Raw genomic sequence first — 72,089 nt, 5'->3', positions numbered from 1 at the left:
TTTTTTCACTCAATGACTGACGAAGGTTGAAAGATACAGGTTCAGTACTCCTGTCCAGTAAGATCAGCTGAACCTGTCAGAAACCTCATATATCCTAACAAAGGAAAGAAGGTCTTCATTAACCATTTTCTATATATCAGCCACTTATAGTCATTTTAGAAAACAAAAGATTCAAAAGTTAATTTTGATATTTTTCTCAACCATCACTCAACCACCAATATTGCTCCATCACCATTCTTGGTCCAACACCACCCTTACTACATCACCAGCTTCAATATCCCACCATGCTCATTCCATTACCATGCTAAGGCCATACCAAGCTCTTATAGGCAGACTTTTTTTCTATTTAAGGGTTTGGAAGAACTGTTAGGTTCGGCTTTGGAGCTTCTGTTAATTTTCATCTACAATAATGACATGCTGAAAGGATTGGAACTATATTTGAATATGGATAATGTTAGAATAGTAGGAGAGGTAAGAGTTGAAGAGGTTTGCATCAAATTACAAAGGGACTAAGACAAGTCCTAGAGATGGTCAGGTATGTAATAAAGTTACACTACTCTAAATACAAAGTAAGAAAGTGGGAACACAGTAAAAGAAAATATTCATATGATTAAAATCTTTAGTAAAGATTTATAAGAATCTTTAGCAGGTGTTCTGATTTAGGACTATTAGAGTGGTATACTGAGTGAGGGGCAAGAAAACATGTTAAGCAACAACAATGCTTTATTTGTTAAGGTCCATAAAGTGAGGTAGCCCAGGACAATGAGCTAATGGAAATGCATGATTAAAGTGAAGAAGAGGTAAAGAAGTCTATGTCGTGCTCGTAGGAGGTGGATGTGGCATGTATCACGGCTCTTGGAGTGAGTGGTGGTTGCCAGTTTGTGCTTGGGTTGCAGGAGTGCCATGGGCTTGGCCATAGGTCCCCTGTTGTTACAGAGTGATATACTTGTTGTCTAGTGGTAGGTCACATGCCAGACTGACTTCCTGTGGTGATGCCTGGGTATTTAAGAGTCGACAAGGTCAGGTCTGGGAAGTGTAGCTATTTCCAAAGGGAATTAAAGATGTTGAATCTGAATGCTGCAAGCTTTGACCTTTCTCGGTGCTGTTGGACTGAGAGTGGCTCTCCTAATGGAAAGGATCAGATCATCAATAATTACAGCAGCATCTTTTGATCCGCCTCTGTCAAACATCAAGTATGGATGTTATGGGGATTATCATTGAAGGTGCAGCCAAACATCAAGTATGGATGTTATGGGGATTATCATTGAAGGTGCAGCCAAACATCAAGTATGGATGTTATGGGGATTATCATTGAAGGTGCAGCCATAGATTGGGGTCACCAGACACATTTCTCTGGGGATTATTAGGTCACGTGAAGTCACATATTGCCACCTGCCATCATGACAGGGAGTCATCTGTTGGGTAATAATTTATGAAGTGACAGTGGGTCGCTACAAGTCTTTTTGTGAAAAGGACACAATGCCCGGCCTTTCTCAAAAACATCACTATAGGAAAATTGTTAAGGACGCAAAGTATCCATGGTTTATATGATAATGGCATTTACTTATACGGATAGGGAAGTGTCACTATATGACAGGCCAAATTTAGAGTGTGCACCTTATCTTTGATGAGTACACTAGAAGAAAAACATATGTATACCATTGTTTTTCATGTTTGAGTACTGTATCCAGTGTTAGTGAAGTAGCACCAGGAACGGATGAAGAGGAGCTGCACCCTCTCACATCCATTCTCTAGTTGTCATGTATAATACAGCAGAACCACTGCTCCCAATTCACAGCCAAGACCCAGACACCTTTCCATGGTTTACCTGGATGCTTCATATGCCCTGGTACAGTCCATTGATTGCACATTGACCCATGTGTACCACTCAGAGGTGGAGGGAACAAGGAGAAGCAGGAGACCAAATTGGAGGTGGAAGGATGGAGTGAAAAAGATTTTGAACGATTGGGTGAGAGGCATGCAAGGAATAGAGTGAATTGGAACAATGTGGTATACTGGGGTCGGCATGCTGTCAATGGACTGAACCAGGGCATGTGAAGCATCTGGGGTAAATCATGGAAAGGTCTGTGGGGTCTGGATATGGAAAGGGAGTATGGTTTCGGTGCATTACACATGACAGCTAGAGACTGAGTGTGAATGAATGTGGCCTTTCTTGTCTGTTCCCGGCGCTACATCGCTGGAGGTGGGGGATGCGATTTTGTGTGTTGCGGGGTGACGACGGGAATGGATAAAGGCAGTAAGTATGTATATGTACATGTGTATATACGTATATGTCTGTGTATGTATATGTATGTATAAGTCTGTGTTTGCATATGTATGTATATGTCTGTGTTTGTATATGTAAGTATATGGTAAAATGTATACATATGTATGTGTGTGTGTATGGGCGTTTATGTATATACATGTGTATGTGGGTGGGTTGGGGCATTCCTTGTCTGTTTCCTTGCATTACCTTTCTAATGCGGGAGATGGCGGTTAAGTATAATAATTATGAAAATGAATCTTTTTTTTTTTACTTTCTTGCAGTCTCCTGCGTTAGCCACCAGCACCATATAGACAGCGAACAACAACTGACTCACTTCCCAAGCTCTCTCATCCACAACAGACTGCATACTTGCCCCTCTTTCCAAAACTCTTGCATTCACCTTCCTAACAACCCCATCCATAAACAAATTAAACAACCATGGAGACATCATGCACCCCTGCCGCAAACCAACATTTACTGAGAACCAATCACATACCTCTCTTCCTACTCGTACACATGCCTTACATCCTTGATGAAAACTTTTCATTGCCTCTGACAACTTGCCTCCCACACCATATATTCTTAATACCTTCCACAGAGCATTTCTATCAACTTTTATCATATGCCTTCTCCTGATCCATAGATGCTACATACACATCCAATTGCTTTTCTAAGTATTTCTCACACATACATTCTTCAAAGCAAACACCTGATCCACACATCCTGTACAACTTCTGAAACCACAAAGCTCCTCCCCAATCTGATGCTCTGTACATGCCTTCACCCTCTCAATCAATACCCTCCCATATAATTTCTTAGGAATACTCAACAAACTTATACCTCTGTAATTTGAGCACTCACTTTTATCCCCTTTACCTTTGTACAATGGCACTATGCAAGCATTCTGCCAATCCTCAGGCACCTAACCATGAATCATACATACATTAAATACCCTTACCAACCAGTCAACAATACAATTACCCCCTTATTATCGTTAAAGTGAAGAAGCTCAAGAAGCTAAGTGCTGAAAGGGCCAGAGTGCTCTACATATGCTGGTCATCTTTGGCTGAGCAAACATAAACAAAAATGGTGAAAGCAACCACTTCATTTGGATTTGCAGTTTTTCACTACATGATTGAATTACATAAAGATGATATAATAAAGGGCTCTGTAGCAAGTCAGCTTTCAACAGGGTATCACTGTAGGTAACTAAAACACACACACACACACACACACAAACACACATACACACACAGGTTGAGAGAGGTTCTGTAAAATATAGAGTGAAGTAGAGATATGGGTACCTGAAGCCTGAAATAAAGAGAATGGTAAGAAAGAGGAAGTAACAGCTTAATTAAAGATGTCATAAAGCAAAGGAGCCTCAAGATGTGCACTTACAAAGATATAGATGGCACTCTAGGCGGCTAGCATTTGCAAGGTATAGAAGAGCAAGGAATGAGTATATCTGTATAAGAAAAGAGAAACAAAGAAAGTTTGAAAGGAATATTGTGGACAAAGCAGCTGGAAATCCGGAACTATGTCACACATACATCAAGAGCTAGTTGTCTGTTAAAGAGCAGATAATCAGGCTAAGGGATTCAGAGGGGAATATTTTAGAGGATGATGTAGGAATATGTGAGGAATGGTATAGGAAGTTCACAGTGGAAGGCACTATGGCCCTAACATCTGTGAGATGGAATGGGGAGGAGGCACTGAAAATTGTTGAGATATGTAGAAAAGATAGGGGAGAAAGAATACTTCCCATGTATTCCCTGCGTGTCGTAGAAGGCGACTAAAAGGGAAGGGAGCGGGGGGCTGGAAATCCTCCCCTCTTGTTTTTTTTTTTTCTTTTTTCAAAGAAGGAACAGAGAAGAGGGCCGGATGAGGATATTCCCTCAAAGGCCCAGTCCTCTGTTCTTAATGCTACCTCGCTAATGCGGGAAATGGCGAATAGTATGAAAGAAAGAAAGAAAAATGTAGAAAAGATATTAACAGAATACTATGCTCATGGTTCTGATGAAATTTCATCAGAGGGCTAAAGAGATGTGCAGATAAACTTGATAGACCACTCATATTAGACTGGGTTATAGTGATGGGTGATTTGAATGCAAAGGTTAGTAATGTGGCAGTTGAGGGAATAATTGGCATACATGGGGTGTTCAGAGTTGTAAATGAAAATGGTGAAGAGCTTGTAGACTAATGTGCTGCAAAAGGACTGGTGATTGGGAATACCTGGTTTAAAAAGAGAGATATACATAAGCATACGTATGTAAGTAGGAGAGATGGCCAGAGAGCGTTATTGGATTATGTGTTAATTGATAGGCACACAAAAGAGAGACTTTTGGATGTTAATGTGCTGAGAGGTGTAACTGGAGGGATGTCTGATCATTATCTTGTGGAGGCAAAGGTGAAGATTTGTAGAGGTTTTCATAAAAGAAGAGAGAATGTTGGGGTGAAGAGAGTGGTGAGAGTAAGTGAGCTTGGGAAGGAGACTCTTGTGAGGAAGTACCCGGAGAGACTTAGTACAGAATGGAAAAAGGTGAGAACAAAGGACATAAGGGGAATGGGGGAGGAATAGGATGTATATTTAGGGAAGCAGTGGTGGCTTGCGCAACAGACGCTTGTGGCATGAGAAGCGTGGGAGGTGGGCAGATTAGAAAGGGTGGTGAGTGGTGGAATGAAGAAGTAAGATTATTAGTGAAAGAGAAGAGAGAGGCATTTGGACAATTTTTGCTGGGAAATAATGCAAATGATTGGGAGATGCATGAAAGAAATAGGCAGGAGGTCAAGAGAAAGGTGCAAGAGGTGAAAAAGAGGGCAAAATGAGAGTTGGGGTGAGAGAGTATCATTAAATTATAGGGAGAATGAAAAGATGTATTGGAAGGAGGTAAATAAAGTGCATAAGACATGGGGACAAATGGGAACATCAGTGAATGGGGGCTAATGGGGAGGTGATAACAAGTAGTGGTGATGTGAGATGGATTGAGTATTTTGAAGGTTTGTTGAGTGTGTTTGATGATAGAGTGGCAGATATTGGGTCTTTTGGTCAAGGTGGTGTGCAAAGTGAGAGGGTTAGGGAGAATGATGTGGTAAACAGAGAAGAGGTAGTAAAAGCTTTGTGGAAGATGAAAGCCGGCTAGGCAATGGGTTTGGATGGTATTGCAATGGAATTTATTAAAAAAGGGGATGACTATATTGTTGACTGGTTGGTAAGGTTATTTAATGTATGTATGACTCATGGTTAGGTGCCTGAGGATCGGCAGAATGCTTGCATAGTGCCATTGTACAAAGGCAAATGGGATAAAAGCAAGTGCTCAAATTACAGAGGTATAAGTTTGTTGAACATTCCTGGGAAATTATATGGGAGTGTATTGATTGAGAGGGTGAAGGCATGTACAGAGCATAGATTGGGGGAGAGCAGTGTGGTTTCAGAAGTGGTAGAGGATGTGTGGGTCAGGTGTTTGCTTTGAAGAATGTATGTGAGAAATACTTAGAAAAGCAAATGGATTTGTATGTAGCATTTATGGATCAAGAGAAGGCATATGATAGAGTTGATAGAGAAGCTCTGTGGAAGGTATTAAGAATATATGGTGTGGGAGGCAAGTTGTTAAAAGCAGTGAAAAGTTTTTATCGAGAATGTAAAGCATGTGTACTTGTAGGAAGAGAGGAAAGTGATTGGTTCTCAGTGAATGTTGGTTTGCAGGAGGGGTGCGTGATGTCTCCATGGTTGTTTAATTTGTTTATGGATGGGGTTGTTAGGGAGGTGAATGCAAGAGTTTTGGAAAGAGGGGAAAGTATGCAGTCTGTTGTGGATGAGAGAGCTTGGGAAGTGAGTCAGTTGTTGTTCGGTGATGATACAGCGCTGGTGGCTGATTCGGGTGAGAAACTGCAGAAGCTAGTGACTGAGTTTGGTAAAGTGTGTGAAAGAAGAAAGCTGAGAGTAAATGTGAATAAGAGCAAGGTTATTAGGTACAGTAGGGTTGAGGGACAAGTCAATTGGGAGGTAAGTTTGAATGGAGAAAAACTGGAGGAAGTGAAGTGTTTTAGATATCTGGGAGTGGATTTGGCAGTGGATGGAACCATGGAAGTGGAAGTGAATCACAGGGTGGGGAGGAGGCGAAAGTTCTGGGAGCGTTGAAAAATGTGTGGAAGTCAAAAATGTTATCTTGGAAAGCAAAAATGAGTATGTTTGAAGGAATAGTGGGTCCAACAATGATGTATGGTTGCGAGGCGTGGGCTATAGATAGAGTTGCGCATAGGAGGGTGGATGTGCTGAAAATGAGATGTTTGAGGACAATATGTGGTGTGAGGTGGTTTGATCGAGTAAGTAATGAAAGGGTAAGAGAGATGTGTGGTAATAAAAAGAGTGTGGTTCAGAGATCAGAAGAGGGTGTTTTGAAATGGTTTGGTCATATGGAGAGAGTGAGTGAGGAAAGGTTGACAAAGAGGATATATTTGTCAGAGGTGGGGGGGAACGAGGAGAAGTGGGAGACCAAATTGGAGGTGGAAAGATGGAGTGAAAAAGGTTTTGATTGATCGGGGCCTGAACATGCAGGAGGGTGAAAGGCATGCAAGGAATAGAGTGACTTGGAATGATGTGGTATACCAGGGTCGATGTGTTGTCAATGGATTGAACCAGGGCATGTGAAGTGTCTGGGGTAAACCATGGAAAGTTCTGTGGGGCCTGGATGTGGAAAGGGAGCTGTGGTTTCAGTGCATTATACATGACAGCTAGAGACTGATTGTGAACGAATGTGGCCTTTGTTGTCTTTTCCTAGCGCTATCTTGTGCACATGCGGGGGGAGGGGTTGTTATTCTATGTGTGGCGGGGTGGTGACAGGAATGAATAAGGGCAGATAGTATGAATTATTTCCATGTGTGTATATGTATATGTCTGTGTATGTATATATATGTATACATTGAGATGTATAGGTACGTATAGGTGCGTTTATGTATATACATGTGTATGTGGGTGGGTTGGGCCATTCTTTCGTCTGTTTCCTTGCGCTACCTTGCTAACGTGGGAGACAGCAACAAAGTATAATAAATGAATGTATAAGTATTACTGGAGAGAGGTATATTGCCAAGGGAATGGAAAAGGGCAAGTGCCATACCTGTATATAAGAAAAGAGACCAAGAACAGGTGTTAAGCTACAGACTGGTCTCACTAACGAATGTGGTGTGTAAGATTCTGGAAAAGAGTATTAGAAATCAAAATCAAGTGGATGACTTTCTGTCAAGGAGGAATTTCATAAGTGAGACAGCATGGTTTTAAGGAGAGGAGGCAATATGTAACTAACGTCTTACAGTTTTGCAAGAGAGAGCTCAACCCTGGACAAAAGGGAAGGCTGGATGGACTGTCTGTATTTTGACCAGCAGAAGGCTTTTTGGCACTGTACCACATAAGAGATGATTATAAAGCTGGTTCACCAAGCAGGAATAAGGGGGAAAACTCCTTTGAACAGAAGATTATCTCAGTAGGAGGGAGCAAGGGATGCATGTCAGAGGAGCCTTTTCCAAATGAGTGAAGTGAACAGTGGAGTTCTACAGGGTTTGGCACCATTAGTCTTCTTGATTTATATTAATGACTTACCTAAAGGTATGGAATCCTACTTAAATATAATTAGAGATTATGCAAAAATCATGAGGGAAATGAAAAGTACACCAGCTTACAAGGGAACTTAACCAAACTCGAAAGTTAATTTGAAATGTGGTTGATGAAATTCAACCCTGCAAATGTAATGAGGTTGGGCCAAGGTGAAAGATGGCCTCATTATGACTATTACCTAGCAGGAAATAAGCTTCAAAATTCTGTGTGTGAGAGGAACTAGGGAATAAATATTGTTCCTAATGTGTTACCAGAGTCCCATACCAAGAGAACAGCTGAGGAGACAGTGTCTACTGGAAAATAGAATAGCTTTCAAGTATGTGGATAAAGAATATCTAACAAGCTATTCATATCATACATAAAGCCAAAACGAGAATATGTTTCCCAGGTTTGGTCACAACACCCAAAAAAGCACAAAGAACTCATAGAGAAAGTCCAGAGGAGGGCAACAAAGATGATATCAGATTTTAGAGGCCTAAATTACAGGGAAAGGCTGGAGGCTTTGAATTCACCCAATCTAAAAGGGAGAAGACTGAGGGTTGACCTTATCACGATATTCAAGTTTTAGGGAGAGACAAATGAAGTGGACAGTACTTTGAAAGATATAGGGACAGAGCAACCAGAAGACATAACATGAAAGTAAGAAACTTGTAAATAAGGATGTAAACAATACCTTTATGGTATGAGAGTGGTGGATGACTTGAACAGATTGACTGAGGTCATTGTTGATGCAGACTTCACATAAATTTGAGTGGTTGTATGATGAAAGTGTGTTTAAGAGATGGGGGCCCCACGAGAGTAAAACTTTCCATGCAGCACAAATAGGTGATTACAAAATATGAAATTTGGGAATTACGCATACCCTGACATCCAACTGAAACACTATTCAGTTCTTGGAATTCTTTTTTTTTTATAGTAACATGTTGAAGTAAAATATAACATCATATTTAGCCCTTTAGCATGACTTATGTCCAGAGTCGTAAGATCCAATTTTCATTCTCACTGCATAGTATGACTAAAGTCCATAGCTGTCAAAGAACAGTTCATATGTCTTACATCATTTACCAACCATCATTTTAACCAAGTACAGTTGCCAGGGTCCTGTAAGGTGCTACCTCTACATATTCAATTGACTACCACCACTCAAACAATGATTCATATATTTCTCTTTTCTTTATTACTGCATTTGGATAATTTATGGACATTACAATGTCAAGATATTTTTGTAAAGTGTGGTCTGTACCATAATGAACAAATCTAGATAATATACAAAATTTTTTTTTTTATAGGTGTATATATATTGGCAGTATGAGACTGCTTGGCATCCCTTTGAATATGTTCACAGCCTTCACAGTTCATTCATCATTATGAGTGTGTGTTATGTATAACGGTACATAATTAAAGTTATATAATGATAATGTATGACATCATTGAAGACTGCTTACTAGCTGATAGCACAGGGCTGCGTGGTTTCCTTTTAAATCCGGCTCCTCAATATTTTTTTCACGCCCTCTATAATTCATTCATCCCTATGAGTGTGAGGAGCCAAAACTTTTACATTTATGATGTTTATGCCATCCTGCAAGTGTTAGACCATATTCACTATATTTACATATTTTCCTTGCTATCAGTTGTTGTTCTTATGGAATATTAATGCCAGATATGGAATCTCTGTGATTATGCATTGATAAAACTGCAGTGAAAAGGGACCAGTTACCATTTTTTTACTTCTGGAAAATTCACATTTCTCCATGGAATGCAGCTAGAAATTAGTTCTAATACTAAAGTATTAGAAAAGGCATCTTGATGGTGGTAATATGAATTAACTTTGGAATGTTAGTCATTTTCATTTATTATACTTAATCGCTGTTTCCCACGTCAGCAAGGTAGTGCCAGGAAACAGATGAAGAATAGCACCATCCACTCATATACACATATATACATAAATACCCATACACACATAAATACATACATATACATATACATATACATACACATACACAGACTTATACATATATACACATACATATTCATACTTGCTTGCCTTCATTCATTCCTTGCGCTGCCCTACCCCACAGGAAACAGCATCACTACTCCCTGCTTCAGCAAGGTAGCTCCAGGAAAACAGACAAAAAAGGCCACATTTGTTCACACTCAGTCTCTAGCTGTCATTTGTAATGCACCGAAACCACAGCTCCCTATCCACATACACATCATGGTTTACCCAAGACACTTCACATGCCCTGGTTCAGTCCATTGACAGCACGTCGACCCTGGTATACCACATTGTTCCAATTCACTCTATTCTTTGCATGCCTCTCACCCTCCTGTATGTCCAGGCCCCGATTGCTCAAAATCTTTTTCACTCCAGCCTTCCACCTCCCATTTAGTCTCTTGCTTCTCCTTGTTCCCTCCACCTCTGACACACATATCCTCTTTGTCAATCTTTCCTCACTATTTCTCTTCATATGTCCAGACCATTTCAACACACCCTCTTCTGCTCTCTCAATCACACTATTTTCATTTACCACACATCTCTCTTCCCCTTTCATTACTTACTCGATCAAACCACCTCATACCACATATTGTCCTCAAACATTTCATTTCCAGCACATCCACCCTCCTCCGTACAACCCTATCTATAGCCCATGCCTCATAACCATATAACATTGTTGGAACTACTATTCCTTCGAACATACCCATTTTTGCTCTCAGGGATAACGTTCTTCCACACATTTATATTAAACAAAAGAGAGAAAGCATTTCAGTCTGCATTATGGCAGAAAGTATAGAATACCACAAAAAGTCAGCTAAACCCAAGATGAGAAACTTGGATGGCTTCACTGATAGGATAAATAGCAAGCAGTGTTATTGCAAGTGTGGTTTTATCCCTTTGATTTTTATTTTCACTCTTCCTTTCATTTTTAGTTTCTGTAATTCTGAATGATCTTTACATCTGAAAATTTTCATTTAAATCATTTGGTCTTAGAAGACTGTTGAGCTAGCCTAATGTAAGCTTGCAAATAATTAAGAAATGAAGGATACAGCATGATATACATTAACCAAATAAGTAAGAAGAGAATGTATTTTTAGGTTTCATTTTGTTAGCAAATGAATGCACTGTTAATGCTCTTGAGCAGATGATGCATGTTAAGCATTACTTGAAAGCTGCTTATCATCCTTTTGAATTTTTTTTCACCCTTCACAGTTCATTCACTATTATGAGAATATATTATATATCATGATGTGTATATAAAGCTTTGATCCACCATGGGTTGGATAAGACAAGGTGAATGACTTTAATTCAGTGATCTAATGTTATGAGTATTGCTATTGTTGGCCATCAATATGCTTCTGTTTTTAGTATCTGCATTACCTGCATTTAACATCAAAGTGAAAAGACTACACTTTGTTTTACTGATGCAGTTATTTGTCAGATACATAAGATTTTAGAATATAGATTACTGGTTATACTGAAAGTCTAAAATTCTGTACAACAGTATTTTGTTACAGGTTTTAATGAATGAAAAAAGAAAAACTAATGGACTATATTTCTTAAATGTAATAATGTGTCACACAGTACCCTGACCATCTGTACGAGCTGGGATGTGAGTGGAACTACCGGATATTCCAGTGTTCTCAGGGTAGCAACAAGTGTCCTAATGCAGCTAGTAATGGTATTTCTATCTTACATGGCAATGCTATGGCCTTTGTCAATGGTGCAGAGATGAAACTACAAGTAAGTTTTTATTTCAAGATCCGTAGTAAGTTTTAATTTCAAGATCCGTAGTAAGTTTTAATTTCAAGATCCTTCTTGTCCTTAGAATTAGTTTGTTTGATTTAATTTTGTTTTTAAGGAAAGGCATTTCTTTATTGTCACTTGCTAACCCTTAAACACAGAGTGACTTGCCAATGATCATTCAGAATAATGCCATAAAATTTTTATCATTTATTTCAAGATCCATAGTAAGTTTTTATTTCAAGATCCTTCTTGTCCTTAGAATTAGTTCATTTGATTTAATTTTGTTTTTAAGGGAAGGCATTTCTTTATTGTCACTTGCTAACCCTTAAACACAGAGTGATTTGCCAATGATCATTCAGAATAATGCCAGAAAATTGTTATCATTTTTCTGTTTCCCATTAAATGAAAGAAATTCATGTAAAAGTAAAGGATATTTACAAATATGTGAGATGACATGACACATATGGCCATGGTATAGTGCTCACAGCAAAGCTTTCCTTTGGTAATGGTAAAGGAAGAAATGCAGTGCAGGGGTGAGCCTCATGATTTGCATTCAGTGATGGTGCATATGCAAGTCTCATGATCCTGTTGAAGTCTTTCCATAAGTTTTGAAGAATTGTGCAAATCACTAGCTAGGCTGCCAGGATATTGTTCAGTTAGTTAATTATGCTGCCTGGAGAAGGCATAATACCATGTCATGCCTTGGTTTTAGAAGGCTGATTGGAAAATTAAGTTGAATTCAGACCAGTCAGCTAGGCTGCTAGAATGTTGTTCAATATGTTGTTAGAAAAAGGCATACTTTCAAAGTACTGGAAGAGGACAAATGTCATGCCTTGGTGTTTGAAAAGTGATTGGGAAAATAAGCTGAATTCAGACCAGTCTCCAGAACAAACATGGTATATAAAATGCTAAAGAAGATACTCATAAAGCAATTGGATGACTGCTTACAGGGAGAAACAACTATCTAATTAAAGAGACAGTGAGCAGTTTTTTTTTTTTTTTGTCGCTGTCTCCCGCGTTTGCGAGGTAGCGCAAGGAAACAGACAAAAGAAATGGCCCAACCCACCCCCATACACATGTATATACATACGTCCACACACGCAAATATACATACCTACACAGCTTTCCATGGTTTACCCCAGACGCTTCACATGCCCTGATTCAATCCACTGACAGCACGTCAACCCCGGTATACCACATCGATCCAATTCACTCTATTCCTTGCCCTCCTTTCACCCTCCTGCATGTTCAGGCCCCGATCACACAAAATCTTTTTCACTCCATCTTTCCACCTCCAATTTGGTCTCCCACTTCTCCTCATTCCCTCCACCTCTGACACATATATCCTCTTGGTCAATCTTTCCTCACTCATTCTCTCCATGTGCCCAAACCATTTCAAAACACCCTCTTCTGCTCTCTCAACCACGCTCTTTTTATTTCCACACATCTCTCTTACCCTCACGTTACTCACTCGATCAAACCACCTCACACCACACATTGTCCTCAAACATCTCATTTCCAGCACATCCATCCTCCTGCGCACAACTCCATCCATAGCCCACGCCTTGCAACCATACAACATTGTTGGAACCACTATTCCTTCAAACATACCCATTTTTGCTTTTCGAGATAATGTTCTCGACTTCCACACATTCTTCAAGGCTCCCAGGATTTTCGCCCCCTCCCCCACCCTATGATCCACTTCCGCTTCCATGGTTCCATCCGCTGCCAGATCCACTCCCAGATATCTAAAGCACTTTACTTCCTCCAGTCTCTCTCCATTCAAACTCACCTCCCAATTGACTTGACCCTCAACCCCACTGCACCTAACAACCTTGCTCTCATTCACATTTACTCTTAACTTTCTTCTTTCACACACTTTACCAAATTCATTCACCAGCTTCTGCAGTTTCTCACATGAATCAGCCACCAGCGCTGTATCATCAGCAAACAACAACTGACTCACTTCCCAAGCTCTCCCATCCCCAACAGACCTCACACTTGCCCCTCTCTCCAAAACTCTTGCATTCACCTCCCCAACAACCCCATCCATAAACAAATTAAACAACCATGGAGACATCACACACCCCTGCCGCAAAACTACATTCACTGAGAACCAATCACTTTCCTCTCTTCCTACACGTACACATGCCTTACATCCTCGATAAAAACTTTTCACTGCTTCTAACAACTTGCCTCCCACACCATATATTCTTAATACCTTCCACAGAGCATCTCTATCAACTCTATCATATGCCTTTTCCAGATCCATAAATGCTACATACAAATCCATTTGCAGTTATGGAGAGAAATTCTTTCATGCCAAATCTTGGATTGATTTGACAGAGTGAGCCCTGTCATATACTAAGAGATGGACAGGTAGACTGTAAATTCCCTGGACTACCAGAAAATGTTCAACACTGACTGAGTCTACAGGGAAAGAAAGGTTAGACCCCTTTACTGGATAGAAGATTACCTTAGTATGAGGGAGCATAGGACACAAGTTAGAGAAGCATTCTTAAAATGAGCTGAAGTCACCAGTGACATGCTGCAGGGCTCAATCTTGGTTCCGTTGTACTTATTGATATGTAATATCTTTATGATTTGCCTGATGGATTAGGGTGCTTAACAATGATACCAAGATCATAAGAGAAATAAAAACTGATGAGGATTGCATCAGCTTACAAAAGGACCTACACAAACTCAAAAGTTAGCATGATGGATGGTTAATGAATTTGGATCTAAGAAAATGCTATTATCTTCTTGCAAGAAGTAGTTGATTCTGAAACAAACCTGTCACTAGAGCTCTCCATCAGGAAAACTTTTAAGAAGTCATGCTTTCTGCTGGCAAATATTAGAATAGCATCTAAGTATATGAACGAGGAAAGTGCATGGGGAACCATTTGCAACAGACAAACCAAAACTGGAATGTGCTTCTTAGATCTGGTTACTGAACCTAAAAAAGCACAAAGTTTTAAAGGATAGTGTTCAGAGAAGAGCACCTAAGATGGTATCTGAATCAAGAGAGCTAACAAACAAAGGCTGAAGGCTACTGACTTGCCCACCACTGAGGAGAGGAGAGTTAGGGGTGATATGATTAAGACCTTCAAGTTTCTCTTTTGAAAGACATTGACTCACCATATCTTCATGAGATACAATGACAGAGTAAACATATGTCATGCTAAAGAGCTGGGCAAGAACAATGTTGGAGAGGATTTAGGGAAGTACTGTTACAGTGTAAGGGTCATGGATAACTGGAATAAACTGTAAATGCTAGCTGTGTACTAATACATGAAAAACCACATGATTGTGAAGTTCATGAGATGTAAAATGCACACATAAAGCCACCATGAGAGGCTGAGGGCTATAAATCTGCCCACCATGGAGGAGAATGGAGTTAAGTGTGATCCAATCACAACCTTCAAGTTTATAACTCATATGAATGCTGTTGACAGTGAACAGTTCTTCATGAGATGCAATGACAGAGAAACCAGATTCTAAAACAAAAAGCTAGGCATGAAGGTTGTTCGAAGGGTGAAGTACTGTGTTGATATAAGGGTGTTGGTAGGCTGCGATAAACCAAGTGATGAAACTTTAATTGCTGAAAGAATGGAGGCTGCTTAACAGGAGAGAAAGTTCAAGATATGGGGCCCCATGAGTACAAAACTCTCTGCTCTTATTGTGCAAAAGTGTAATAATGCACACGTCCCCATATGCTCTACCCATTTAAAATATGCTTCTCCTCGTTTTTGTATCTTCATCTTGGTATACAGGATCTGGCTATGATTTGTAAATTAATATCTATATAGTTTTGTAATTCAGGTATGAATATTCTGAGGGAAGGGGATAACGTTAAGATCATCACATCCTTGGGTATATTGTTCCATGGTTTGCTTGAATTTTTTAAAAAACTAATAAGTATATAGACCTGGTATGGTCTAGTGTATATTCTTATCCATGATTACAAATCTTTTAGTGGATATTAGAGAGTATTCATTTAGGTCATAGTAGGCATGATGAACCTCACAATTCAACTTTTATCATGTATTTTACACAGTAAGTTTTAAAAGACTGTATTCCTTTATTTAATGAGATGAGGGGGTTTATTTGCCTTTTATTTCTGATGGAGATATCATAGAATAAGCAGTAGTGTGTCACAGCTTCCCATGGAATCAACACGATGGGGAAATAAATGGATTATTTTTTCTCTTACTCAGAACTTCTTTTTTTGGCTACATTCACTGTACAAAACCACATTGTGATCTGCAAATAAGGATGAAAGGTGTACCTGTTCAAATTTAAGACTTGACTTAGGTATCTGATAATAGCTTCTTAAAAAAAAAAAAGCATTTTACATTCAGGTCAAGAACAGAGGATTATTAATTTTTTTGTCTCTTCCCTAAAGGTGGTATTTGAGGCATGGGAACGGCACTTGCTAGGATCATCACTAAGCCACTTCCTGACTTCCCTACAAAAAGACCTTTTTGCTGTCACCAAAATGCATCAGCCATCAAAGTGTGCCCTCATTAGTAATATTGATGACATGTTAACCAAAGAGCTTCAGAAGCATGTGTTAGTTAATGAACTACATTGAATTGTGAAAGACTATTGTATACAGTATATAATGATAGTTTTTGTTATCATTTAATAAAAGACATATGTTCTACATAATGTAATAGTCTATTCTATGAAGTAGGCAGTTTTTTTTATTGTCTATAAAGTTTTTGTGAAAATTTCTATAGATACCTGGGTAGTATTGTTTCTACCCTATCCTTAGGGATAATACTACCTTTCTTTTCTTTCTTTCATACATGCTCACCATTTCCCACATTATTGAGGTAGTGGCAGGAACAGATGAAGAAAAGGCCTCATTAGCTCACATTCATTGGCCTCATTTGCTCACGTCCATTCTCCAGTTGTAATGTGTAATATACTAAAATCACAGACCCCTATCAATGACCAGGCCCCACAGGCCTTTCCATTGCCTCCTCCATCTGTCCCATGCAACTCTTTCACTCAAAATTTATTCACTTCTTTCCATTTCCAATTTGGTCTTACCGTTTTAATATTTACCCTCTTTTTCGACCTGTCTTTATGCATCCTCTCCATATGACTGAACCACATCTCTGACTTAATCTGTTATGATTTACTTGATCAACCCTCCTCACATCACATATTATCCTCAAACATTTTCATCACATTCACTCTTGTCTTACATTCTCATCTTTAGCCCATGCCTTGTATCCATACAACCTTCAAGACATTGTACCTTCAAACATCCCAGTTTTGCCTTCTCAGATATTGACCTCCTCATTGCTCCCGGAACCTAAGCCACCTCACTCACCCCATGACTCACCTTAGTTGCCATGTTTCCATTTGCTGCCTTGTCCACTCCCAGGTAACTAAAACATTTATCTTCCTCCAGATTTTCTGATTTCAAATCCAAGTAATCTGTCTCTTTGCATTTCTTGATAACCTTTTCACTCTTAATAACCTTACTTTTATTCACATTTGCTCTCAACATTCTCCATTCACATGCTCTCCTGAAATTAGACACCAATTTTGCAGTTTCCCCACTTGAATCTGCCACCATTACCATGTTATCAGCAAACAACTGACTCACCTCCCATAACCTTCCACCTGCATACCTGCCCCTCACCCCTTGCAATTACCTGCCTCCTTATCCCATCCATAAACAAAATATCTTTGGTAACACAACAGACCCACACCACAGACCAGTTTCACCAGGAACCATTCACCTTAATCACACACACACACACACACACACACACACACACACATGCACGCTATCTTGATAAAAACACTTTACAACTTCTAATAGCCTTCCTTCCACACCATAAATACATAAATACATTTGTAACTCCTTCCACAAAGTATATCTATTAATCCTATCATATGCTTTTTCCAGACCCATAAATGCCACATACAAATCCTTCTGCTGTTCTAAGTTTTTCTCACACACATTCTTCAGTTTCAAAGCAAACTCCTGATGCACACATCCTCTGCCACTCATGAAACCACACTGTTCATCCCCAATCTGATGCTCAGTGCATGCCACCAGCCTCTTAATCACCACTCACCTATGCAACTTATCAGGTACACTCAAGAAACTTAAGACCCTGTAATTTGAACACTCATCTTTGCCTTTATGCAACTGCACTATATATGCATTCCACTAATCCTTAGGAACTTCACCATGATCCATACATACACTGAAAACCAACTAGCCAATCAACCATACAGTCGCCCCCTTTCTTTAGAAATTCAACTGCAGTGCCACTCACTCCCACCACATTTCATCTAACACAACACTTTCACCAACCCTTCACCAAACCTTTTGCCATAACTCTCTCACTTTGCTTACTGTCACATTCAAAACATTCCACACATATAAATGGTAGGAGTGGATGGTAATTGCTGTTGAATTCATTAAGAAAGGGGGTGACTGTGTTGTTGACTGGTTGGTAAGGATATTCAGTGTAGGTATGGATCATGGTGAAGTGTCTGAGAATTGGTAGAATGCATGTACAGTGCCATCATATAAATGCAAAGGGCATAAAGGTGAGTGTTCAAACTGCAGATGTGTAATTTTGAGTATACATGGTAAGTTGTATGGGAGGGTATTAATTAAGAAGGTGAAGGCATGTACAGAGCATCAGATTGGGGAGGAGCAGAAAAATGGAGGATTTGTAAGTGGCATTTATGGAACACGAGAAGGCATATGATAGGATTGATAGAGATGCTTTGTGGAAGGTCTTAAGAATACACTGTGGGAGGTAAGCTGCTAGAAGCAGTGAAAAGTTTTCATCAAATGAGTAGGAAGAGAGGAATGTGAATGGTTTCCACTGAAGGTTGGTCTATGGCAGGGGTGTGTGATGTCACCATGGTAATTTAATCTGTTTATGGATGGGGTGGTGAGGGAGGCAAATGCAAGAGTCTTGGAGAGAAGGGTGATTATGCAGTGTGCAGGGGATGATAAGGCCTAGGAGGTGAGTCAGTTGTTTGCTGATGATATAGCACTGGTGGTAGATTTGAAAGAGAAACTGCTGAGGTGGGTGATTGAGTTTGGAAAAGTGTGTGAAAGGAGAAAGATGAGAGTAAATGTAAAGGTTATTAGGTTCAGTAGGGCTGAGGGACAAGTTAGTTAGGATGCAAGTTTGAATGGAGAAAAATTGGATGTAGTGAAGTGTTTTAGACATTAGGGAGTGGACTTGGCAGTGTATGAAACTATGAAAGCGGAAGTGAGTCATGGGGTGGGGGAGTGGGGGAAAGTTCTGGGAACAATGTAGAATGTGTGGGAAGAGAGAATGTTATCTCATAGAGCAAAAATGGATATGTTTGAAGGAATAGTTGTAGTTCAAGCAATATTATACAGTTGCGAGGCATTGGCTATAGATAGGGTTGTGCGAAGCAGGGTGGATGTGTTGGAAATGAAATGATTGAGAACATTGTGAGGTGGTTTGATCGAGTAAGTAATAAAAGGATAAGAGAGATGTGCGTAAATAAAAAGAATGTAATTGAGAGAGAAGAAGGGGGTGTGTTGAAATGGTATGGAAAGCTTGACAAAAGAGAATATATGTGTCAGAAGTGGAGGGAACAAGGAGAACTGGGAGACCAAATTGGGGAATGATGGAGTGAAAAAAGATTTTGAGCGATCGAGGCCTGAACATACTGGAGGGTGAAAGGCATGAGTGGAATAGAAAGAATTGGAATGATGTGGTATACTGGGGTAGATTTACTGTCAGTAGACTGAACCTGTATAAGTGCAATGACCAGAGTAAATCATGAAAAGGTCAGTAGGGTCTGGATGTGGATAGGGAGCTGTGGTGTTGGTGCCTCAAACATGACAGCTAGAGAATGAATGTGAGTGGATGTGGCTATTCTTTGTCTGTTTGCTGGTGCTACCTTGCTGATGCAGTTGACAACGATTGGATATGGGGTAAAAAGAGAGAATGTATGTTATTTTTTTCTTTTCCTTCATGCATTTGTGCTGTTTCCTTTGGGACAGGGTGGCATTAGAAATTGATGACAAGCTCTTAGTTACCATTCAGTAAGTGCACATTATTTAAGTGAATCTAACAAATTTTCGTGCTGGATTACACTGTCTTTGTATTAAACCCCAAAGAAGATGATGAACAACAGGAATAGCCCATCACATGTTGATAGATCTGGCAAGAAGCTGAGGAAGATGCTCCATTTGGAACTGAAGATAAAGGTAATCACCCAGTATGAAGGAGGCAAAAAGTTAATGTGATTGCACATGATCTGCAGTTGTCCCATTCGACAGTCTCCAGAATTTTAAAGGATAAAAGAAAAATTACATGAAGAATGAAGTCTACGATAATAACAAAAGCAACAAAAAGGGCCCATCCTTGAAATGAAAAATGTTGATGCTGATGGCGTGGGTTCTGGGAGCAATGAAAAATGTGTGGAAGGAAAGAATGTTATCACAGAGAGCAAAAAAGGGTATGTTTGAAGGAATAGTAGTTCCAACAATATCGTATGGTTGTGAGGTACAGGGTATAGATAGGGTTGTACGGAGGAGGGTAGATATGTTTGAGGACAATGTGTGGGTGTGAGTTCGTTTGATCGAGTAAGTAATGAAAGATGTGTGGTAATGAAAACAGTGTGGGTGAGAGAGCAGAAGAAGGTGTGTTGAAATGATTTGGACAAAGATATGTGTCAGAGGTGGAGGGAACAAGAAGCGGGAAACCAAATTGGAGGTGGAAGGATGGAGTGAAAAAGATTTTGAGTGATTGGAACCTGAGCATACAGGAGGGTGAGAGGCATGCAAGGAATAGAATGAATTGGAACGATGTGGTATACCGGGGTCAACGTATTGTCAGTGGACTAATCAGGGCATGTGAAATGTCTGGGGTAAACCATGAAAAGGTCTGTGGGGCCTGGATGTGGATAAGGAGCTGTGGATTCGATGCGTTACACATGGCAGCTAGAGACTGAGCATGAACGAATGTGGTCTTTTTGTCTGCTTTCATGGCACTACCTCGCTAAAGCAGGGGGCAGCGATGCTGTTTCCTGTGGAGTAGCGACGCACCGGGAATGGATTGAGGGCAAGCAAGTATGAATAAGTACATTTGTACATATGTATATATCTGTGTATGTGTATGTAATATGTATTTACATGTGTATGTGTTGATATGTATATGTATGTGTATGTATATGTAAGTGTATGGGCGTTTAAGTGTAAATATGTGAATGTTTACATTTTATTTGTATGATATATATATATATATATATATATATATATATATATATATATATATATATATAAAAAAGGCAAAGAGAGTTGGGGCCAGAGACTCCCCACATAAATGAATACAAAGTTCTGAAGAGCGTAAATAATACTAACAAGGTACAAATGGAACTTCAGTGAAGGCTCAAATGGTGTGGTGATAACAATGATGGTGATAGCTGTAACAAGTAGTATTTAAGTTTTTCTTGTCTTGATACAGTGGCAGATTAGGCTGTTGGCGAACGAAGATGTTCAAAGTAGCATCTTACGCAAGATTGTGTAACGCATTATTCCTTTCTAACATCGAAATTATCCTCTGGTCAATCTCGTCAGTCATGTTTCATGGATGCAAATTGCATTTAAAAAACACTGTGTTGCTGTATGTTCGACTGCTTTGTATTTACTAATGTATGTAACTCAGTGAGTCTTAGGATTCGGAACCCTCATAGCCAGACATTGTCCGCAAAGGATTCATTTCGATGCTCAATTCAGTAGTGGATGTGGCTATCCTGGCTAAATTATGGGCACAGTACACATTGTTGACATATCTCAGAAATAAGCTTTTTTGATCGAGATAGATTGGGTTGAACAGTCAGATTTTCAAGTGCTAGAATTGTGATCGGCTCCCTTCCACCAATGTATTGAATATCCGTAAAGCAATGGTTTTCGTACATTGGATCTGCGCACTGTATAGTTATGGGATCTCTTGAAATAAATTATATGGTGAGAGTTGTTACAGTCAAAACTTCTTCCATGGATTAAGGCCTACCACTGTAGAAAAAACTGATGGCTTATACATTTAGTCTTAGAGCTGTGCTTATTTCCATGTTTTAATTTGTTATGACGGCTTTAGGGAGGTCAATGAAGTTGGAAGAGGGTATCATCAGCGAACAACAACTGACTCACTTCCCAAGCTCTCTCATCCCCAACAGACTTCATACTTGCCCCTCTTTCCAGGACTCTTGCATTTACCTCCCTTACAAACCCCATCCATAAACAAATTAAACAACCATGGAGACATCACACACCCCTGCCGCAAACCTACATTCACTGAGAACCAATCACTTTCCTCTCTTCCTACACGTACACATGCCTTACATCCTCGATAAAAACTTTTCACTGCTTCTAACAACTTGCCTCCCACACCATATATTCTTAATACCTTCCACAGAGCATCTCTATCAACTCTATCATATGCCTTCTCCAGATCCATAAATGCTACATACAAATCCATTTGCTTTTCTAAGTATTTCTCACATACATTCTTCAAAGCAAACACCTGATCCACACATCCTCTACCACTTCTGAAACCGCACTGCTCTTCCCCAATCTGATGCTCTGTACATGCCTTCACCCTCTCAATCAATACCCTCCCATATAATATATATAATATATATATATATATATATATATTTTTTTTTTTTTTTTTTTTGCAGGGAAGAGGTGCAATTAAGTGGGAGATGTATAAAAGAAAGAGACAGGAGGTCAAGAGAAAGGTGCAAGAGGTGAAAAAAAGGGCAAATGAGAGTTGGGGTGAGAGAGTATCATTAAATTTTAGGGAGAATAAAAAGATGTTCTGGAAGGAGGTAAATAAAGTGCGTAAGGCAAGGGAGCAAATGGGAACTTCAGTGAAGGGCGCAAATGGGGAGGTGATAACAAGTAGTGGTGATGTGAGAAGGAGATGGAGTGAGTATTTTGAAGGTTTGTTGAATGTGTTTGATGATAGAGTGGCAGATATAGGGTGTTTTGGTCGAGGTGGTGTGCAAAGTGAGAGGGTTAGGGAAAATGATTTGGTAAACAGAGAAGAGGTAGTGAAAGCTTTGCGTAAGATGAAAGCCGGCAAGGCAGCAGGTTTGGATGGTATTGCAGTGGAATTTATAAAAAAAGGGGGTGACTGTATTGTTGACTGGTTGGTAAGGTTATTTAATGTATGTATGACTCATGGTGAGGTGCCTGAGGATTGGCGGAATGCGTGCATAGTGCCATTGTACAAAGGCAAAGGGGATAAGAGTGAGTGCTCAAATTACAGAGGTATAAGTTTGTTGAGTATTCCTGGTAAATTATATGGGAGGGTATTGATTGAGAGGGTGAAGGCATGTACAGAGCATCAGATTGGGGAAGAGCAGTGTGGTTTCAGAAGTGGTAGAGGATGTGTGGATCAGGTGTTTGCTTTGAAGAATGTATGTGAGAAATACTTAGAAAAGCAAATGGATTTGTATGTAGCATTTATGGATCTGGAGAAGGCATGTGATAGAGTTGATGGAGATGCTCTGTGGAAGGTATTAAGAATATATGGTGTGGGAGGAGAGTTGTTGGAGACAGTGAAAAGTTTTTATCGAGGATGTAAGGCATGTGTACGTGTAGGAAGAGAGGAAAGTGATTGGTTCTCAGTGAATGTAGGTTTGAGGCAGGGGTGTGTGATGTCTCCATGGTTGTTTAATTTGTTTATGGATGGGGTTGTTAGGGAGGTAAATGCAAGAGTTTTGGAAAGAGGGGCAAGTATGAAGTCTGTTGGGGATGAGAGAGCTTGGGAAGTGAGTCAGTTGTTGTTCGCTGATGATACAGCGCTGGTGGCTGATTCATGTGAGAAACTGCAGAAGCTGGTGACTGAGTTTGGTAAAGTGTGTGAAAGAAGAAAGTTAAGAGTAAATGTGAATAAGAGCAAGGTTATTAGGTACAGTAGGGTTGAGGGTCAATTCAATTGGGAGGTGAGTTTGAATGGAGAAAAACTGGAGGAAGTGAAGTGTTTTAGATATCTGGGAGTGGATCTGTCAGCGGATGGAACCATGGAAGCGAAAGTGGATCATAGGGTGGGGGAGGTGGCGAAAATTCTGGGAGCCTTGAAGAATGTGTGGAAGTCGAGAACATTATCTCGGAAAGCAAAAATGGGTATGTTTGAAGGAATAGTGGTTCCAACAATGTTGTATGGTTGCGAGGCGTGGACTATGGATAGAGTTGTGCGCAGGAGGATGGATGTGCTGGAAATGAGATGTTTGAGGACAATGTGTGGTGTGAGGTGGTTTGATCGAGTAAGTAACGTAAGGGTAAGAGAGATGTGTGGAAATAAAAAGAGGGTGGTTGAGAGAGCAGAAGAGGGTGTTTTAAAATGGTTTGGTCACATGGAGAGAATGAGTGAGGAAAGATTGACCAAGAGGATATATGTGTCGGAGGTGGAGGGAACGAGGAGAAGAGGGAGCCCAAATTGGAGGTGGAAAGATGGAGTGAAAAAGCTTTTGTGTGATCGGGGCCTGAACATGCAGGAGGGTGAAAGGAGGGCAAAGAATAGAGTGAATTGGAGCGATGTGGTATACCGGGGTTGACGTGCTGTCAGTGGATTGAATCAAGGCATGTGTATGGGGGTGGGTTGGTCCATTTCTTTCGTCTGTTTCCTTGCGCTATCTCGCAAACGCGGGAGACAGCGGCAAAAAAAAAAAAAAAAAAAAAAATATATATATATATATATATATATATATATATATATATATATATATATATATATACATATATATATATATATATATATATATATATATATATATATATATATATATATATATATATATATATATATATACGAAGGCAAGCAAGTATGAATATGTACATGTGTATCTATGTATATGTCTATATGTATGTACATGTGTATGTGTTATGTATATGTTCATATATGTATATGTGCGTGTATAGGTGTTTATTTTTTTTATTATTTTGCTTTGTCGCTGTCTACAGCGTTTGCGAGGTAGCGCAAGGAAACTGACGAAAGAAATGGCCCAACCCACCCCCATACACAATGTATACACACACGTCCACACACGCAAATATACATACCTATACATCTCAATGTACATATATATATATATATATATATATATATATATATATATATATATATATATATATATATACACATACACAGACACATACATATATACCCATGCACACAATTCACACTGTCTGCCCCCATTCACTCCCATCGCCACCTCGCCACACATGGAATACCTTCCCCCCTCCCCCCTCATGTGTGCGAGGTAGCACTAGGAAAAGACAACAAAGGCCCCATTCGTTCACACTCAGTCTCTAGCTGCCACGCAATAATGCCCGAAACCATAGCTCCCCTTCCACATCCAGGCCCCACACAACTTTCCATGGTTTACCCCAGACGCTTCACATGCCCTGGTTCAGTCCACTGACAGCACGTCAACCCCGGTATACCACATCGATCCAATTCACTCTATTCCTTGCCCTCCTTTCACCCTCCTGCATGTTCAGGCCCCGATCACACAAAAGCTTTTTCACTCCATCTTTTCACCTCCAATTTGGTCTCCCACTTCTCCTCGTTCCCTCCACCTCCGACACATATATCCTCTTGGTCAATCTTTCCTCACTCATTCTCTCCATGTGCCCAAACCATATCAAAACACCCTCTTCTGCTCTCTCAACCACGCTCTTTTTATTTCCACACATCTCTCTTACCCTTACATTACTTACTCGATCAAACCGCCTCACACCACACATTGTCCTCAAACATCTCATTTCCAGCACATCCACCCTCCTGCGCACAACTCTATCCATAGCCCACGCCTCGCAACCATACAACATTGTTGGAACCACTATTCCTTCAAACATACCCATTTTTGCTTTCCGAGATAATGTTCTCGACTTCCACACATTCTTTAAGGCTCCCAGAATTTTCGCCCCCTCCCCCACCCTATGATTCACTTCCGCTTCCATGGTTCCATCCGCTGCCAGATCCACTCCCAGATATCTAAAACACTTTACTTCCTCCAGTTTTTCTCCATTCAATAGGTGTTTATGTATACATAAATATATTTATATGAGTGGATGGATCATTCTTCGTCTTTTTCCTGGCGCTACCTCGTGACGCAGGGAGTGGAGATCAAGTATTAAAAGAGAGAGAGCGAAGAAAAAATAGTTTCCGAACCTCTCCCAGTCTTTACTATTACAGAACTTAGACACAATAATTCCACCCATCAAATACCAAATCATATATGACAAGCTCCCGGTTACACAGCCAGACTTGATTCATACTTATCAGTGGGAATCACCAGAGATTTATGTAAAGGTGGGCGACGGTCAACGGTCCTGTTATCTTCAGGGTCTTACTGTGTCGAAATCTCTCGTGGTCTTCCCTCAACTTGTCATGCTATCGCTGTTTGTGTTTTTTATTAAGTGTAGATTAAACAACTCAGCACCCTAACTAATCTTCAGAAGGTTGTGTTGCACAGATTGTTGGCTGCAGCGTTTCTCTCCAGTCATTATTGCTAATGTCTGCACCATGCATCAGAAATACGACATACAGACACGACGGTTAACAAACGTTCTTCATCACGCGTCACAAATAATGAGACAATGCAGAGCCGCGCCTTAGCATACTGATTTAGTGTAACAATCCATTTTAACGAGGCAATTATTTTTCTATGAGCTTACAGGCATCTGAATGAAAAAATTAATCTTATCTTATTTATCTATGATTTCCCCGGGCCCATTTTTCTGAGTCTGTACCTCGTGCAGACGTGGTAATAAAACAGAGAACACTCTCCCTTTGCCAAAGATAGATTTCAACGGAGCGGAGTACAGACGACTTCTAACCTGGAGGCGGAACGACAGACCTTGATGTCGAGAGCATAGGGCGCTATCTGTGACTTGTTATGGTAAGGCAGCAAACTCTGGTGATAACTGGCTATGGGAGCACTCGGCTCATAGTGTGGAGAGTGTGTTACTTTCATGAAGAATACTGTATTACATTCAGGGTGGTCTCCACAGTTAGGCTTTGTCATACACAAGCGTACCACAAGTCGTTAAAGCTGGTGACTATTGCAAAAATCCTTATCTGTCGCTAATGGACTAGCCTAGCTTAAGTATCATACGTCCTTGTATTACTCGAGGCTTCTGCAGCCTTAAGCTACGCTACTTCCAGTAGCAGGGAAATGTAAACTCTTTGAGAGTGAGAGTCGCTTTGACTAAACTGTACTCTCGATCATACAGCCTTGCCAAAGGTAACTACATCCGAGGCCTAACCTCGAGCAGGCTGAGTCCGATAACACTTCAAGCTTAAACCTAAATCACTCTCTGCCCTACGACGCGATGTTGGTTGCCTTTCCCTCTTTTTTTAGGTATTACTTTGGTTTTTGCTCCCGTGAGCTGGTTGCTTGTGTGCCCCACCACTCGTTACACTAAACAGAGCTCAGTAAGCTACTTCGTCATATGATTATGGCCGTTGGCATCTCAGGAGTAGGACATTCTGATAATAATCGTTTCCTTCCCTACACCTCAAGACTTTGGAACTTTCAACCCTCTCATGTCTTTCACAATAATTATGGCCTGGCACATAAGAATATTTTTCGCTTTCTCCAGAGCTGGTAAATACTTCCCATGTCTCTTCTTTTCTTCATTAACCTCTCCATATTTCAAGTCCGGCCATGATGTGGATTTTTATTTATCTATTATACTTTGTCGCTGTCTTCCGCGTTAGCGCAAGGAAACAGACGAAAGAATGACCCAACCCACCCACATACACATGTATATACATACACGTCCACACACGCACATATACACCTATACATTTCATTACATATATATATATATATATATATATATATATATATATATATATATATATATATATATATATATATATATACAGACATATACATATATACACACATGTACATAATTCATACTTGCTGCCTTTATTCATTTCCGTCGCCACCCCGCCACACATGCAATGACAACCCCCTCCCCCCACATGCGCACGAGATAGCGCGAGGAAAGACAACAAAGGCCACATTCGTTCACACTCAGTCTCTAGCTGTCATATATAATGCACCGAAACCACAGCACCCTTTCCACATCCAGGCCCCACAAAACTTTCCGTGGTTTACCCCCAGACGATTCACATTCCCTGGTTCAATCCATTGACAGCACGTCGACCCCGGTATACCACATCGTTCCAATTCACTCTATTCCTTGCACGCCTTTCACCCTCCTGCATGTTCAGGCCCCGATCGCTCAAGATCTTTTTCACTCCATCTTTCCACCTCCAATTTGGTCTCCCACTTCTCTTTCCCTCCACCTCTGACACATATATCCTCTTTGTCAATCTTTCCTCACTCATTTTCTCCATGTTACCAAACCATTTCAAAACACCCTCTTCTGCTCTCTCAACCACACACTTTTTATTACCACAGATCTCTCTTACCCTTTCAATACTTACTCGATCAAACCACCTCACACCACATATTGTTCTCAAACATCTCATTTCCAACGCATCCACCCTCCTCTGCACAACTCTATCTATAGCCCACGCTTCGCAACCATATAACATTGTTGGAACCACTATTTCTTCAAACATACCTATTTTTACTTTTCGGATAATGTTCTCTCCTTCCACACATTTTCAACGCTCCCAGAACTTTCGTCCCCCCCCCCACCCTGTAACTCACTTACGCTTCCATGGTTCCATCCGCTGCCAAATCCACTCCCAGATATCTAAAACACTTCACTTCCTCCAGTTTTTCTCCATTCAAACTTACCTCCCAGTTCACTTGACCCTCAACCCTACTGTACCTAACAACCTTGTTCTTATTCACATTTACTCTCAGCTTTCTTCTCTCACACACTTTACCAAACTCAGTCACCAGCTTCTGCAGTTTCTCACCCGAATCAGCCACCAGCGCTGTATCATCAGCGAACAACAACTGACTCACTTCCCAAGCCCGCTCATCCACATCAGACTGCATACTTACCCCTCTCTCCAAAACTCTTGCATTCACATCCCTAACAACCCCATCCATAAACAAAGTACCCCGGCCGCAAACCAACATTCACTGAGAACCATTCGCTTTCCTCTCTTCCTACTTGCACACATGCCTTACATCCTCGATAAAAACTTTTCACTGCTTCTAGCAACTTTCCTCCCACACCATATATTCTTAATGCCTTCCACAGAGCATCTCTATCAACTCTATCATATGCCTTCTCCAGATCCATAAATGCTACAGAGAAATCCATTTGTTTTTCTAAGTATTTCTCACATACATTCTTCAAAGCAAACTTTGTAAGTGGATACTGTCATAAAAATGCCAAAAAAAAAGGAAAAAAAAAGGCTATGACTCTTATCGATATAAAAACTATTCATTATAAAGTCTTAATATTAGAGATATCTATTCTCCAGGCCATTGGCTTCTTGATGAACAGAGCCTCTCCGCATTTATTATTTACATATTATTTATCCTCCTTATAATCACTACCCATGAGTTTATCGGACCCAAAACCATAAGACACAAAGAAGAAATGGTAGCTTAAGAAATATATCTTAAGACTCACGATACAAACCCAAAATGTTATACTTGCTCACCAATGTCATTAATCATTTCCTTGAATTTTTCCGATTCATGTTTTAAAAAACGTTTTTAACGACAGCCAGAAAAAGGTAACCAAACATGTTATTTTGGTCATATGACAAATCGTGTCTGTGTGTGAGACTGAGGCCGTAATGGTGATATGCACAATCTCCAACGATAATTTGTACATAATTCATGAAACTCTCTAAGCAACTCACACCTTTAAAACAGTGAATCTGTGGAAAATCATTCTCCTCTTACTGCTGAGGGTTACCAATGACTCCTTGTGGATAGTTGACTGGCTGAAGTTTTCGCAGCGTCGCCAGTCAGTCGCGCCTTGAGATTCGGGAGAGTGAATGCCTCCTCCGCATTACCTCCTCCGCCACTCCACCACTCAACAAACTACGGCTCCAGCTCTGGGGATATTTTACAGGTGAACTCGACATCTAAATGTAGTATTCATCAGGGATATTTTTTGTCGTGGTTACAAACATGTTCTCTGATTATCTTGTGTTTCATAGAATTTAGTAAATGGTACTTGGTATTTCAGTTCTAATGATCAACAGGCCTTATTAAGTTTACCAGTCTACGATGGATACTGGAAGGCGTTTTATATATATATATATATATATATATATATATATATATATATATATATATATATATATATATATATATAGATGCTCTGTGGAAGGTATTAAGAATATATGGTGGAGGCAAGTTGTTAGAAGCAGTGAAAAGTTTTTATCGAGGATGTAAGGCATGTGTACGTGTAGGAAGAGAGGAAAGTGATTGGTTCTCAGTGAATGTAGGTTTGCGGCAGGGGTGTGTGATGTCTCCATGGTTGTTTAATTTGTTTATGGATGGGGTTGTTAGGGAGGTGAATGCAAGAGTTTTGGAAAGAGGTGCAAGTATGAAGTCTGTTGTGGATGAGAGAGCTTGGGAAGTGAGTCAGTTATTGTTCGCTGATGATACAGCGCTGGTGGCTGATTCATGTGAGAAACTGCAGAAGCTGGTGACTGAGTTTGGTAAAGTGTGTGAAAGAAGAAAGTTAAGAGTAAATGTGAATAAGAGCAAGGTTATTAGGTACAGTAGGGTTGAGGGTCAAGTCAATTGGGAGGTAAGTTTGAATGGAGAAAAACCGGATGAAGTAAAGTGTCTTAGATATCTGGGAGTGGATCTGGCAGCGGATGGATCCATGGAAGCGGAAGTGAATCATAGGGTGGGGGAGGGGGCGAAAATCCTGGGAGCCTTGAAGAATGTGTGGAAGTCGAGAACATTATCTCGGAAAGCAAAAATGGGTATGTTTGAAGGAATAGTGGTTCCAACAATGTTGTATGGTTGCGAGGCGTGGGCTATGGATAGAGTTGTGCGCAGGAGGGTGGATGTGCTGGAAATGAGATGTTTGAGGACAATGTGTGGTGTGAGGTGGTTTGATCGAGTAAGTAATGTAAGGGTAAGAGAGATGTGTGGAAATAAAAAGAGCGTGGTTGAGAGAGCAGAAGAGGGTGTTTTGAAATGGTTTGGGCACATGGAGAGAATGAGTGAGGAAAGATTGACCAAGAGGATATATGTGTCGGAGGTGGAGGGAACGAGGAGAAGTGGGAGACCAAATTGGAGGTGGAAAGATGGAGTGAAAAAGCTTTTGTGTGATCGGGGCCTGAACATGCAGGAGGGTGAAAGGAGGGCAAGGAATAGAGTGAATTGGATCGATGTGGTATACCGGGGTTGACGTGCTGTCAGTGGATTGAATCAGGGCATGTAAAGAGTCTGGGGTAAACCATGGAAAGTTGTGTGGGGCCTGGATGTGGAAAGGGAGCTGTAGTTTCGGGCATTATTGCATGACAGCTAGAGACTGAGTGTGAACGAATGGGGCCTTTGTTGTCTTTTCCTAGTGCTACCTCGCACACATGAGGGGGAAGGGGGATGGTATTCCATGTGTGGTGAGGTGGCGATGGGAATGAATAAAGGCAGACGGTGTGAATTGTGTGCATGGGTATATATGTATGTGTCTGTGTGTGTATATATATATATATATATATATATATATATATATATATATATATATATATTTTTTTTTTTTTTTTTTTTTTTTTTTTATAATTTGTCGCTGTCTCCCGCGTTTGCGAGGTAGCGCGAGGAAACAGACGAAAGAAATGGCCCAACCCCCATACACACGTACATACACACGTCCACACACGCAAATATACATACCTACACAGCTTTCCATGGTTTACCCCAGACGCTTCACATGCCTTGATTCAATCCACTGACAGCACGTCAACCCCTGTATACCACATCGCTCCAATTCACTCTATTCCTTGCCCTCCTTTCACCCTCCTGCATGTTCAGGCCCCGATCACACAAAATCTTTTTCACTCCATCTTTCCACCTCCAATTTGGTCTCCCTCTTCTCCTCGTTCCCTCCACCTCCGACACATATATCCTCTTGGTCAATCTTTCCTCACTCATTCTCTCCATGTGCCCAAACCATTTCAAAACACCCTCTTCTGCTCTCTCAACCACGCTCTTTTTATTTCTACACATCTCTCTTACCCTTACGTTACTTACTCGATCAAACCACCTCACACCACACATTGTCCTCAAACATCTCATTTCCAGCACATCCATCCTCCTGCGCACAACTCTATCCATAGCCCACGCCTCGCAACCATACAACATTGTTGGAACCACTATTCCTTCAAACATACCCATTTTTGCTTTCCGAGATAATGTTCTCGACTTCCACACATTTTTCAAGGCTCCCAAAATTTTCGCCCCCTCCCCCACCCTATGATCCACTTCCGCTTCCATGGTTCCATCCGCTGACAGATCCACTCCCAGATATCTAAAACACTTCACTTCCTCCAGTTTTTCTCCATTCAAACTCACCTCCCAATTGACTTGACCCTCAACCCTACTGTACCTAATAACCTTGCTCTTATTCACATTTACTCTTAACTTTCTTCTTCCACACACTTTACCAAACTCAGTCACCAGCTTCTGCAGTTTCTCACATGAATCAGCCACCAGCGCTGTATCATCAGCGAACAACAACTGACTCACTTCCCAAGCTCTCTCATCCCCAACAGACTTCATACTTGCCCCTCTTTCCAGGACTCTTGCATTTACCTCCCTAACAACCCCATCCATAAACAAATTAAACAACCATGGAGACATCACACACCCCTGCCGCAAACCTACATTCACTGAGAACCAATCACTTTCCTCTCTTCCTACACGTACACATGCCTTACATCCTCGATAAAAACTTTTCACTGCTTCTAACAACTTGCCTCCCACACCATATATTCTTAATACCTTCCACAGAGCATCTCTATCAACTCTATCACATGCCTTCTCCAGATCCATAAATGCTACATACAAATCCATTTGCTTTTCTAAGTATTTCTCACATACATTCTTCAAAGCAAACACCTGATCCACACATCCTCTACCACTTCTGAAACCACACTGCTCTTCCCCAATCTGATGCTCTGTACATGCCTTCACCCTCTCAATCAATACCCTCCCATATAGTTTACCAGGAATACTCAACAAACTTATACCTCTGTAATTTGAGCACTCACTCTTATCCCCTTTGCCTTTGTACAATGGCACTATGCACGCATTCCGCCAATCCTCAGGCACCTCACCATGAGTCATACATACATTAAATAACCTTACCAACCAGTCAACAATACAGTCACCCCCTTTTTTAATAAATTCCACTGCAATACCATCCAAACCTGCTGCCTTGCCGGCTTTCATCTTCCGCAAAGCTTTTACTACCTCTTCTCTGTTTACCAAATCATTTTCCCTAACCCTCTCACTTTGCACACCACCTCGACCAAAACACCCTATATCTGCCACTCTGTCATCAGACACATTCAACAAACCTTCAAAATACTCATTCCATCTCCTTCTCACATCACCACTACTTGTTATCACCTCCCCATTTACGCCCTTCACTGAAGTTCCCATTTGCTCCCTTGTCTTACGCACCCTATTTACCTCCTTCCAGAACATCTTTTTATTCTCCCTAAAATTTACTGATAGTCTCTCACCCCAACTCTCATTTGCCCTTTTTTTCACCTCTTGCACCTTTCTCTTGACCTCCTGTCTCTTTCTTTTATACTTCTCCCACTCAATTGCATTTTTTCCCTGCAAAAATCGTCCAAATGCCTCTCTCTTCTCTTTCACTAATACTCTTACTTCTTCATCCCACCACTCACTACCCTTTCTAAACAGCCCACCTCCCACTCTTCTCATGCCACAAGCATCTTTTGCGCAATCCATCACTGATTCCCTAAATACATCCCATTCCTCCCCCACTCCCCTTACTTCCATTGTTCTCACCTTTTTCCATTCTGTACACAGTCTCTCCTGGTACTTCCCCACACAGGTCTCCTTCCCAAGCTCACTTACTCTCACCACCTTCTTCACCCCAACATTCACTCCTCTTTTCTGAAAACCCATACTAATCTTCACCTTAGCCTCCACAAGATAATGATCAGACATCCCTCCAGTTGCACCTCTCAGCACATTAACATCCAAAAGTCTCTCTTTCGCACGCCTGTCAATTAACACGTAATCCAATAACGCTCTCTGGCCATCTCTCCTGCTTACATAAGTATACTTATGTATATCTCGCTTTTTAAACCAGGTATTCCCAATCATCAGTCCTTTTTCAGCACATAAATCTACAAGCTCTTCACCATTTCCATTTACAACACTGAACACCCCATGCATACCAATTATTCCCTCAACTGCCACATTACTCACCTTTGCATTCAAATCACCCATCACTATAACCCGGTCTCGTGCATCAAAACCGCTAACACACTCATTCAGCTGCTCCCAAAACACTTGCCTCTCATGATCTTTCTTCTCATGCCCAGGTGCATATGCACCAATAATCACCCACCTCTCTCCATCAACTTTCAATTTTACCCATATTAATCGAGAATTTACTTTCTTACATTCTATCACATACTCCCACAACTCCTGTTTCAGGAGTATTGCTACTCCTTCCCTTGCTCTTGTCCTCTCACTAACCCCTGACTTCACTCCCCAGACATTTCCAAACCACTCTTCCCCTTTACCCTTGAGCTTCGTTTCACTCAGAGCCAAAACATCCAGGTTCCTTTCCTCAAACATACTACCTATCTCTCCTTTTTTCACATCTTGGTTACATCCACACACATTTAGGCACCCCACTCTGAGCCTTCGAGGAGGATGATCACTCCCCGCGTGACTCCTTCTTCTGTTTCCCATTTTAGAAAGTTAATACAAGGAGGGGAGGATTTCCGGCCCCCCGCTCCCGTCCCCTCTAGTCGCTTTCTACGACACGCGAGGAATACGTGGGAAGTATTCTTTCACCCCTATCCCCAGGGATAATATACATATATATATACATACACACACACACACACATACACACACATACGCACATACACACACACACACACACATACATATATATACATATGAAAAATGTAAGAAACAATTTATATATATATATATATATATATATATATATATATATATATATATATATATATATATGTGTACATTGAGATGTATAGGTATGTATATTTGCGTGTGTGGACGTGTGTGTGTGTATACATTGTGTATGGGGGTGGCTTGGGCCATTTCTTTCGTCTGTTTCCTTGCGCTACCTCGCAAACGCGGGAGACAGCGACAAAGCAAAATAAATAAATAAATACATATATATATATATATATATATATATATATATATATATATATATATATATATATATATATATATATATATATATATATATATATATTTCTTTTTTTTTTTTTTTTTTCATACTATTTGCCATTTCCCGCATTAGTGTGTGTGTGTGTGTGTGTGTGTGTGTGTGTGTGTGTGTGTGTGTGTGTGTGTGTGTGTGTGTGTATCCCCTTTTAGAAAGTTAGAATGATAGGAATAGAGGGTTTCTCGGCCCCCGCTCCCGTCCCCTGTAGTCGCCTTCGACACGCGGGGAATGCGTGGGAAGTATTCTTTCTCCCCTATCCCCAGGGATAAAAGGGGAAACAGAAGGAGTCATGCGGGGAGTGCTCATCCTCCTCGAAGGCTTAGACTGGGGTTTCAAAATGTGTGTGGATGTAACCAAGATGAGAAAAAAGGAGAGATAGGTAGTATGTTTGAGGAAAGGAACCTGGATGTTTTGACTCTGAGTGAAACGAAGCTCAAGGGTAAAGGGGAAGAGTGGTTTGGGAATGTTTTGGGACTAAAGTCAGGGGTTGGTGAGTGGACAAGAGCAAAGGAAGGAGTAGCACTACTCCAGAAGCAGGAGTTGTGGGAGTATGTGATAGAGTGTAAGAAAGTAAACTCTAGATTGATATGGGTGAAACTGAAAGTGGATGGAGAGAGATGGGTGAGTATTGGTGCCTATGCACTTAGTCATGAGAAGAAAAATCATGAGAGGCAAGTGTTTTGGGAGCAGCTGAGTGAGTGTGTTAGCAGTTTTGATGTACGAGACCGGGTTATAGTGATGGGTGCTTTGAATGCTAAGGTGAGTAATGGGCTGTTAAGTGTTGTGAATGGGAATGGTGAAGAGCTTGTAGATTTGTGTGCTGAAAAAGGACTGGTGATAGGGAACACCTGGGTTAAAAAGAGATATATACATAAGTATACGTATGTAAGTAGGAGAGATGGCCAAAGAGCGTTATTTGATTGCGTGTTAATTGATAGCCACGTGAAAGAGAGACTTTTGGATGTTAATGTGCCGAGAGGTGCAACTGGAGGGATGTCTGGTCATCATCTTTTGGAAGCAAAGGTGAAGATTTGTAGAGGTTTTCAGAAAAGAAGAGAATGTTGGGGTGAAGAGAGTGGTGAGAGTAAGTGAGCTTGGGAAGAAGATTTGTGTAAGGAAGTACCAGGAGAGGCTGGGTGCAGAATTGAAAAAGGTGAGAATAAAGGACGTAAGGGGAGTGGGGGAGGAATGGGATGTATTCAGAGAAGCAGTGATGGCTTGCGCACAAGATGCTTGTGGCATGAGAAACGTGGGAGGTGGGCAGATTAGAAAGGGTAGTAAGTGGTGGGATGAAGAAGTAAGATTATCAGTGAAAGAGAAGAGAGAGGCATTTGGACGAGTTTTGCAGGAAAATAGTGTATCAGATTGAGGAAGAGCAGTGTGGTTTCAGAAGTGGTAGACGATGTGTGGATCAGGTGTTTGCTTTTAAGAATGTATTTGAGAAATACTTAGATAGATAGAGTTGATAGAGATGCTCTGTGAAAGTTTTAAGAGTATATGGTGTGGAAGGAAAGTTGCTAGAAGCAGTGAAAAGTTTTTATCGAGGATATAAGGCATGTACGCGAGTAGGAAGAGAGGAAAGTGATTGGTTTCCAGTGAATGTCGGTTTGCGGCAGGGGTGCGTGATGTCTCCATGGTTGTTTAATTTGCTTATGGATGGGGTTATTAGGGAGGCGAATGCAAGAGTTTTGGAGATAGGGGCAAGTATGCAGTCTGTTGTGGATGAGAGGGCTTGGGAAGTGAGTCAGTTGTTATTCACTGATGATACAGCGCTGGTGGCTGATTCATGTGAGAAACTGCAGAAGCTGGTGACTGAGTTTGGTAAAGTGTGTGAAAGAAAAAACTAAGAGCAAATGTGAATAAGAGCAAGGTTATTAGGTACAGTAGGGTTGGGGACAAGTCTTACATCCTTGATAAAAACTTTTCCCTGCTTCTAGCAACTTGCTTCCCACACCATATATATATATATATATATATATATATATATATATATATAACCCGTCATGTTAATTGTCTTGAAGTGATTACATGGGTAGTGTCCCGTAAAATAGGGAAAGTAATCCCTATATTTCAACATTTTCATAGAACGCTGGATGCGTTTAATTGTTCATCAGAGAACACCGGCCATTGTAACGAAAAAAAAAAAAGAAACTCAAACGCCAAAATATTTTCTTTTGTTGTTTTTGAACGTGCAAAAACGATATGAAAAATGATTCACATGAAAGAGAAATAAGATTAATGTGTCTGTTGCTCTTGTGAATAGTATATATTGTCACGTTACCTCAAGAGCGAGAATCCCTTGTTAGCGTGTGTTGGTTTTACACTGAAGAAATCTAACACAACGTTTTTAACCCTTTTCATATCAAATATTCAATACGCCTTTAGATATTTGCAATCTCTTTTGCAAAAATAGATATGTAAAGAGATATTGTTGAAAGTGGCCAAAACTGTGTAGTAAGACATCTTGATATTGAGTGATGATCTGTATTCCTATAACGAGTGGAACTTTTGACTCAGTCAGTGGCCCAAGTTGCTGTCGAAGCCACGGCCGAGTGAACGTTTTGCTGCGAATAGAAGAAGAAAAAAAGACGGTTGTTTACTGAAGTAATCCGCATCTACTGTATCTTATCACTCAGTCTGGGAAGTGTCGAACGCTGTCACAATAGCTACGCCCTCTTGCCTTCATAACCAGGTTGTTTAAATAAACAGAGAGACGGTCTACAGCATCTTCTATTCCCGCTCAGGTCCAAGAGCAAGATTTTGTCTACCCCACTGAGCTATCCTGTCCAAATCTGAGCTTACTGAGGAAGCTGTGTCAAGACGAGATGCAGATCGAGTGAAAGATGAGGGAAGAGAATTGAAGGTTGTGGATGAATGCAGTGATAAGTGTCAACAATGAACAATTGGTTGCCGTTCATGTACCTCACTTTAGTGTCATATGCAAGGGCCTTATTCAGCACCGCCTGAAGCCGTTTTAGGGCCTCTGGATAAGGCCCTAAAGAGGCTTATGGTCATTATGCAGAATCACTGGTCTACCATATGTAAACTGGTGCCATTTCCCCCAGTGCATTGACAATGGCAAGCATCTCTTTTCCTATAATAGCATACCAACTCTCCCTATCAGAACATAGTGCCCTACGAGTATAACACAAAGGGGGACCATTCTGCAGCAGTTCTGCGCCAGCGCCCTAATTTCTATCATTTGACCAAACTGATAACTTTGCAGGGGTCAAAGTATCTTAGAACTGGTGCTTTCTGTCAATGAGCTTTTAATTTCATGAAATGTTTTACGCTGAACATTCCCCCATTTCCACTCTACATCCCTAACCGCCTGACTAACAATAGGGCGTGTGACAAAAGCTAACTTGGGCAGAAATCTAGACCGATAATTAACCATGCCATCCATTCGTTCTGCTTCATCTTTATCTCTGAGTGGTTCCATCTTCATTATGGCCTCCATCATTTTAGGATCGGGCCTTCGACCATTGCTCAACACATGCCCCATGAGGTTAACCTTAGGCATCCGAAAACTGATATTTCTTTTGACCAAGTCTTATCCCTGCATCCCTACCATAGCACACCTTACGAAAATCTTCCTCATCATCTCAGCATGGTTTGCCTAGTTACCATACACTGGTGCACCATCTGCAACACGCTGTACGCCCTGCAGGCCTTTTAGAGCTTGATGCAATCTCTTTTGAAAAATTTCACCCGCTCAGCTTTAGGCTGAGGGGCAAACACCCTTTGGCCTACTAACGTTGGTGCACTTAGGTGTATTTCTTGATGACTAACTCTTTCGACTCCTACGCTCTTCATTGTTTAGAAAACCAAACTTACTGTAGCTCCAGGCTCCACTGCAGGTGAATATACATCTCGTGTCGAGCGAATTACTCAGCTTCAGTTGGCTGGCAGAATGCCCACTGCTGCTGACGTAGGTGCTTATCACCGATGACGGCGAAACACAGCGAAGAAAATGAAAGGGAAAAAGAAGAGACAAGGGAAAGTATATAAACGAATTTTAGGGAAGTGAAAAACTTGCCTTTTAAGATATGCCAGATCTTAGTTATTGGGAAAGACACGAGAGAGAGAGAGAGAGAGAGAGAGAGAGAGAGAGAGAGAGAGAGAGAGAGAGAGAGAGAGAGAGAGAGAGAGAGTAGGCAGTTCCAAAGCTTCGAGGTGCAGGGAAAATAACGATAATCAAAACAGCCCACCGTTGACGTGCCAACGACGATGCAGCTTGCCGAGTACTGCGATGTCTAACTAGTGGTGGGGACACACAAACAGTTGGCTCTTTGGAGCAAAAACTCAGGTAATACTTATAGAAGAGGGAAAGTGAACCAAGGAGAAAAAGTGTAGGGGACAGGACAGAACCTTGAGGGACACCGCTGTTGATTAAAAAAAAGGGGGGAGGGGGGAAGGCTGATCATCCACGACCGCAGAGATAGATTGGCCAGAGAGGATGCTTGATATGAGGGAGACAAGTGAGGAAGGGAAGCCAAAAGAGGGGAGCTTAGAGATGAGACCCAGTTGCCACACCCTGTCAAAAGTTTTGGATATGTCAAGGGCTAACTAAACAGAATTTCCAGAATCTTTCAGGGATGTCGATTAGACATTAGTAAGATCAGAAAGAATGTCACCAATGGATCTCACCAGTTACGGAAGCCATACTGATGATTACATAATCAGAGAGAAGACTGTGAGATTCAAGACGTCTAAGGATATGGGAGTTGGGGAGGGATTCAAAGACTCTGGAAATGGTAGATGTCAAAGCAAGATGACGATAGTCAGAGGGGGTTAGAACAGTCACCCTTCTTAAGAGATGGGATGTATGAAGGCATGCTTCCAAGAAGAAGGAAAAGTTCCGGTTTTTGAACAGAAATGGAACAGACGAGCGAGCACAGGGGCAAGTGCATGGGTACTCTTTTTCAGTACACGGGGATGGATGCTATCAGGACCATTAACTTTGCTTGTATCTAGAGAGAGAAAAGCGCTTTTCGGACGGTCCGGAAAGAGATTACGGGGAGGGACATAGGATTTATAAGAGGAGCGTCATGGGGTGAAGGAATGTTAGAGGCACTCAAAATGGAGTTAGAGGAGAACCAGGAACCAAAGAGAAATTGCTTTGTCTACAGGAAAGACAGCTATAGGATCGTCAGTATGGAAAAGCGAAGGGAGGGTCGAGCCGCTAAAGTTGTCAGCGATGCCCTTAGCTAGAGAACAGAAAGGCCTATCAGTAGATGATGAGGAGAGGTTATAACATTTCGTTTGAATAATGGAACGCTTAGCCTCACGGATAAAGTGCCTGTAATATTACGGTTAGTGATGAAAGCTGAATGTTAGCCACATGAAGGACAGTTTTCTCAAGCCCGATGTGCCTGATCCCTTGCCTGAATAGCTTCAGTACAGGAACGGTTGAACCAAGGACTGAAAGAAGAGGTCCTCTTGGAGGAAGAGAAATTAAATACTTCCATTCCCACAAGAATTACCTCTGCTATGCGTTCTAGCTGAGATAGAAGCATCACCAAATATGATCCAGTTATTTACCAAGAAAAGTCAGAGAAGAATATTCGTAAGTTATTCCTGTTAACTTTGTTGAGGTGCCAGTGTTTACGCTGAGAAAGGAGAACTGGAGGAGGGAGAGGAGTGTCGTTTGAAATGGATACATTTTTGAGGGTTTTTTTGAGTGTGGTCAGATAAATCAACCAGAGGGAGAGAGAGAGAGAGAGAGAGAGAGAGAGAGAGAGAGAGAGAGAGAGAGAGAGAGAGAGAGAGAGAGAGAGAGAGAGAGAGAGAGAGATTGTAGCCACAACAGGATAGATCAGAGGTGGAAAACAGATCCAGAATATCTTAAGAGTGGTCACAGCTGTCTGGATTCTATATGGGTAGCGTGGGAGGTATGGAGAACGTGAGGGTTTCAATCCCCCTACCATCCATGTACGAGGAATTCAGTCATTCCCTTATGGTACATGGTGACATCCCCTAAGTAGAGGATCTCCGCTTGCGGGTGGAATGATGCCACAGTCTCATGGTAGGAGTTTTGATGGTCGAAACAAGACGTAAAATTTGTAGAATTAGGAGAACAATAGGCGGGACAAAGGAAAAGTGAAGTGGATGCGGGACAGACCTTGAGCCAATGATATCATTGTTAGGGACTCATGGTCAAGGCGCCCAACAGCTGTGCTGATGGAGGATTGATTAGCACAGACAGAGATTATAATTGGATATGTAGAAGGAGCTAGCGAGAACATTATCAGACAAGTGGGTCTCAGATAGAAGTGATACAAAGCAGATGGCGTTCAATAGACGAGAGATTACAGGAGAAACCCGAATGCTGGTTTAGTGAAAGAAAAAGAAGAAGGTTTATCAGAGAGGGAAAGACTACTGGCAAATAGCAAAAAAACTTTTAGGTATACGTATACAAAAATATATGGCTAGCTATTCATATCTTACTATAGGCCAAAACTAGAATATGCTTCTCTGGTTTGGTCACTGCACCTAAAGAAAAACAAAGAGCTCACAGGGAAGGTCCAGAGGAGGGCAACAAAGCTGGTGTCAGAATGAAGAGAACTTGATACAAAGAAAGGTTGAAGGCTTGAAATCTACCGACTTTGGAAAGATAAGTGAGAGGGGTGACCTAATCACAAGAAACAAACAAACAAAAAAAAAATGTAAAGAAATACTTCTTTATTATATTAATGAAGGAAGAATAGAACAGAATAATGAGAACATGGTTAATGCTGACAGCATATATAGATTTCAGAGGTTAGATGATAGTAGAGAATGTTCAAGAGATGGCGCCACACTAGTGTGAAACTCCGTTCCCGTACAGTACAAATTAGTAACTACAAATAGGTATGATACGCAACATTGATACTTGGAGTTATGCATCACGTACACAGGAAGAAGCGCACCGCAAGTCATGAAAGATCCTTATTGACAATGATTAACTGTTATCTAACATGCAAAAAAAAACTATCCACACACGCAACCCATCCAATACTCACTTTCCAACCACACAAGCAAACAACTCAAGCACGCGTTCCGCCCAGGAGCAATGTAGTATACACGTGCCCTACCCATATGCGCGTCTGACCAAGTCACCATGTACGCCCCAAATCCCACACACGTATGTAGAGTACCTATTGATCACATCGTTCTCGACGCTACCAAAGGCGAGTGGCATGATAAAAAAAATTCTAATTGACACTTAACAGTTATGTACAGTTGATAAAAATTCTCGGTATCTAAGAATATTATTTACTTTAGTAAATATCACATTTTAATGATACAGTAAAGGTAAAGATGGTGGTAAAGTTAAGTGTGTCATCAGCTTTATATAAACTCTGAAGAGGACAGTGTTCAGGGAATACCCAAGGGTCTGATAATCAATGCATCTATGCTACAACTATCGCTACCGGAGTTAACACCGAAGACAAGAAGCTCTGAGGTGTCACTAGCGATACTGCCATCCAAGTCAATGATAAATGATAACAGTGGTAGAAGAACATAAGTTAATATGAGTGTTTACAGCGCACGATTCTATCCAAATAAGTACATACTTCTATAACATCAGATAGAAAGAAACTTGTAAAGAGAACATAGGCCCACTGAAATTAAAACCAGACATAGCCACAACGATAAAGCAAAATGTACCATAACGAGGTTAGATAGAAAAAAAAGTTATCTGCCCTCTACAATCAAATACTATTCACCAAGTCGTAATCTCTGATGATATGGTACAGTGTAAGAGACATGTGAGGTTACGCACTGAAAAAGGTATGGCAATGACTATTGTAACACAGTACTTGATATGAACAACAATGAACAAATACAACATTAGACAGTAAAGATACAGTGACTACAGCACCGAATAATAATCACAGAGAATGAAGCACTGAATAAATGTATGATTCTAGTTGAGCGATATCAGTGGAAGCAGTGCCAAGACAAGAGATCTAAGAAAAATCCAGATCTTGAACTTTGGCTAGCAGTTTCACTCTGTGAAAGATTATAATCGCTAAGATAATAGTCTGAAAAAAGTTTTTGCTAGACGACTACTTGACTCTGGATAGAAAGGAAGGATTCACTGGTTATGAGGTGAGCAACGTTCGTGAAGAAGCCTAGCTCATTTCACATTAAGAACTGAGGAGAGCAACGCAAACACCTAGGCCTAGTATAATTTAACATATACGGAGAATTAAGGCGAGCAACGCCATTAACGAAGCTTAGGTGGCTTATATCGAGAATTCTCCAGCGGGTGGGGACAAAAGTCATCACTAGTAATCACTGAACCTGTTGTAACAGCATGATGTAGCTGGAGCCACTAAAAGTAACAACATACGTGGCGTAACCGTGATAAGATGTTGATAACACTACAATTTTTCAAGGTGGTGTTAAATGTAGCGTCGGTGATGAAGACAGGGCATTAATGCTGTATAGACAAGATGGTCTGGGAGGCGAGAGGGAAGACATGACAAGTGAAATTGAGACTCGAGGGATTGTGTTTACTGCCCGAGAACTTACCCCATCTGCCGACAGGGCGCATGTCGCTCGTTCAGAAAAAGATGGGAGACGAGCACAGTACATTAGATGATAAACATCACATGTAGGGTTACATTATAAGACAATGGGACCATTAAGATACATAACATAAACTTCCTCCGGCTCGCTCCTGGGGAATCCGAACTGGGAGGACCTAGGTATCCAGGCTTTCCACAAGCTTACGTCTGCTGCAGCTACGTCTGGGTGACTGGGGAGGGGGTCGGATGGGGGGAAATGGTCCTTATGCTCGCTTCCCACACGGGCTCTTGTCGTTCCCCTTATTGCTGGCGTAGGAAGAGGAGGCAGGCGGGTTTGGGATGATATCGGCGACGGGTTGTTAGTTTCTCGAACATACTCTACCGCTGTGGAGTTTAATGTGGTAGTCCCGGTGGCGACGGTATTGACTCTGCTGTGTCTCAAATATTCTTGACGGGATCTGGGAGGTGGACAGGTATAGTACTCCTCCGTCTTCTGCTGCAGTGTGAGTTGTCGTGCATCAGCTCGTCCGCTGCATCCTGCGAAGCGAAGGAGCGGCGGTGTGCTGATATGGCTGTTGGCAGCGGGTGACCCAGGAGGACCTGAGCGGGTGACCGGCCGTTTGGGTGAGGGTTGTTGCGTATCTCCATCAGTCCTCGGTCGAAGTTTTCATCATCCAGACAGCCATTACTTGATGATAAGGGGCTTCGTCTGCTTCACACAGGCCTCAGCATGACGGTTGGCTTGCGGGTAATGAGGTCATGAGACGTGGCGAGTCGCGCCCCAACGCTTGAGAAAGGCACGAAATTCGGAGGTGAAGAACTGAGGTCCACCGTCCGTGCGGAGACGGACAGTTACGCCCACAGTAACGAAGATGCGGATGTGGTTTCCCTTCCGTGCTGACCAACTTGTGGTCATCGAGACAGACCATCGGCGTATAGCAGGAATTCCTTTCCTGCGTGGGAGAACAGGTCAGCGGAGACGTCCTGGAAAGGTCTGGATGCAGGCGGGTCACACATCATCGTTGGCTCCTTTACCTGGAATGGCTGGAGGGTCTAGTACGTATCACATGCCCGCACGGCGTTCACGATGTCACTCGTGTTGCCAGGCCACCACATCCTCTGCCGGGCGCGGCGCTTTGTGGTCTCTATACCTCGGTGAGAGTCGTGAAGGCGGGAAAGAACGCTGCAGCGAAATGCGGCAGGGATGATAAGCCGGACGCAGCGGAGAACGAGACCTTCGTCAGTAGCCAGGCTATCTCGTATTTTCCACAAGTCTCGCAGCGCTGCTGGTACTCTTTTTTCCTGTCCGTGGGAAAACTTAATGGGTGTGTGGAGCTGACGGTAGGCGTCGTCCTTGGCAGCGGCTGTACGTATCTCCTGGATGTTGGGGTCAGGGAAGTGATCGGGGGGCTGCAAAGACAAGTCCACTGCTCTGGCCATCATGCAGCTACGTCAGGTGACTTCCGTCTCTGCCTCCAGGTCTGTTACCTACAGTTGCTCGGAAGAAAGTGCGTCGGGGATTGCGTGCTCTTTCCCCTTACGCAACACTGTCGTGAAGGAAAACTGCGTCGCCTTCCCCTTCGTCGCTGGAGACGTGGGTTCTCCACAGCGTCCAGTGTGCAGTCGTTCAAAATGGGCACCAAAGGCTTGTGATCGATGAGGAGATCGATTTGTGGTAGATCCAGCAGATTCAAGCGGCACTATTTCATGGCCCACACAGCCGCCACGAGTTTTGACTCCTCGATGTCATATTTTGTCTTCACACTTTTTAGCTCTCTCAACCACACATCTCTCTTACCCTTTCATTACTTACTCGATCAAACCACCTCACACCACATATTGTCCTCAAACATTTAATTTTCAGCAACTCCACCCTCCTCCCCACAACACTGTATATTCTCCATGCCTCGCAACCATATAATATTATTGGAACTACAGTACTATTTCTTCAAACATATCCTTCTTTGCCATCCGAGATATCGTTTTCTCTTTCCACACATTCATCATCGCTCATCGCTAAATTAGATTTGCCTTACTGCTAAATATAAATCACACATCAAATTACCAACTGTGACCGAACAGAATTATAATCGTGAGTTTATACACTGTTGCAGCAGAGGAAGTTGTGTGAGTTTGCGCGCTCACCGTGTGTGTAGACTATGATCGGGTCCCTACACTTCCGGGCAAGTGCCTTCCTGAAACCTACCACGGCGTTTCTCAAGCATGTGGTGCCCCGTCTCCAACAGGGTGGAGGCCTCTCTCGTCTTGCCTTGTCTACAGTTACTCAAGACTACAGACAGCGGCCTTTCCTTCACCCTCATCTCCCGACTACACCCTCTCCTTCCCAAAGAAAGGGATGTGTCCACTTTCTGCCGAACAAAAGCTTCAGCAGCACCAGGTAAGCACACAGTATTCCTTTTGATTGAACACGAGAAACGTGAAGCAATATAAGGTGATTCGCAAATTAGAAAGGGTGGGATGAAGAAGTAAAGTTATCAGTGAAAGAGAAAAGAGGCGTTTGGACGATACTTACAAGAAGACAGTGCAAATGACTTGGAGATGTATAAGAGAAAGCGGCAGGAGGTCAAGAGGAAGGAGCAAGGGTTGAAAAAGAGGGCAAATGAGAGTTGGGGGTGAGAGAGTATCATTAAACTTTAGTCAGAATTAAAGATGTTTTGGAAGAAGGCGAATAACGCGCGGAAGACGAGAGATCAAATGGGAACATCGGTGAAGGGGGCAAGGGAGGAAGTGATAAAGGTAGTGATGGAGTGAGTATTTTGAATGATTTTTGAATGTGTTTGATGATAGACTGACAAATGTTGGGAATTTTGGTTCGGGTGGTGTGCGAAGCGAGAGAGTCAGGCAGAGTGCATTGTTTAACAGAGAGGAGGTGGTGAAAGCCTTGCAGATGAAATCCGGCAAGGGGGTGACTGTGTTGTTGACTGGTTGGTAAGAATATTCATTGTATGTATGGATCTTGGTGAAGTGCGTGAGGACTGGCGGAATGCATGCACGGTGCCATTGTACAAAGGCAAAGGGGATAAAGGTGAGTGTTCAAACTACAGAGATGTAAGTTTGTTGAGTATTCCTGGAAAACTGTATGACAATTTATTGATTGAGGGGGTGAAAGCATGTACAGAGCATCAGACTGTGGTTTCAAAAGTGGTAGAGGATGTGTGGATCAGGTATTTACTTCGAAGAATGTATGAGAGAAATACTCAGAAAAACAAATGGATTTGTATGTAGCATTCATAGATCTGGGGAAGGTAAATGATAAGGTTGATAGGGATGCTTTGCGGAAAGTCTTAAGAATATATGACGTGGTAGGTAAGCTGCTAGAAGCAGTGAGAAGTTTTTTTTATTAAGGATGTAAGGCATGTGTACGAGTAGAGAGGAAAGTGATTGGTTCTCAGTGAAGGGTGGTCTGCGGCAGGGGTGTGTGAAGTCCCCATGGTTGTTTAATTTGTTTATGGATGTATAGGGAAGTGATTGCAAGAGTTTTGGAGACAGGGGCGAGTATGCAGCCTGTTGGGCATAATAGGGCCTGTTAATGGTCAATTGTTGTTCGCCGAAGATACATCACTGGTGGCTAATTCACTGAGAAACGGCCTAAGTTTGTGACTGAGTTTGGAAAAGTGAATGAAAGGAGAAAGCTGAAAGTAAATGTGAATAAGAGCAAGATTATTATGTTCTGCAGGGTTGTGGGACAAGTTATTTGGGATGTAAGTTTGAATGTAGAAAAATTGGAAGAAGTGAAATATTTTAGATATCTGGGAATGGGCTTGGCAGCGAATGGAACCATGGAAGCAGAAATGAGCCATAGGGTGGGAGAGGGGGCAAAGGTTCTGGGAGCGATGAATTATGTGCGGAAAGAGAGAACGTTATTTCGCAGACCAAAAATGGGCGTGTTTAAAGGAATAGTAGCTCCAACAATTTTATATGGTTGCGAGGCATGGGCTATATATAGGGTGTACGGAGGAGGTTGGATGTGTTGGAAATGAAATGTCTGAGGACAATATGTGGTGTGAGGTGGTTTACTCGATTAAGTAATGAAAGGGTAAGAGGGATGTGTGGTAATAAAAAGAGTGTGGTTGAGAGAGCAGAAGAGGGTGTGTTGAAATGGTTTGCCTATATGGAACGAATGAGTGAGGAAAGGTTGACAAAGTGGATATATGTGTCAGAGGTGTAGTGAGCAAGGAGAAGCTGGCGACCAATTTGGAGGTGGAAGGATGAAGTGTAAAAGATTTTGAGCGATCGGGGCCTGACCGTGCAGGAGGGTGACAGACGTGCACGGAATAGAGTGAAATGGGATGATTTGGTATACTGGGGTCGACGTGCTGTCAATGGACTGAACCAGGGCATGTGAAACGTCCCGGGTAAACCATGGAAAGGGCTGTGGGGCATGGATGTGGATAGGGAGCTGTGGTTTCGGTGCAATACACATGACATCTAGAGTGAGTGTGAGCAGATATGGCCTTTTTTTTCGTCTGTTTCCTGGCGCTACCTCGGTGCCGCAGGGAGTGGCGATGCTGTTTCCTGAGGGGCGGGGTGGCGCCAGCATTGGATGAAGGCGAGCAAGTATGAATATGAACAAGTGTTTATATGTATGTGCATAATATATATATATATATATATATATATATATATATATATATATATATATATATATATATGTGTGTGTGTGTGTGTGTGTGTGTGTGTGTGGTGTGCAAAGTGAGAGGGTTAGGGAAAATGAGTTGGTAAACAGAGAAGAGGTAGTAAAAGCTTTGCGGAAGATGAAAGCCGGCAAGGCAGCAGGTTTGGATGGTATTGCAGTGGAATTTATTAAAAAAGGGGGTGACTGTATTGTTGACTGGTTGGTAAGGTTATTTAATGTATGTATGACTCACGGTGAGGTGCCTGAGGATTGGCGGAATGCGTGCATAGTGCCATTGTACAAAGGCAAAGGGGATAAGAGTGAGTGCTCAAAATACAGAGGTATAAGTTTGTTGAGTATTCCTGGTAAATTATATGGGAGAGTATTGATTGAGAGGGTGAAAGCATGTACAGAGCATCAGATTGGGGAAGAGCAGTGTGGTTTCAGAAGTGGTAGAGGATGTGTGGATCAGGTGTTTGCTTTGAAGAATGTATGTGAGAAATACTTAGAAAAGCAAATGGATTTGTATGTAGCATTTATGGATCTGGAGAAGGCATATGATAGAGTTGATAGAGATGCTCTGTGGAAGGTATTAAGAATATATGGTGTGGGAGGCAAGTTGTTAGAAGCAGTGAAAAGTTTTTATCGAGGATGTAAGGCATGTGTACGTGTAGGAAGAGAGGAAAGTGATTGTTTCTCAGTGAATGTAGGTTTGCGGCAGGGGTGTGTGATGTCTCCATGGTTGTTTAATTTGTTTATGGATGGGGTTGTTAGGGAGGTGAATGCAAGAGTTTTGGAAAGAGGGGCAAGTATGAAGTCTGTTGGGGATGAGAGAGCTTGGGAAGTGAGTCAGTTGTTGTTCGCTGATGATACAGCGCTAGTGGCTGATTCATGTGAGAAACTGCAGAAGCTGGTGACTGAGTTTGGTAAAGTGTGTGGAAGAAGAAAGTTAAGAGTAAATGTGAATAAGAGCAAGGTTATTAGGTACAGTAGGGTTGAGGGTCAAGTCAATTGGGAGGTGAGTTTGAATGGAGAAAAACTGGAGGAAGTGAAGTGTTTTAGATATCTGGGAGTGGATCTGGCAGCGGATGGAACCATGGAAGCGGAAGTGGATCATAGGGTGGGGGAGGGGGCGAAAATTCTGGGAGCCTTGAAGAATGTGTGGAAGTCGAGAACATTATCTCGGAAAGCAAAAATGGGTATGTTTGAAGGAATAGTGGTTCCAACAATGTTGTATGGTTGCGAGGCGTGGGCTATGGATAGAGTTGTGCGCAGGAGGATGGATGTGCTGGAAATGAGATGTTTGAGGACAATGTGTGGTGTGAGGTGGTTTGATCGAGTAAGTAACGTAAGGGTAAGAGAGATGTGTGGAAATAAAAAGAGCGTGGTTGAGAGAGCAGAAGAGGGTGTTTTGAAATGGTTTGGGCACATGGAGAGAATGAGTGAGGAAAGATTGACCAAGAGGATATATGTGTCGGAGGTGGAGGGAACGAGGAGAAGAGGGAGACCAAATTGGAGGTGGAAAGATGGAGTGAAAAAGATTTTGTGTGATCGGGGCCTGAACATGCAGGAGGGTGAAAGGCGTGCATGGAATAGAGTGAATTGGAGCGATGTGGTATACCGGGGTTGACGTGCTGTCAGTGGATTGAATCAAGGCATGTGAAGCGTCTGGGGTAAACCATGGAAAGCTGTGTAGGTATGTATATTTTGCGTGTGTGGACGTATGTATATACATGTGTATAGGGGTGGGTTGGGCCATTTCTTTCGTCTGTTTCCTTGCGCTACCTCGCAAACGCGGGAGACAGCGACAAAGCAAAAAAAAAAAAAAAAAAAAGAAATATGTGTGTGTGTGTGTGTGTGTGTGTGTGTGTGTGTGTGTGTGTGTGTGTGTGTGGGTGTGTGTGTGTGTGTATACCGAAAAACCACAGCTCACCATCCACATTCATGCCCTACTGACCTTTCCGTGGTTTATCCCTGACGCTTCACGTATCCTGATTCAGTCCATTGAGAAGCACGTCGACCCCATTACAAAAAAATCGTTCTAATTCACTGTTCTACCACCCTCCTGGACGTTCAGGCCCCTATCGCTCAAAATCTTTTCCATTTCATATGTCTATCTCTAATTTGGACTCTCAGTTCAACATGTTCCCTCCACATATGACAGATAAATCCTCTTTGTCATTCTCTCCATATGTCCAAACCATATGAGCACACCCTCTTCAGCTCTCTTATCCTCACTCTTTTTATTACCACACCTCTCTCTAACCTTTCTTTACTTATTCCATCAAACCACCTCAAATCACATAATGTGCTCACAGTTCATTTCTAACACCTCCATCCTCATCTGCACAGTATTATCTATTGTTGGAACTACTATATCTTCAAACGTACCCATTTTTGCCGTCTCAGACAACGTTTTTCTCTTTCCACGCATTTTTCAACGCTTCCAGAACCTTCGCCCCCTCGCCTATCCTATGACACATCCGCTCCCATGGTTTCGATCGCTGCCACGTCCACTCTCAGCTATTTAAAACACTTAACTTGTCCAAATTTTCTCTATTCAAACTTACATCCCAACTAAGGCGTCCCTCAGCCCTGCTGAACTTAGTAATCTTGCTTTTTTTCGTATTCCTTCTCAACTTTCTCCTTTCACATTCTTCCAAACTCAGTCACAAACTTTTGCAGTCTTTAAATCGAATCTGCCACGGGAGCTGTATAATCAGCAAACAACAAATGATTCACTTCCCAGGACCTATCATCCCTAGCAAACTGCTTACTCGTCCTTCTCTCCCAAACCTTCTCATTTATCTCCCTTTCCACCTCATCCAGAAACAGTTTGAACAACCACGGAAACATCACACACCCCTCACACAGACTAACCTTCACTTGGAACCATCAACACTCCACTTTCATTTCTTCCTACACGTACACAATCCTTACACTTTTGATAAGATCTTCTCTGCTTCTAACAGTTAATCATCCACACCACATATACTTAAGGCCTTCCAAAAGGCATCTCTATCGACCGTCATACGCCTTCTCCGGATTCATAAATGCCACATACAACTCCATCTGATTCTCTAAATATTTCTCACACGCATTCTTTAAAGCAAATGCCTGATCCACACATCCTCTACCACTTCTGAAACCAAACTGGCTCTCTCCAGTCTGATGCTCTGCAATTGCCTTCACCCTCTCAATCAATACCCTCTTACACAACCTACCAGGTAAACTCAACAAACTTATATCTCTGTAGTCGAAAACTACACAACTCTCCTCTCCTTTGACGGTTCTGTAATTCCAACTCTCGACTCAATGAACATACTTGCTATTACTGTAACATCCACTCTTTCTTGGAAACCCCATATTATAGGAATAGCTAAGTCTGCCTCTAAGAAACTGGGTGTCCTGTTTAGATGTCGAAACTTCTCTTCTGAACAGTTGCTCCGTTTGTACAAGGGGTTGATTTGTCTAAGTATGGAGCAGTGCTCTGACATCTGGGGTGGTTCGAGCTCGTATCCTTACTTGACAGAACTGAGTCGAAAACGGTCCAACTTATAAACTGTCCCAGGCTAACTTGCAAACTTGACCCGCGATGTTGGTTCACTTTCCCTCTTTTGTACTATGGTATCACTTTGGTTTTTCCTCCCGAGAGCTGGCTGCTTGTGTACCCCCATCACTAGCTAGACCACGCAATACTCGGCTAACTCCTGCGTCACACGATTACTGAGTGGCCATCTGCAACTCAGGTTGGGCCGTTGTGAACATGTTTCTTTCCCTACACGTCGAAGATTTGGAACTCTCTACCTTCTCATGTCTTTCCCACTAACTATGACCTGGCACATTTCAAAAGACAGGTCTTTGACTACCTCCAAAATTCGTGAATACTTTCCCTTGTCATTTCTTTTTCCGCTTCATAATCCTCTCTGTATTTCAATTATGGTCCGGCCTTCATGTGGACTTCTGTCCGTGACTGGAGCCTTCAACATAAAATGAATAATGTCACTACAATTATGGCTTTCTTTTCGCAGCAATAACAATGACGGAAGCGATGAAGTTATACTCCACTTCCCCGCTGGTAGTACCATCCACAGACTAGCATCTGCAGCCAAATACAACACATTGAACTTTGGGACAAAAATAGTTATCAACTGTACTCAACATCTGTCAGAGAGAGACATTGAAGAGTTGTTATGCCACTTGAACAAGTGAGTTTTCCATGGTTCCTAATTGTTATGTGTTGTCGTAATGCTTTGTTTTCTTTTGTATGTTTGTTTGCGTGACTGCTGTGTGTTGCCCCAACTCCTAACCTTGTATATATGTATCGTGTCTTTCCTCATATATATATATATATATATATATATATATATATATATATATATATATTATTATACTTTGTCGCTGTCTCCCGCGTTAGCGAGGTAGCGCAAGGAAACAGACGAAACAATGGCCCAACCCTCCCACATACACATGCATATACATACACGCCCACACACGCACATATACATACCTATACATTTCAATGTATACATACATATATATACACTGATAAACACATACATACACATGTACATATTCATACTTGCTGCCCTATGCTATTCCCGTCGCCACCCCGCCACATATGAAATGACACCCCCCTCCCCCCGCATGTGCGCGAGGTAGCGCTAGGAAAAGACAACAAAGGCCACATTCGTTCACACTCAGTCTCTAACTGTCATGTATAATGACAGCTCCCTTTCCACATCCAGGCCCCACAGAACTTTCCATGGTTTACCCCAGACACTTCACATGCCCTGGTTCAATCCATTGACAGCACGTCGACCCTGGTATACCACATCGTTCCAATTCACTCTATTCCTTACACGTCTTTCACCCTCCTGCATGTTCAGGCCCCAATCGCTCAAAATCTTTTTCACTCTATTTTTCCATCTCCAATTTGGTTTCCCACTTCTCAATCCCTCCACCTCTGACACATATATCCTCTTCGTCAATCTTTCCTCACTCATTCTCTCCATGTGACCAAACCATTTCAAAACACCCTCTTCTGCTCTCTCAACTACACTCTTTTTATTACCACACATCTCTCTTACCCTTTCATTACTTACTCGATCTAACCACCTCACACCACATATTGTCCTCAAACATCTCATTTCCAACACATACTTCCTCCTCCGCACAACCCTATCTATAGCCCGCGCTTCGCAACATATCACATTGTTGGAACCACTATTCCTTCAAACATACCCATTTTTGCTTTCCGAGATAATGTTCTCGACTTCCACACATTCTTCAACGCTTCCAGAACCTTCGCCCCCTTCCCCACCCTGTGACTCACCCCCGCTTCCATGGTTCCATCCACTGTTAAATCCACTCCCAGATATCTAAAACACTTCAGTTCCTCCAGTTTTTCTCCATTCAAACTTACCTCCCAACTGACTTACCCCTTAACCCTACTGTACCTAATAAACTTGCTCTTATTCACATTTACTCTCAGCTTTCTTCTTTCACACACTTTACCAAACTCATTTACCAGCTTCTGCAGTTTCTCACCCAAATTAGCCACCAGCGCTGTATCATCACCGAACAACAACTGACTCCCTTCCAAGCTCTCTCATCCACAACAGACTGCATACTTGCCCCTCTTTCCAAAACTCTTGCATTCACCTCCCTAACAACCCCATCCATAAGCAAACTAAACAACCATGGACACATCACGCACCCCTGCCGCAAACGACATCAACTGGCAACCAATCACTTTCCTCTCTTCCTACTCGTAAACATGCCTTACATCCTCGATAAAAACTTTTCACTGCTTCTAGCAACTTGCCTCCCACACCATATATTCTTAATACCTTCCACAGAGCATCTCTATCAACTCTATCATATGCCTTCTCCAGATCTAAAATGCTACAGAGAAATCCATTTGTTTTTCTAAGTTTTTCTCACATACATTCTTCATAGCAAACACCTGATCCACACATCCTCTACCACTTCTGAAACTACACTGCTCTTCCCTAATCTAATGCTCTGTACATGCCTTCACCCTCTCAGTCAATACCCTTCTATACAATTTTTCAGGAATACTCTACAAACATATACCTCTGTAATTTGAACACTCACCTTTATCCCCTTTGCCGTTGTACAATGGCTCTATGCATGCATTTCGCCAATCCTCAGGTACTTCACCATGAGCCATACATACATTGAATATCCTCAAAAACCAGTCAACAACACATATATTCCTATGAGTCCACGGGAAAATGAAACACGATAAGTTCCCAAGTGCACTTTCGTGTAATAATCACATCATCAGGGGAGATACAAGAAAGAAATATATCAGTCAGTTGATATACAACAAAGAGACGTAGTTAGGACGCCATTTGGTAAACAAGTGACTTCCCGAATGTAGATCGGGTGCGTTCGAGTCTTGCAACAAGCGTATCATAAACTTATGTGGACAAGAAGGGGAACTGTTTGCAAATTCTCTCAACAATAAAGGTATCCAATTTGTATAGACCTTCACCAATATTAATGTTACAATTATTTGTGTATTTGATTATATAAGATTCAATATTTCTCTTGGTACAGCAGTTAAGAGTTGCTAACTGAAATCGCATTACTCCAGTCAATGCAATGATCAGGATTTTTAACATGTCCTGTTTTAATACTATATCTATGTTGCTTAAGTCTAACTGAAAGTTCCATACCAGTCTGCCCAACATAAAACTTATCAGTTTCTACAAGGCACTCTATAGATGCATCGTGCAGAACTTTCCGGTAAGTTCCTGATTGATATTCTATACAATATTATTGTTGCCGAAGGCAACACTTACATTAAAGGATTTAAGCAACATGGGAACTTATCGAGCCTGATGGATTTGACCAGTTGCTTACCAACGTGAGCCGAAGGGTATTCGAGTCCATAGTATTCGAAGTAATTTTTTTTTTATAAAGGGCGATCATAGCCCAGCGATATCACTCCCGCCTGCCACGCAGGGGTCCCGGGTTCGATCCTAGCTGTTGTGTTATATGGAAGTGCGCGTTCATATGCACTATATTCGTATATGTATACCCCCGTACTGTACAGTTAGGCTCTGTAAAATGCTATCTGGTGGTTGTGGGATTTGACAAATGGAGACCCCGTTGCTCACCAACGTGAGACGAAGGGTGTTCGAGTACGTAGTATTCGAATAGTCATTTCTATGTATGTAGCGATCATAGCTTAGCCACTCCCGCCTGCCACGCAGGGGTCCTGGGTTCGATCCTGGCTGTTGGAGGTGTATATATATATCGTTATATAGATCATAGTCAACATTGTTTCAAAGTTACATATTGGTTGAGTTATACATTATGTATTTAATGGTGACTATTATGTGACATAAAGTTACATATTGGTTGAGTTTTAGTAGTATAATGTTATACATTATGTATTCAATAGTGACTATTATGTGATATAAAGTTACATATTGGTTGAAGTGTAGTAGCATTGTTTTGACATACATATTATGTATTTAGTGAAATATTAAGTGGTGAATATTTTCACCTCTGTTGCATTACAGCAATACTGTGGTTGTCATGCACACGACTATGGAAAAATTTAACTAAATGCTTGATTAGCTGTGCACTTGTTCATGGACTGTTGATGACATTCAAAGAAGTGGGTGTAGGACAATTCTTGTACGAGCACTGGTTGGTACAAGGTGATTGTAGCGACGAACGTCGGTCAGGCGATCGGTTGTGATCAGCTGGGTGGGTCACAACTTTGGTCAGCTAAGTGGGTCACAACTTTTGTCATCAGCTGGGTGGGTCACAACCCCTGTGGTCAGCTGGATGGGTTACAACTCCTGTGGTCAACTGGGTGGGTCACAACTCATGTGGTCAGCTGGGTGGGTCACAACAACTGTGATCAGCTGGGTGGGTCACAGTTCCTGTGGTCAGATGGGTAGGTCACAACTCCTGTGGTCAGGTGGGTGGGTTGCAACCCCTGTGGTCAGCTGGGTGGGTCACAACTCCAGCGGTCAGCTGGGTGGGTCACAATTCCTGTGGTCAGTTGGGTGGGTCACACCGTGGTCATCTAGGTAGGTCACAACTGTGGTCAGCTGGGTGGGTCGCACCGTGGTCAGCTGGATAGGTCACAACTCCTGTGGTCACCTGGGTAGGTCACAACTCCTGTGGTCAGCTGGGTGGGTTACAACTATGGTCAGCTGCGTGGGCCACAACTTCTGTGGTCAGCTGGGTGGGTTGGAACCCCTGTGGTCAGCTTACGTGGCTCACACAGCTCCTATGGACGGAGAGCCGTGATCCGTTATTTACACTAAGGCGACCCGCAGCTCCGACACAACTATCTTCCCTCTCTTGTCCAATAATTAGTTAAACCTAGCGAAACATTATGAGACTCAACTCGTCACAACATAGGGTCGGTTGGTATCCCTGATTAGTTGCAAATTACGGGTTCCCAGTTGGATAATATTTTGAAACTTTCGATCACTTCGTGAATAGGAAACCTGACTGTATGCGTGAGGATGTTTACATTTATTGACGACGTGGTATAGGTACCACACTAATCTTAATTCATGACACTAATGTGTAATGAACTGCAAACGTGATACTATAATTAGCTATCAACCCTTACTAAGCATTTGATGAGTTCATAGATACTGTGGATGTGTACAAACATTGGACGATATAGGGTCTGTTCATAGACCTGACATAAGCTCAATCTACACATGTGTTGGTGATATTAGAATGACCGAAATAGAGCATCAGTATTAACTAAGCACCAGCGAACAGTAAATGGTGAACTGGCAACTTGTTTACAGGTACCTGGTCTGCCACCTGTGCATAATAAGGGTCACAGACACATGTGAAGATTGGCTTAACTTTTCCGTCAAGTTTTCACCAATATCAGGGAATTAGGTGGTACAAGTCTTGGCTTGTACCTAATATGCATATCTTTTTCACAATCAAAACCACTGGAGATAGACACTATTGTGTAAAGATGGTAAGTCTAGTTAGGCGTAATCCAAGTAACAATCTGAGAGAGAGAGAGAGAGAGAGAGAGAGAGAGAGAGAGAGAGAGAGAGAGAGAGAGAGAGAGAGAGAGAGGTTGGAAGAGTAGTGTGTGAGTGTGTGTGTGTGTTTGCGTGGGAAAGTTCAAGGTCGGTACAGAAACAGTTTAATGAAGATAAGGATATGTGAAGAAGCACTTGATTGATAATGGTGTGTGTGTGTGTGTGTGTGTGTGTGTGTGTGTGTGTGTGTGTGTGTGTAACAAGGCTAACCGATAGCCTTGAGAAGCTGGCTTAGTAAATATAAGGGTGGTGTACAGATGGGGTAGTAGTGAAGAGTCTAATGAACCTGGATCCAAACTAGATTCAAAGCAGCCTTCATAAGTCTCGAACCACCTCCCTAAGACCCCCTAGAGGACGAAAACAGTACACCTACAGATCATGCTACAGCTTCAAACCCACTGAACTCCTTCAAGATTAATATCTCACCATAGCGAGTATTTTTCTGCAGAATTGCACACTACCTTTCCTTTGAGAACCATTTCCTAAAACTACATCAGACCTGTCTTTTTAATGGAAGCTCAGAATGATTTCCTTATATCTCTGCGACAGGAAGATCCAATCCCTGAGGACCTGCCTTCGTTACCATAACGATGAACTGTGGGTCTGTGAGCAGAGAGAGCCGAAGTTGGACTTCAAGGTAAAATCTCTTCCCCTGCTTGATACACCCTCTGTTTAATGACTGCCAGTCTGGCATTCTCTCTCATCAAAACTGGTTCACCACACGTCTGGCATTCTCTCTCATCAAAACTTATCGACCAGGTTCACCACACACATATCCAACTCATCCCTCATTGACTTTCCTTTATATTATCTCCCTTCCTTTCCACTTTCTCATTATAAACCTCTTAAACAAACTTTTGTTCTCGTTTCCAGCTTGGGGTGTGAAGAACCCCAGCCTCTAGTAGTTATCGACATTTTTTTCTCTCACTCTTTCCTCTCTGTCTAGAACTTTTTCCAGTCCAAATATCACCAGTTTCGGTCTATCTACTTCTACCTTTCCTGTATTTCTTAGTTTTAGTGTCATCCACATGTTTGATAAATCACTCGATCATGTTTCGCCATTCTCCATATTTCTGTCTTTCTCTAAAATTTATTCATTTATGAATTTATTAACTTTATTTTTTCTAAGAAGCTTTGATTCTGTATACTCTGCACCCTTCTGAACCTTCCATATCCCTGCCTGTAAATTTCCCCAATTGCTCTGTCTCCAACAATGCTTATTACTCTCTCTACAACTTAATTCCCTGTGTAACAGTATTTCAGTATCGCCAGGTCTGTGTTTTAAGGAATCAGTGTCTATGCTCAAGTCTGTTGAACAGCCTCAAAAATTGTTTCTGCTCCCCCTCTCCATCCAGTATGAACAGTTGTTTCTGTGCTCTGTATTGTGGTCATTTCCTTTTGTCGAAGTCTTTAGGATATCCAGAAAAGGCCCTTCTGCCCTTTATCTTTTCTTTCTTCACTATTCATACGTCTCATCTTCTGTCCTCTGGTTACATAGCTTCTGAATCCCCACAGATATAATCTGCGTTCAGGCCCTCTGAATATATTATTCTAATTCTCTCATTTCTTCTTTCGTCTGGAGACACTTTTCATAATTCTTTGACGATTCCTCAGTTTCTTTATTTCCTCCTCCAACAGATATTTTTTGGTCTAGCTTCTCAATATCTCTAACTAATTTCCTCAGCCTTGTGGTCTCAGCTGTTTCACCCTTTATTTCTCCATTGACCTTCAGTCCTTTATAAGACCCATAAAACCCTCTTCCCTTAGCCTCCTTCATATACATCTAATCACAGTTGTTTGACCATGATACTTTCGCTTGTCTGAATCAGTTTCTAGATAGAGATCAGTCAAAATTCTTACTTAGTTTGGTTGTGTGTACTGGATAAGTTTAGCTTAGCCTAGTCCTTATGGGCTGTGTGTGCTGGATATGTTTGGCTTAACCTGGTATACGACTGGATGCACTTTTTTCCCTTACTTTTTCCTTAAGAACACCTATCTACCGGACTCTTGCAACACTAAAGGTCTCAATTTGTTCTCCCAGTTGAGAGAGAGAGGAAAAATCTAATAGTGAATCATTTTGGGGGATTAAAATAGTACCTATTCAGAATAATGGAAAGAAGAAAGGTTTCGAAACAAACTGGCAGGTACATCAGCTGGAAAAGCGACCACTTAGTGGCTATTTATTTCGTCACTCCTCTTTAGTATTACTCCTGTAAACCCATTCATTGACTTTATGCCACTTCCTCTCATTACCACCTGCTTGAATATTCTTTATGACAGCAGTCATGTCAGATTCTAAGTTTATTAAACTTGGCAACATTCATGAACATTCAGTTTCAATTTGAACTATCTGATCCTCCTAACCTCACTACTGCTTTGCTCTTGTCTCTGCCAAAGTGAAGTGATAGACGCTGATACACACTATACCTCCGCTCACAGTCATGGGTAATACACACTTACCACTCCTCTCACGGTACGCTCACGCTCAGCAACGGTTACCTTAGTCCACTCTTGTCGCAGGCTGTCTAGATGTGTCAGTGTATTTGGCAGTGGGAGAAGATGGATTTTTCTTAGTCTGAGTTGGCTATGATCCCCATAGCCCTGGACGAAGAGGAGGAAGGAAGAAACAAACAAAACAGGAAAGGGAGAGCTTGGCTATCTCCATCCAGTTTTGGAGGAGAGGAAATCTGAGGAGGAACTTCACACTCTCTATCCTCATCTGACTGATGATGACTGCCACTTCCTTCATAATCCCACATGGTTGGTTTCTTAGGGTATGATGATAAGGAAGGACGGAGAGACAGCCTCCCACCTCACTGATGTTCGGGCCAAGACTGGAGCGAGACCGCTGGGTAATGCACACTGTCGCTCTCGCTCCGGTCACGGGTCGCTCCCTCTCCGCTCAAAATATCTTTTGGATGACTGTTGCTTGCGCGTGATGGGAGCTACAGCGAACCGTGGGCGGTAGTGTGCATTCCCCCATTGAAATTCATGTAATAAATAATATTTAACCGGAGCAAGAGCGGGACTGGGAGCGGAGCTACAGTGTGCATCATTCGTGGTGTTCCTCTTCTTAACCATGTATTCATGTATCATGTATTATGTGTCTGCACACCTTAGCCTGTGTGTGTGTGTGTGTGTGTGTGTGTGTCTGTGTGTTTTAGGTTTTATTTCAGCAGCTTATCATGACCACTAAGTACAACTTCCCCCCTCCCCCTCTCGCAGGTCGTGACTGGCGACCCGGATGATGAGATGAATAAACTGATAAACACAAAGTTTAACGCAATGGAGGAGCCACTCTGGCGCGTCCGACTGAAATCTTGTAGCCCGGCAGACCCATGCCCAATGCCCGAACTGCGGGACAAGTTCCCTCACCAGTACACAGTAATGTTCACCTTCTTTCATGGAAGCAACGACGGTATCGTAGCCTTAATGGCCATCATTACGTTTGTGAAACTTATCGAGAATCTCATCACGGGAGTTCCCATCGACGGCGACCAGCTGGGGAAGATCGTCAGTCATCCAAGAGAGATTGAGGAAACGGTGAGGCGAGAGCTTGAGAAGGATCCCCAGAGAATTGAACACTTGCGAAGAGAACTGACAGACAGTCACTTCCATTGCCTTCTTGCTGAAGCCTTTGAGGCTCCGGAAGTGTCCCACCCAAAGACGGAATTCATGTACGGCCTACTGGACGTCACCACATTTGACCGGTTCATCAAGAAGTGTCTGAATGCTGGCGTAACCATCAACTCAGCCTTCACGTGTGCAATCAACACGGCTTTAGTGGAGCTGGTGCGGGAGGCGGGAGTGGTGCGAGACACGTACAGCGTAACCAGTCGTCACGCCGTAGACGAACGTCGCTACTGGAAGGGCTCCATTAGGGACTTGGGTTGCCATGTGGCCAACATGTCACATTCCATAATAACGCCCCACAACAGCCGAAAAATATTCTGGGAATATGCAAAGACGTTTGACGTGGAGTTTCGGGAGAAACTTCGGAGCAAATATCATTTCCAGGAGAGGATAGTGCGATCCATGCGCTTTCCAAAAGATTTCTCATACGACGCCTATTACTCTTCTCTGTCTCCTATGTTGTGTGACTACACTTTCACTAATCTATACACGAATGAGTTTACTGTCGTCGGGATGTATGACCACGTACAGATATCCGATCTAAGGCCTTATACTACTGTAGACCATAGCGATTATTCCGGTCTTCACAGCATGGGCTGTGTGCGTGACCGTATTTACTACGATATAGCTTACTCCACGGCTCGCATGACTCGAGACACTGTGCAAAAATTCCATGATGCCGTAGTCAATGTTTTCGAAGACTTGGCAAATCAGTAGACAACAGGTGGTTGCTTGGCTAATGGAAGGGTTTAACCACTAAAGGTGAAATACTACGACCACTGCACTGTACAGTAGAGAGGACTGGTGTTCCTCCTCCTCCAGCTGATGATCTGAAGTTAAGGTACGATAATCATTACCCACCAGTTATGACGGTCATCATAGACTATCTCTTCGCGTGATATGGGTCGTGTTCTTTGATCTTTGGCAGTCAATTGATACTTCGGATATTAGGATAGTGATCAAATTATTTCGTTACGATACTTTCTTATTCATAATTAACACAGGACCGATTTTCATGGAAGTCCTGGTGTCACTGAAGATCTTTCTTAGGATACCTGCAGCCTAAGGCTACACTACTTTCAGTATTAAGGTAATGTAACCCCCTTTGGAGTGAAAATTTCTTTGATGAGACTGTTCTCTCAGCGATGCAGCTTCGAGGTGTAAGCTCGAGCAGGCAGAGTCAAATAACATTTTGTACTATATAAGTATATGCTTGTATATGTATAGTAGTGAAGGTACGTGTATATATATATATATATATATATATATATATATATATATATATATATATATATATATATATATATAATTTTTTTTCTTATACTTTGTCGCTGTCTCCCGCGTTAGCAAGGTAGCGCAAGGAAACACACGAAACAATGGCCCAACCCACACACATACACATGTATATAAATACACGTCCACATACAGACACACATATACAAACCTGTACATTTCAACGTATACATACATACATATATATATGTATGTGAGGTAGCGCTAAGAAAAGACAACAAAGGCCACATTCGTTCACACTCAGTCTCTAGCTGTCATGTACAATGCACCGAAACCACAGCTCCCTTTCCAAATCCAGGCCCCACAAACCTTTCCATGGTTTACCCCAGACGCTTCACATGCCCTGGTTCAATCCGTTCACAGCACGTCGACCCCGGTATACCACATCGCTCCAATTCACTCTATTTCTTGCACGATTTTCTCCCTCCTGCATGTTCAGGCCCCGATCGCTCAAAATCCACCTCCAATTTGGTCTCCCACTTCTCCTCGTTCCCTCCACCTCTGACACATTTATCCTCTCCGTCAATCTTTCCTCACTCATTCTCTCCATGTGACCAAACCATTTCAAAACACCCTTGTTTCCTTGCGCTATCTCGCAGACGCGGGAAACAGCGGTTAAGTATAATAGAATAATGATAACACTAATATAATATATATATATATATATATATATATATATATATATATATATATATATATATATATATATATATATATATATATATATATATATATATATTGTTCCAGAAAGGAATGTTGGAGAAATCTTTTTAATCGCAGGTCCCTTTGAAAAGAAGCATCAAATCAAGCTATGTGTATATTAGGTATGATAAGCGACTGATGGACCTCAACCATCAAGGGTATTTCCTGACGTGACCTGAGATTGACAGGCTAGGTCAAGTAGGACATCCGCCATCCCCTAAGGGTGACCTAAGATCACCTCATCATAACCTTTGGGTGTGTGTGTTCTCCTGTATATATATATATATATATATATATATATATATATATATATATATATATATATATATATTTATATATATATATATATATATATTTTTTTTTTTCTTTTTTTTTTTGCTTTGTCGCTGTCTCCCGCGTTTGCGAGGTAGCGCAAGGAAACAGACGAAAGAAATGGCCCAACCCACCCCCATACACATGTATATACATACGTCCACACACGCAAATATACATACCTACACAGCTTTCCATGGTTTACCCCAGACGCTTCACATGCCTTGATTCAATCCACTGACAGCACGTCAACCCCGGTATACCACATCGCTCCAATTCACTCTATTCCTTGCCCTCCTTTCACCCTCCTGCATGTTCAGGCCCCGATCACACAAAATCTTTTTCACTCCATCTTTCCACCTCCAATTTGGTCTCCCTCTTCTCCTCGTTCCCTCCACCTCCGACACATATATCCTCTTGGTCAATCTTTCCTCACTCATTCTCTCCATGTGACCAAACCATTTCAAAACACCCTCTTCTGCTCTCTCAACCACGCTCTTTTTATTTCCACACATCTCTCTTACCCTTACGTTATTTACTCGATCAAACCACCTCACACCACACATTGTCCTCAAACATCTCATTTCCAGCACATCCATCCTCCTGCGCACAACTCTATCCATAGTCCACGCCTCGCAACCATATAACATTGTTGGAACCACTATTCCTTCAAACATACCCATTTTTGCTTTCCAAGATAATCTTCTCGCCTTCCACACACTTTTCAAAGCTCCCAGAACTTTTGTCCCCTCCCCCACCCTATGATCCACTTCCGCTTCCATGGTTCCATCCGCTGCCAGATCCACTCCCAGATATCTAAAACACTTCACTTCCTCCAGTTTTTCTCCATTCAAACTCACCTCCCAATTGACTTGACCCTCAACCCTACTGTACCTAATAACCTTGCTCTTATTCACATTTACTCTTAACTTTCTTCTTTCACACACTTTACCAAACTCAGTCACCAGCTTCTGTAGTTTCTCACATGAATCAGCCACCAGCGCTGTATCATCAGCGAACAACAACTGACTCACTTCCCAAGCTCTCTCATCCCCAACAGACTTCATACTTGCCCCTCTTTCCAAAACTCTTGCATTCACCTCCCTAACAACCCCATCCATAAACAAATTAAACAACCATGGAGACATCACACACCCCTGCCGCAAACCTACATTCACTGAGAACCAATCACTTTCCTCTCTTCCTACATGTATACATGCCTTACATCCTCGATAAAAACTTTTCACTGCTTCTAACAACTTGCCTCCCACACCATATATTCTTAATACCTTCCACAGAGCATCTCTATCAACTCTATCATATGCCTTCTCCAGATCCATAAATGCTACATACAAATCCATTTGCTTTTCTAAGTATTTCTCACATACATTCTTCAAAGCAAACACCTGATCCACACATCCTCTACCACTTCTGAAACCACACTGCTCTTCCCCAATTTGATGCTCTGTACATGCCTTCACCCTCTCAATCAATACCCTCCCATATAATTTGCCAGGAATACTCAACAAACTTATACCTCTGTAATTTGAGCACTCACTCTTATCCCCTTTGCCTTTGTACAATGGCACTATGCACGCATTCCGCCAATCCTCAGGCACCTCACCATGAGTCATACATACATTAAATAACCTTACCAACCAGTCAACAATACAGTCACCCCCTTTTTTAATAAATTCCACTGCAATACCATCCAAACCTGCTGCCTTGCCGGCTTTCATCTTCCGCAAAGCTTTTACTACCTCTTCTCTGTTTACCAAATCATTTTCCCTAACCCTCGCACTTTGCACACCACCTCGACCAAAACACCCTATATCTGCCACTCTATCATCAAACACATTCAACAAATCTTCAAAATACTCACTCCATCTCCTTCTCACATCACCACTACTTGTTATCACCTCCCCATTTGCGCCCTTCACTGAAGTTCCCATTTGCTCCCTTGTCTTACGCACTTTATTTACCTCCTTCCAGAACATCTTTATATATATATATATATATATATATATATATATATATATATATATATATATATATATATATATATATACACACCAAAACACCACATCTGTAAGATTTCTATCATCTCTCCAGATAAAGTCACAAGAGTTGTTCATATCAGATAAAGCATTCAGGTGAACACACAAGAGGTCATGATAAGGTGATATAAGATAACATGGGTTAGCGGGGGGGGGGGGGGATTAATGTTACGTGGGGTTCTACCTCTACTAGTCTGCCAACTTGAGGTTGAAACGAGATTAGTTAAGTGATATAAAACCAAATAATGTGACGTGGTTCTGATATGCTGATATAGTCTTGTGTTTTAGGTTAGTCCAGTCTGATACCTCTTTGATCTTAAAACTGAATAACTTGTCTCACTCGGCGAGGAAGGACTAGTGTTGAAGAAGAAAACACCAGCACTTCAGCCCTCGTGGAGGTTTATGTAACTTGCAATGAAATTATGTAAAAAAAAAAAGGAAAAAACAAAAAACACAGTAAAATGAATAAACAGCAACAAAAAAAAAGTCTTACATCGTTTGTAATGTTCATTTTTACCTTGATAACCTGATTAGCTTGAATGAATCTGTATTCCTTTGTATGTATCGAAGAGCTTATAAGATCGCAGCCCTTTTGGGAATTTTTAGATGATGAAACGTAAAACATATCAGATATAGGCAATAAGCTCCAATACCCACAATAAAGATTATAGGCCAGTGTCAGGACATAGCCAGAAAAGGAAAAAAGGGATTTTATAATGACACACAACTCAGAAACAACCATAGACACAAGATACTTGTCCTCACATTCAACGAAACTTGCCCCGATAATATTCCAACTCTCAGAAAGCTTGATGGTCTGGTGGTTTTCACATACACCAACACGGAAAAGAGAAAGTACTCAACACATCCCCAGAATGTGACTGGTATTGTCTGTAGAATTCCCTGAGGAGGTTATGAGAGGTCTTATGTTGGTCGAACGGAAATTTGGTAATTTAGAGCTCCGTGGTGTAGTGATTAACGTTGCTGACATAGGGTTCGAACCCCGGCCGCGGCAGTTGGTCCGCGATCAAACAAGTTGTTCATCCTCTCTAAAGGTTGTGATGTACGAGAGAGGCGATACGGTTCCGATCAAGTCCATGAAACCTTATATGTATTGTGATGCATAATTACATTTATACATGTCTAGAAATCTTTATATACATAAAACTGTTTGTAAGTAAATGCATATGAATGCAAGTGGAACATTTATAAACGTCTATAAGGATTACGAGCATTCTTTTATAGCGCATGTGATTTGGCTACAAAATATCAACGAAGGTCCCTTCACAGTTCAGGATCCCAACATTGGAAGGGACAGATGTTAGCTAGAAGTGCAAATATTTGATAGGGAATGAAGTATGTCTTTCTCCATCCACACGTTAGAAGTCTTTGGATCAAGATGCATCAAGTGCATTCAGAGGATGAAGAAATGATCGAGTATGTGAGGATCATGTTATGCGGTCCCTGTGATAAGTCTCAGCCAGCAAGACTCAGGGCATTTCTGTCAACTGAACCACAGCTACTTTATGGGCTATGTCCTCCAAATTGTCGTATCTATTTTGGTGGCCTTTGACTCTAAAGAATAGCTTAAAAATGGCGTAAAAAAAGACTTGGCATTTGAAGAGTGTGGGGTCATGGAAAATGAATTTCGTGAACACAGGCTAAAATATGGCCAGCTAATGGTATTTTGTGAGCTTGGACCAACTCAAGAAAATTATACAAATGACTGAAATCACAAATCTTCTATCCTGTGCAATATATGGGGTTTCTAGAAGGATGCCTATATCTAACGTTCTGTACAAGTTGATCAAGACTGTAAGCAAAAGATGCTCAACTTATACGTTTCTAGAGTGGCTTAACCATTGACTCAATGATCTTTTGAATAATTTAATAAGGTTCTTTCACGACGAGTGGTGAGCTTCTGGCTGCGTATGTGGGTGTTTACGGTGTGTATGTGTGTGTCTTGGGATGATGCTTGTCAACAGCTCTTTTCTCTCCATTATCTACACATTCATAGGGGGAAAAGCCTCAGTAAGTAATTCTCTTCAATTAACATCATGCCTAACTAGACACCAGAACAGTATGTGATGAAGATCATGTGGAACGCCAACTATATTTGCCTCGGTGTGAAAATTGCCCTAAAGTATAAGACAGTAAAAAGTTCAGGAAGATATGCTCGACGTATATTGGCCTTGGAGTATGATGCAACCATCTGGTGTTCTCGGTTGAAGACCAGTTATGATATTGCTGGAAAGGATCCAAAGGACAACACTAGACAAATGAAGAAGTGTGCAAGACATGTTACTTACACAAACATTTCTAAGAGGCCAAGACGATTTGAACACAAAACCGCTCTTGGATACTAGAAGAGAAGTCAGAACAAGAGGGCATAATGGAGGCCAGGCAAGAGAAATGTACGGAGGGGCGTGAGGAAGTGTTCAGAAGGACGTGAGAAAATGTACGGAGGGACCTGAAGAAGTTAAGAAATATATGAGGAGTGGGATTGGACTCTTTAGAAACGAGGACAGAAATTCCATTAGGGATGATAAAAGCGTAGCCACAACCCTGAATAAGTTTTCAGTTCGGTCTTTACACTATTAAACAACGACACGGTTGATAAATAGCAGTTACACAATGCAAGAATGTACCGTCACAGTTAGAGAAGTATTAACACAGCTAAATAAGATGAGGATTGATAAAACCCCCAGGACCTCCCAGTTTCTATAATACGATATTGCAGGACCACTACCCTAACTTACAATGAATCTCTCTAGTATGAAATGGTTCCGCAGGACTGGGAACTGGCAGACGACACTCTTATATACGAAAAGGGAAGCCACGAATTACCTTGCAATTACCATCCTATTAGCCTTATATTAATGATATGTAAACTTCTTTAGTCGATTGTTAGAGATAAAATCGTAGCTTATCTGGAACAAAACAATCTGATCAATAATACACAGCCTAGTTTTAAGAAGGTGCAGGTCATGCCATGCAAACCTCCTTGAATTTTATCATAGATCATCTGATAGCCATGACAAGACAAAATCAATGCATATTTCTGGACTTTCAGAAAGCATTCGACAAAGTTCCCCCACGTTAGATTAATGCGTAAAGCCCGGGTCTTGGTAATTACTGGATGCATAGGAAATTGGGTAGTGCCTGGAGACATGAGGAAGCGGAGACTCGTAATGAATGGTGACTTTCTCACTGTGGTCACCTATGACTAATGGGGTCTTCCTGGGATCTGTACCTGGGCCTATAATTTTCATCATTTATATCAACGATATTGACGTAAGGCTAAATAACCTAGTATCCATACTGCAGATGACAAAGATTGGCAATGCCACATTAACTGCAGCAGACAGGCAAAGATTACGAGAAGAATGAGATAAAATCGCTGTATGGTCTGGAAAATGGCAAACGCCATTTAAGGTCAATGAATGTCTGTTGTTATAAGTGGAAACCTCATCAAAAAAATCTGATGATGAACTGAAGGACCAAAAGATAAAGGACAACCCTAGTGTGAGAGATCTAAGGATCACTGTCTTCAGTAACCTCGAATTTTCCCAGCATTGTAATGAAGCTGCCAAGAAAGCAATCACGATGTAAGGATAAATCAACAGAAACTTTGCATACGAAAGCAAGGCTGTGATATTGCCACTATACCTAAGTCTAGTTGAACCACACCTCGAATATGCAGTGCAGTTTTGAGCCCTCTACTGAAGCAAAGGATTTTCTTAAACTGGAAGCAGTGCAGCAGCTGCAAACTAAATTGATTCCTTCCTTGCGTAACAAACTATACGAGGTACGAGAGACTAAGATAATTAAACTTGTTCTCACTAGGCAAGAGGCACTTTCGTGGCAGTTTAATAGAATGTTTTAAAATACTTTAAGGATTCAACAACGGTGATATTGAACATTTCTTTACAGTAGCGCCAGCATTACCGACGAGAGAAAATGGACTAAAACCTAAAGGTCACAGAGTTGATCTGGACAGCGAAATATTTCTTTACCGACAACATTATTGACGAATGGAATAAGCTCCCAGAAAATGTTGTTCGAAGCAATACCCTTCATATCTTCAACATTAGGCTTGATCATCACATGTCACTCTCCGGTACTGAATAATTCATCTAATCAGTCATCATAACGCAGTGGTATATCAGACTACCTTCTCAACCACTGATCTCTCCCTGGCAATGATGTGGTAACATACTACCAACAGTGATTAAACCATGTCACTTGCATTGAGAGAATAAGCAAGAATTCTTATACCATTCTTCAGCATCGAAAATTGCTCACAACTTTCCTCTCTCTCTCTCTCTCTCTCTCTCTCTCTCTCTCTCTCTCTCTCTCTCTCTCTCTCTCTCTCCTTCGAGGGTCCTGTAATTGCACTTGATCATATCTGGTATTACTGAAACATCCACAGTATCTTAGGAACCCCACATTACGGCAATAGCTAAGTCTGCCTTTAGGAAACTGGGAGTCTTGTTTAGTTGTCGATATTTTTCCCCCACTGAACAGTTGCTCAGTTTATACAAAGGATTAATACGCCCTTGTTTGGAGTACTGTTCTCACATCTAGGGTGATTCTAGCTCTGCATCCTTACCTGACAGAATTAAGTCGAAAGTGGTCTGACTTGTCAACTCTCCCAGGCTAACTTCAAAACTTGACCCACTTACCCTACGCCGCATCATTCTTCTATAGGTATTACTTTGGTTTTTGCTCCAGAGAGCTGGAAGCCTGTGTCTCCCCTCCTGTGGTCAGATCACGCAATACTGGGTAAGCTGCTGCGTCTCATGATTACTATGTGGCCGCTGACAACTCAAGGGTGAGCAGTTTTGATGACTGTTCCTTTGTCTACACCTCGAAGTTTTGGAACCCTCTAACCCCCTCATGTCTTTCTTGATAACTATGACCTGGCACATCTTAAATTCGTAGATATTTTCCCTTCTCTTTTTTTTTTTCCCTTTCGTTAACCTATATCTCAACGAAGGTCCGGCCTTGATATAGACTTCTGTCCGTGAGTGGAGCCTTCAAAGTAAAAAAAAAAGAAAAATAAAAGAAAAATGAGAAGGGGAGAAACACTGAATTGAGGTGTGTACAGTGGTATCATCAGCGTAAGAATTAATAAGATTAGAAAGGAGACAGAAAATCAATTATGAAGGAAAGAAAAAGAGGAGGCGATAGGACAGGACCTTGAGGAACAACCACTGTTGATAGGGCAAGAAGGCATGCACGCTCGGACATCACTCAATCAACGACGACTGCAGTGGATCTGCTTAAGAAGAAGCTGTGCATTTGAGAACACAGACACACGGAGATGAGAGAGAGAGAGAGAGAGAGAGAGAGAGAGAGAGAGAGAGAGAGAGAGAGAGAGAGAGAGAGAGAGAGAGAGAGACGACAAGCTTTTAATGAATATGAAGCGCGTCTTGGAGCTGAACAAAGCAGCCCGACTAACGGTCTCTTTCCTAAGATAACAAGATCCTCTCGGATCTAGTGTCTGGACAGCGACAGTCTTCTCACACAAGTTTATCCTATCTATGAATACAAAATAGGACGTCAACGGTAATGAACTGGTTTAAGACGCAGAGAGAGAGAGAGAGAGAGAGAGAGAGAGAGAGAGAGAGAGAGAGAGAGAGAGAGAGAGAGAGAGAGAGAGAGAGAGAGAGAGAGAGGGGTGGGGGGAAGGAGGTGTACCTACATACGAATACCTACAAGAAGAATTTGTTATGATGGCAGGGCGAACGCAGTGGTATATAGCATAGTTACCCATAGACCTATATTGAATTACATTTTCTATAAAAACACGAAATCATAAAGCAACTGAGGAGAGGGGTGTCATTAATATTAATGACTACCTTTTCAGATGACTTATTATTCTCTTCATTATTTGCACACGCAAATTAGGAAAATATTCTGTTGTAAATATAACAATGATACAACATCCCCAGGTTTCGGAAAACAGACTTTGTGATGTTATGTGTGGTTACCATGACGGATTTGTGAATGGAGTTACGCCTAACATATTTATTGATGGATCTACCAACTCGTCCTACATAGATAAGATCTCCAAACAGGAAGATTATTAGACAGTCATCGTCTTGCAGACTGCATTACATGATCACATCCTACACCTTCAGGCAAGATATATGCTTAAAAAAAGTACCGACAATGCGAACGCCATCACGTCTCTGGCACGGTGACATCTACCCGTTCAGGATCTCGGGCTCTGAGCTTGCTAACGATAGCGCTAAATATCTTAGCATAATTTTGAACTTTTGTAAAATACAGGTGAAAAATGTAAGAGACGGACACGAATAAAATATATATACGATTTGGGTATCAACGGAATCTTTACGATTTGTAGAGTGCATACAGAGTGGAATTTTAAGTGAAGCACCTAGAGGTCCATCATTTTCAAGTTCACATAAATTGTGAAGTGAAATAAACAAAAGCGAACGCTTGATAATATATGAGAAATGCTTTATAGTCTCATATATTAAACGAACAGTTGGGAAGCGCACAGCACACCGTCCTGACGTCATTTTCTAATGTCTTCGCACTTCGCAGACGGCTGACAAAAGAAGAACCACCTGGCGCTAGTTTAGATTCTGTATTTCTATATTTTATCATACATGATCATCGTTTCCCGCGTCAGCAAAGTAGCGCCAGGAAATAGACGAAGAACGACCCACCTACTCATACATGCACAAATATATGGGAGGCAAGTTGTTAGAAGCAGTGAAAAATTTTTATCGAGGATGTAAGGCATGTGTAGGTGTGGGAAGAGAGGAAAGTGATTGGTTCTCAGTGAATGTAGGT

The 72,089-nt window shown here is 41.7% G+C and overlaps 2 protein-coding genes across 5 annotated transcripts in view; both read left to right on the top strand.

Annotated features, from left to right (window-relative positions):
- Positions 1-16,283, top strand: part of LOC139759877 (glucoside xylosyltransferase 2-like) — a 46,990-nt gene extending 30,707 nt beyond the window's left edge. The window contains exons 7-8 of the mRNA XM_071682407.1: positions 11,455-11,613; positions 16,022-16,283. Coding sequence (XP_071538508.1) covers positions 11,455-11,613; positions 16,022-16,210 — 348 coding nt within the window. The 3' untranslated portion in view covers positions 16,211-16,283. The remainder of the gene's footprint in view (positions 1-11,454; positions 11,614-16,021) is intronic.
- Positions 16,284-26,419: 10,136 nt separating this feature from the next.
- On the top strand, positions 26,420-65,746 carry LOC139762995 (uncharacterized). Of its 4 annotated transcripts, none has more exons than XM_071688543.1 (5): positions 26,420-26,559; positions 45,672-45,955; positions 52,225-52,401; positions 57,814-57,901; positions 60,490-65,746. In XM_071688543.1, the coding sequence occupies exons 2-5, from the start codon at positions 45,717-45,719 to the stop codon at positions 61,612-61,614; spliced, it is 1,629 nt and encodes a 542-aa protein (XP_071544644.1). In that variant the 5' UTR covers positions 26,420-26,559; positions 45,672-45,716; the 3' UTR covers positions 61,615-65,746. The 4 variants fall into 4 exon arrangements, with proteins under 4 accessions (XP_071544644.1, XP_071544658.1, XP_071544647.1 ...); XM_071688557.1 differs by having other exon boundaries at positions 26,536-26,559; positions 45,675-45,955; XM_071688546.1 differs by lacking the exon at positions 26,420-26,559 and adding an exon at positions 29,541-29,683.
- Positions 65,747-72,089: the final 6,343 nt, after the last annotated feature.

Source organism: Panulirus ornatus, chromosome 3 (genome assembly GCF_036320965.1).
Source record: "Panulirus ornatus isolate Po-2019 chromosome 3, ASM3632096v1, whole genome shotgun sequence".
Lineage (NCBI taxonomy): Eukaryota > Metazoa > Arthropoda > Malacostraca > Decapoda > Palinuridae > Panulirus > Panulirus ornatus.
The sequence above is the reverse complement of the archived record's forward strand: the minus strand, read 5'-3'. Positions and strand labels throughout refer to the sequence as shown.

What these genes read in the sequence shown, in the direction of transcription:
- LOC139762995 (XM_071688543.1), top strand. Translation starts at nt 45,717, where the DNA reads ATGATCGGGTCCCTACACTTCCGGGCAAGTGCCTTCCTGAAACCTACC. An exon ending in AAAAGCTTCAGCAGCACCAG is followed by an intron (nt 45,956 to 52,224) that starts GTAAGCACACAG and finishes TTCTTTTCGCAG; the next exon opens with CAATAACAATGACGGAAGCG. An exon ending in AGCCGAAGTTGGACTTCAAG is followed by an intron (nt 57,902 to 60,489) that starts GTAAAATCTCTT and finishes CCCCTCTCGCAG; the next exon opens with GTCGTGACTGGCGACCCGGA.